This window comes from Camellia sinensis, chromosome 5 (genome assembly GCF_055761805.1).
Source record: "Camellia sinensis isolate YWXY chromosome 5, ASM5576180v1, whole genome shotgun sequence".
In the NCBI taxonomy this organism is placed as follows: Eukaryota; Viridiplantae; Streptophyta; class Magnoliopsida; order Ericales; family Theaceae; genus Camellia; species Camellia sinensis.
Window position 1 is genome coordinate 195,410,790 of NC_138965.1, and position 72,089 is coordinate 195,482,878.

Below are 72,089 nucleotides of genomic sequence, written 5' to 3' on the forward strand. Positions count from 1 at the left end.
ACAATATATATTATTTTAAATCAAAATCACACACCCACTGATATATATAAGCAAATTTGTAACCATTCACTACAAGAAAATACACATTTGAGAAAGCAACCTTGTTACATACATCTCTCTGTCCTAAAAAACTGAAAGTTCTCTCTTATGTTTGTCATGTGTATATATAAAGAATTTTAATCAAATCCAAAATTAAAATATGTTAAAAGTTGCCAAGTTGACGCATACGTTCAAAATCAATTAACTTGCTAATCGACTCACTTTAGAAATTTTATTGACAAGGGTTGAGCAATTTTGCAATTTAAATCTTAATTTAAAAAAAAAATTAGCAATTTGTAAGACTTATTACTAGTTTCGTTTCAATGATTTAAATTAAGTTGACTTATTTTCAAGTTCAAATCTTAATTTGAGAGAACTTGAGGATCCTGTGGGGCTCACTAGGGGTCCCGTTTTGATAATCCGAACTATTTATTTTATAAGATTCTCTGTGTATATTATACATAAAAAAAATTATATCGATTTAATAATCGTAACCTTTTCATTTTATCGTATTTATTTCTAAAAAAATGAATGATTTATTTTCAAAAACATACTTATCATTCCTTATTTTGGAGACAAATACATTAAAATAAAAAAAGTTACGATTATCAGGTTAACCTAATTTTTTTCATAGATAATATACGCTGAAAACCTTACAAAATAAATAATTCGAATCATTAAAATAAGACTCGTGATAAACCCCACTAAGCCCTCTCAAATTTTCTCAAATTAAGATTTCAACTTGAGAAAAGTTCAACCCTATATATTGACAAATATCAATGTATAGTCTAAATTTAATTTATACATGTACCCACAAAGCACTCATATGGTGAAAAAACTATTTAATATTCTTGAAGCGGCATGTGTTCATATTCTTTCACTAATCATCATATACTATGTTCTCTCATATTGCTCAATCACCCAATACAAAATCATAAACCTTACTTTCTTCACAAATTACAACACTTTAGAACACCACGTAGTCGTGTTCTAAGAGCCTCCAATAACCACTCTCTGATCATATTTTTCAATTATGGACAAGTTTTCTAGCAATATTTCTCGAACTGGAAGTTTTACTGATGGTTTAAGAGATGAGATTTTCTCTATTTTAAAATTTGAATTAGAGAGTGTTACTCAGGTTTGTAGAATTTATAAATAAAAAAAATTTAGATGAATTTAATAATTATAACACATTTAATTTATTGTATTTGTCTATAAAAAAATAAACTACAAGCGTGGGTTTAAAAATAAATTATCTATTTTTTTTATAATAAAGGTGATAAATTAAATTAATTTAATTTTTTTTTTTGTAAATAATATGGATGAAAAGTATAAATAATTTGAGAAAAGACATGCTCTAATCTAATCTTTATTGCGTGGTGGATCCATGACAGTTCGCCGTCCATGTGTGCCACGTGCGTGGCTTTGTTTTAACCGTCGGCCGGACATACATATATCGACATTTTCCAGATGTGTTACTATCATCCCATCCCATCTGTCCAATGCACAGTATCACTTAAATAATTAAAAAATAATATTAATATTAAATAAAAATTTAAAAAATATTTTAAATTATGAAAAAAGAAATTTATAATTAAATAATTTATAATTATTTTCATAATAATTGTAATTATAATTATTTTAATTTTATCATCAATAATGTGTCCTATATATTAAAAACAAAAATACGAGTTTTAATATAATTAATAAAGAAAAAATATTATTTTATCCACTAAACTATTATTCAAAAATTAATTATTTGTGGGGGTTTGGCAATAATTTTTTTTGGCTAAAATAGCCGAAAAGACCCAAAAAAAAAAAAATCAATAAGATAATATATCATATTTTACACATCATTCAATCACTTTTTCTCTCACAACTATCTATTCAATTACAAAAAAATTCATAAATCATCCAAAACATTACTATTTTTCATCTGATAAAATAACAAAAAAAGTTAATTGAAATAGTCAAGTTCCCAAATGAGACCTTGATTTTGCATCAATTTTACCCCATCGTCAATTATTGTCTATGATTAAACGGAAGTTGCTAGTGTAATGCAGAAACTTGGCTTGAAATTTTATTTACTACCAAACTATTCCCAAAATATTAATTACACTGCTAAATAAAATGAAATTTGAGAGTTTAATTGATATTTTAGTGATAGTTTGATAGGTAAAATAAAATTTCAAATGAAATTTCGGTGTTACGTCAGCAATTTTTGTTTGATATAAACAGCAGCTAATGGCAGAGATAAAATTGATCTAAAATCAAATAGTTTAGGTGCAAAATTGATATTATTAAAAGAATAGTGGTTAAATTGATTTTTGAGTGATAGTTTAGAGACAAAATGATATTTCCTCATTAGTAAAACATAAAGGCAAAAAATCTAATAAATTTAGTAATGTACCAATAGTTATTTTTATTTTTATTTTTATTTTTATTTTATTTTTTTGGACCAGTAATGTGCCAATAGCATACATTTTCTAATTTCCAATCCAAATACAAGTATGGAATCAAACTATAGGACCTACACACAATATCGAGCAAGGATCCTCTAAAGTTTTTTTTTCCTAAAGTTTCCTAGAGTGGTGCATTGTGTGATTGAGATTTAATGACAAGTCACATCAATTTTTCAGCATTAAATCTCAATCACACAATACACCACTTTAGGAAACTATAAGAAAAAAACACTCTAGAGGATCCTTGGTGCACAATATCAGGATAACTAAAGTTTTTTAGGGTTCCAAACACTTTTCATTCCCATTTGCTCCTAATCACATGAGTGTGCTTGAAATCATAGGTTAGTGCCACACTTTTATCCATTCTTTTCAGTACAAACCTCTCAACCAACACATAGCAACCAAACCTACTCCATCCACCGACACCAATCCCTGCATACTCCTCTGTTTTATTCACACTCACTTGCCTTTTTTCGCCGCCAAGCCACCCTCCTCTCTCTTGCTCCCATTTCATTCTGTCAACAATTAGCGAGCTCAACCCAACATTCACTTCTTCTCCTACACCAACAAAGCTCGTAAACCAAATCACCCCATTGGCCACTTTATTCTCATCCCACACTGCTTCTCTGCCCCCTACAGTGACTATTTCTGTTTGGACTGCAACATCCACAAACACAACATTCCCTTGATTGTAACCATTTTCACAAGTGAATATTTGCTCCCATCTTTGCTCTAGTGTCATCTCATAAAACATTGACTTTTTCATCTGATCTCTTAGTGTTCCATCTTTGATAAACATAAAGGGACAATACCACTTCCCTACAACAATGGCTTCTGAACTCTTGTAGGATAATGGAAGATCGAATGATGGAAGGCGATCACGGAGGGCAGTGTTGATGCCTAGTGCTTCACCAAGTTGGTAGTTTTTGGGGGTTTGAGTACGAATGCACCACCCTTTTGTTCTCAAGAAGTTTGGAGGAATCCCATCCGGCGCAATTGATTTGGCATAAAATTGGCCACCTCTTTTATAAGGAACGATATGAAATTGTTGATACATGTCATTGGGATCTAACGGTCTTGGTTGGACATCTTGGATGCAGTTACAGCAACAACTCGTATCCATGTCTTCTTCCTTTGAACAAGCATATGCTTCCCTATAGAAGGAAATCGATACTAGTAAGATGAACTTAGCAATAAATTTCATCAATGCAAACAAATCATATACATTCTAGTAGCCTTCAGAAATTGATGTCTACATCTCAAGATTTTAAAGTATCACAAATCGAATATTGGTCGCAGCATAGCAATCTGATAAATTAGGCAATGTTGTCATGAAATATTTAAATCACTAATTGCAAACAGTTTTTATAATAGCCCATTTGATAGTATCGATTGTGAATCAGGTTATGAATTAGAATCTGATCTGGAGTAACAAGAAACTTTCGCAACCTGAGAGCACAAGTCTTGAAATGACACCTTAAGGATACAGTATAAAAAATGAACTCAAATTTGTGTGCAGTTGATGATTCTTCAATATCCAAACAAACAATCTGATTTGGAGTAAAAAGAACACCAAAGAAAGCCCTACCATCTAGCACAAATAATAACTTGAAGAATGTAATATCCCATCCCAATGTGTGTGATGTATAAAGCATTGCCTCTTGAGAATAAATAAAGGTTGGAGAAATGCCTGCGCTAGGGACATATGGAAGAACCACATCATGGGTTGTGCACATGCATAAACTTCTTGGGCTGCACAATACATCATATATGAAATGTGATGCCCTCAAATTAGGACCTGTGTCTCCCCTAAATTCTAGTGCATGTCTCCTAGAAATATGCAAATTGTAGCGGTAGAAAGATGTAGTTGTTCCCTAGTTGATGTAACCTTGTTTGGCACTATATTTTGTATATCCTTGAACATTATTAAATATTTATTTTGAATGACAAGGGGTCACTGGTCCTGTGATTAAAATTCGGCCTACTAACCTTGAGTTTGTGGGTTTAAACCTATGGGTTAGATTTGTACCCATTCTACCTCTCCTAGAACCCCATCCAATGTAAACTATACCAGAGGTACTTTTTTCATTAAAAATTTATTGTGAATAATCATTTCTTGAGTATGTTTCTACAAAAACTAAATAAGATTTCAATTTTGTTAAGGTACTTGAACTTAACCTATTCATGACCACACACAAACACACATACACACATACATACACACACACACGCACACACGCACGCACACACAATACCTTGTTAATTTTAGAGGCAATGTGATATTGATGGCATGAACTTAATTGTAGTCGTGATGGTGCAAAATTAAAGACCATGATTCTGTAATGCATTTTCATTTGCAATCTACAGATCATCTAAATTTCAACGCAACACATGCTCACTGTACTTTGTTTTCTGTTCTGTTTTGAATCTGTAGGTTTGACTCACAGTTTAACCAGAAAATTGTTCAAAACATTGGGAATAAATTGAATCAAACAAAAATAGAGTGTTGCCCCTATCCAGTTAGTATACATTATGAAGCGAAGAACATTAACTTATGGTTACAAGATGGCCCAACTGATGTTGGTGTATTTCTGATTTATGGGATGGGTCGAATGGGGAAGACAACCATTGCCAAACCTATTTACAACCTAAACTTTGACAAATTTGTTTGATTCAACCTAACGGTTTGATTCGTTTACAAAATAAAAATTGTTTTAGACATATTGAAAGCCTTTGCATCAACAAAAAAAAAAAAAAAAAACCCTAAATGTAGAACAAAAATCATAACCCATTTACTCGTTTTCCATAAATGAAACTCATAAATCAAACTCAAACAGGGAAATAGAAGAAGGAAGAGAGACGAAGAGAGAGAGAGAGACAGAAACCTGAATCAAATTGAATGGGTGTCAGACGGTGTACTTGTAGTGGTTCGAGGGCTCTGAGCAATGGTGGCCGATGGTTAGTCGATGAGAGGAGATGACCGATGGGCTGTCGATGAGAGTGAGAGCAAGTGACTGGAGTCTAAAAGTAACCTTTGCCTACCAAAATTTTTGTAGCCAAAGATAAAAGTAAAATAATGTTTAATTATTTGGCAACTAAACTATTTTAGTAGCCACATATTTTTATACGACAACCAAAAACTTTTTTTCGTCGTTGAAAATAAATATTTACCGACAAAAGATTGGTCGCCAAACATAAATACCAAACATTTTGCAAGATTTTTACCGACTACATATTTTTTGTAGGCAAAAATGAGTTTACGGCGACTAAAAAAAAATTAGTAGCCAAAAAACAAAACTAACGCCGACTAAAATGTTCATTAGTTGCTTATTACGGCAGTTTTTAGCGAGTAATTTGTTTTTTAGTCACCAATAAGTAATTTACAATGACTAAAAGAATTCAGTAGCTAATTTTTGAACCAATGGCGACCAATACCAATTTTAGTCGCCAAAGGTATGAGTTTTGGAGATTAAATTAATTTTTGTCGCTAAAATTGATAGCCAAAAGTGCAAATTCTTGTAGTAAGTTTTCTAGCAATATTTCTCGGACCGGAAGTTTTACTGATAGTTGAAGAGATGAGATTTTCTCTATTTCAAAATTTGAATTAGAGAGTGTTATTCAGGTTTGTAGAATTTATAAATAAATTAAATTAAATTAATCTAATAATTATAACATATTTAATTTGTTGTATTTGTCTATAAAAAAATAAACTATAAGTGTGGGTTTAAAAATAAATATCTATTTTTTTTATAATAAAAGTGATAAATTAAATATATTTTAATTTTTTTTATAAATAATATAGATGAAAAGTATAAATAATTTGAGAAAAGCCAGGCTCTAATCTAATCTTTATTGCGTGGTGGATCCATAACAGTTCGCCGTCTATGTGTGTCACGTGTGTGGCTTTGTTTCAACCGTCGGCCGGACATACATATATCGACATTTTCCATATATGTTACCATCATTCCATCTGTCCAATGCATGGTATCACTTAAATAATTAAAAAACAATATGAATATTAAATAAAAATTTAAAAAATATTTTAAAACATGAAAAAAGAAATTTAAAATCAAATAATTTTTAATTATTTTCATAATAGTTATAATTATAATTATTTTAATTTTGTCATCAATAATGTGTCCTATATATTAAAAACAAAAATACGTGTTTTAATATAGTTAATAAAAAAAAAATCATTTTGTCTACTAAACTATTATTCAAAAATTAATTCAATTCCTGCTCCTTTAATAATATTCATAATTTTATACCTAAACTATTTGGGGGTGTTTGGCAAGAATTTTTTTTAGCTAAAATAGTTAATAAAGATAAAAAAAAATAAAACTAATAATCAATAAGATAAAATGTCACATCTTACATATTAATCAATTACTTTTCGCTCACAACTATCTATTCAATTATAAAAAAAATTCATAAATCATTCAAAACACAACTATTTTTCATCTCATAAAATAACAAAAAAGTTAATTGAAATAGTCAAGTTCCAAAATGAGGCCCCGAATTTGCATCAATTTTATCCCATCGTCAATTACTGTCTATGATCAAACAGAAGTTGCTGATGTAACGTTGAAACTTGACTTGAAATTTTATTTACTACCAAACTGTCCCCAAAATATCAATTACACTGCTAAATAAAATGAAATTTGAGAGTTTAATTGATATTTTAGTGATAGTTTGATAGGTAAAATAAAATTTCAAATGAAATTTCGGTGTTACGTCAGCAATTTCTGTTTGATTATAAACGATAACTAATGGCAGGGGTAAAATTGATCTAAAATCAAATAGTTTATGTGCAAAAATTGATATTATTAAAAGAATAGTGGTTAAATTGATTTTTGAGTTATAGTTTAGATAGACAAAATGATATTTCCTCATTAGTAAAACATAAAGGCAAAAAATATAATAAATTTAGTAATGTGCCAATAGTTATTTTTTATTTTATTTTATTTTTTTGGACCAGTAATGTGCCAATAGCATACATTTTCTAATTCCCAATCCGAATACAAGTATGGAATCAAACTATAGGACATACACACAATATCAGGATAATTAAAGTTTTTTAGAGTTCCAAACACTTCTCATTCCCATTTGCTCCTAATCACATGAGTGTGCTTGAAATCATAGGTTAGTGCCACACTTTTATCCATTCTTTTCAACACAAACCTCTCAACCAGCACATAGCAACCAAACCTACTCCACCCACCAACACCAATCCCTGCATACTCCTCTGTTTTATTTACACTAACTTGTCTTTTTTCGCCGCCAAGCCACCCTCCTCTCTCTTGTTCCCATTTCATTCTGTCAACAATTAGCGAGATCAACCCAATATTCACTTCTTCTCCTACACCACCAAAGCTCGTAAACCAAATCACCCCATCGGCCACTCTATTCTCATCCCACACTGCTTCTCTGCCCCCTACAGTGACTATTTCTGTTTGGACTGCAACATCCACAAACACAACATTCCCTTGATTATAACCATTTTCACAAGTGAATATTTGCTCCCATCTTTGCTCAAGTGTCATCTCATAAAACATTGACTTTTTCATCTGATCTCTCAGTGTTCCATCTTTGATAAACATAAAAGGACAATACCACTTCCCTACAACAATGGCTTCTGAACTCTTGTAGGATAATGGGAGATCGAATGATGGAAGGCGATCACGGAGGGCAGTGTTGATGCCTAGTGCTTCACCAAGTTGGTAGTTTTGGGGGGTTTGAGTACGAATGCTCCACCCTTTTGTTCTCAAGAAGTTTGGAGGAATCCCATCTGGCGCAATTGATTTGGCATAAAATTGACCACCTCTTTTGTAAGGAACGATATGAAATTGTTGATATATGTCATTGGGATCTAACGGTCTTGGTTTGACATCTTGGATGCAGTTACAGCAACAACTCGTATCCATGTCTTCTTCCTTTGAACAAGCATATGCTTCCCTGTAGAAGGAAATCGATACTAGTAAGATGAACTTAGCAATAAATTTCATCAATGCAAACAAATCATATACATTCTAGTAGCCTTTAGAAATTGATGTCTACATCTCAAGATTTTAAAGTATCACAAATCGAATATTGGTCGCAGCGTATCAATATGATAAATTAGGCGACGTTGTCATAAAATATTTAAATCACTAATTGCAAAAAGTTTTTATAATAGCCCATTTGATAGTAGTGTTTGTGAATCAGGCTATGAATTAGACAAAATAACCATACATACCGTGAACTATAACCTATAGATATACAATTTTCATCTATCAATGTTTTGGGAGTTCAAAAATTCATTACATATTAGTCTATTTTTAAAATGATGGTACAAATTAATGCATTGACAGAAGCTACATTTCTCCTATTTTGGGCAAGCTGAATTTTAGATTGTTTATAAAATATCGTAAAATTGTATCAATAAAAATGATCATTTGCTATATTATTAGAAATTTGAAAAGATGAGATGTAATTTTTCATAAATACATGAATGAATTTGTATTTTAAGTAAATTTTCTAAAAAATTTATGTTACAAATATTATATCAATCTTATTTGATTTTATGGTGGGAGTCCAACTGTGGATTGGCATGTACGAAAATAAAACACAAAAGTAAAGAAGTTTGATTTAGGATATATACCCTTTGTGAGACCTGTGAGGCTTTAATGCATAATAGAGATTGGAAGACAGTGGCTTATTGACAACTGGAACAAAGGTTGTTTCCTCGTCGTCAGAGGAGTACTCAACATGCATGTTAGTATATTATTCTATGTTAATGTATATCAGCTGTTAGTAGGGTATATTTCTTTTCCTTTTACTTTATTTTATTATTGCAACTTTCGGCTCCTCTCCTATATAGAGGAGTTCAACTGAACCTTTGTAACATCCATCAACAACATTCAATACATAAATCAATATACATAATTCATTCTCTCTGTATCTCTCTCTATCAATTTATCTTACATGGTATCAGAGCAAGGTTAAGAACTTAGTATTTTTCGCTTTCCCGGCGGGCGGCAACCTCGCCTTGGCCGCCCGCCGGACCTCAATCTAATCCGCTAGAATTTTCTACACATACCTTGAAGTTTCTTCGAGTCCACCATCTTCACGCCCAACTCCTTCGAGTCGCTGTCCTTGACTCACCCAGTCAACCCATCACCGAGTTCAGTCGGCATCGTATCATCATCTCCAGCATACCCATGGCCATTCCAGCCTCGGGAATCGATGTCGCCAAGCCCGGCTCCGACCGCAATACTCCCGGCAGCGAGCCCAGACAAAGGAGATGGCATACCATTTATAAACAGTAACCCGGCGATGCCATTGCCAACCGGTGAAGTAGACTCTGCTACAATACGCCCTTTGCCCACATCTTCTGTCCATGGAGCACAGGTGGTGGGCTTGCTTGCACTTCAAATGGACGGGTGATACTCTGGACAGAGCTCTTCGACTTCTCCTCCTTCTCTCGTCTCTACAGTCTCACTCTCTTTCCCCTGGCACCATTCTTTCAGTGACGAGTCCGGGTCCTCCTTGAACTCCTTGTACCTTTCACACGACATGAACGGGTGATACTCCAAGTGACAACCAGTACATGTTTCCGCCTAGCACGCCTCACATGCAAACGGCCAACAAGTCGCCCCCGGTTCCGCTACCCTGTAAACTGAAGGGCAGTCGGGAGATGGGCCCAACTTGTATTTACCACCACTAGATGCCACAAATGCCCCCAGAGAAGCCCTGCAGAGTTCTTCCAACTTTTCACAAGATAACAGAAACCTCAAATCCATGAGCAAGATGTGCTCACCACACATCTCACGGGCACAACCAAGGGGGAACCCATCACGGCTTTTAATTGCAGATTCTAGTTGTTCAACCAAGCACGATTGACAGAACTCATGTCCACTCTCCAACCTGTGTGTGTGTTATTGAATTCCAGAAAAGAAACGCTACCCACGTGATTTCATCTCTCTCGGTGCTGAGAGAGAGAGAACAACACTTTTTCTTAAAAAAAAAAAAAAAAAAAAAAAAAAAAAAGAAATAGCAGAACGCAGCCTACAAGCATATTACATTTCTTTAATTTTGTTATGAATTTTCCACTCTGCACTCAAATACTTTCCCACCACCCTACACTAGCACTCACTTCCCTCTTTTATTTCTTTATTTAAACCACTTTTCCATACTTTCCCAACACCCCACACCAGCACGAATTGGGATCCTCCCCTTGAGGCCCCTCCTTCATTCCCTCCTTGTAGGGGCCTTCGGGTCCACTTTGAGGCTCAGTTTTGATAATCCGAACCGTTCATATTTTTAGATTTATTCAGTATATCATACCTGTAAAAAATCAAGTTGATCGAATATCATAAAGTATGTGTTCGGAAAACTGTTTATTAAAAAATAGTTTGTAGTCCCAATTTTCTGAACGCATACTTTCTGATATCCGATCAACTTAATTTTTTACAGGTATAATATACTGAATAAATCTAAAAATATGAACGGTTCGGATTATCAAAACTGGGCCTCAAAGTGGACCCGAAGGCCCCTGCAAGGAGGGAATGAAGGAGGGGGCTCAAGGAGGGGATCTGGACTCCACCAGCACTCCCTTCCCTCTTTTATTTCTTTATTTAAACCACTTTTCCATACTTTCCCACCCACCCACCCCAGCACTCCCTTCCCTCTTTTATTTCTTTATTTCCACCCCTTTTCCACGGACAGTGAGCCCGCCCTTTTCAATTCATTTTTCATTACATTTTTTTTTATTATTATTATTAAAAACAAAAAAAAAAAAAAAACAAACAAACAAACACACAAAAACAAAAAAAAAAAAAAAAAAAAAACAAAAAACAAAAAACAAAAAAACACGACGCAGAGGAAGATCTGCACACCAAACTCACTCATTTTATTCATGTCGGGCTCACCCCGATCACCCATGTTTCCACATACAAAAAAAAAATAATAATAATAATAACAAAAAAAAAAAAAAAAAAACTACAATAAAATAAAATAAAATAAAATAAAATACAAACAAACCACCACATTCCCAGGTGAGATTTTTTCTCTACTCTGCCGCCGGCTTTTTCTTCTTGCCTCCGTCCTGGGCGGTCCTTGCCGGTGTTGCCTCCGTGTTTCCCACTCCACTGGGCATGATCACTACTCCCTGCTCCTCCACTGCAGCATATGGCGGACCTCCAAATCGGAACATCACGGTGGCCTTCCGCTTCAGCTCCTTGTTTTCTGCCCTTAGCACGCTTATCTCTGCTCGCGCATCCTTATACATGCGTTGGAGCAGAGCCAGCTGGGAGTTTAATTGCTGCACCTCATTTGTCCTACTCTGCAGCCGGTGCGACAAGTTTGTGACCGCCGTCATGGACTCCACACATGCCTTCAAAGTATACTGATTCGCCTCCACATCCGTTTGCACTGCCATTTTTTGCTCCACCGACTGCATCGGAAAGTTCAACGGAGCAAACCCAGTGGTGTTTGGTTGAGGTTCACGGGACACCGCACCAGTTATCTCTCTTGTGGACTCGTTGAGGTCGGGAAAGAGAGTAAGCAGAGGGCGGGACGAAGAAGCCATTTTCTCTCGCAACAGAATGTTACAGACTCTCTCTCTCAGCACAACAGTGTTACAGCCTCTCTCTCTCAGCACAACGAAGAGTTTTACAGAGGATTTCGCAGGGTTTTTTGCTTCTGCCTCCGCCTCAGCCTTCGTCTTGGTTATATAGCCAAGGCAGACACGCGCATCCTGCGCCGCTCGGCGATCGCCGACAACCTGGCACGCCTTTTCATGGCACGCCTTTTGATGCATTTGGGCAAGCCTGTTGATGGCACGCCTTTTGAGGGTGCGGGCACACCTTTTGAGGGCACGACTTTTGAGGGCTCGATATCTACATCCATGTATATCTTTTGGGCAGCCTATATACACACTCATGCAGTGTCTTCTACACCGGCCAGCTTTATCAATCCCTTTGTTTCAACCTCAAATAGGTTTCTATCTTCACACCTATTTGAGTTTGAGGGGGGGTTATACATGTATCATGGTGAGCATGGTTACACATCATGGGAACCACTCAAGCCACCCCATGGCGCACTCCCTAAGTCGCCTCCTTGGTGCACCACCACAAGCTTCTACAACGGTCCGACATGACCCCATAAACTGTCTTCTACAACGGTCTGACACGACCACACAGTGTCTGCTACATCGGTCCGACATGACCCCGTAAACTGTCTTCTACAACGGTCCGACATGACCCCGTAAACTGTCCTGCTACATCGGTCCGACATGACCCCGTAAACTATCTTCTACAACGGTCCGACATGACTCCGTAAACTGTCCTGCTACAACGGTCCGACATGACCCCGTAAACTGTGTCTTCTACAACGGTCTGACACGACCACACAGTGTCTGCTACAACGGTCCGACATGACCCCGTAAACTGTCCTGCTACAACGGTCCGACATGACCCCATAAACTGTCTTCTACATCGGTCTGACACGACCACACAGTGTCTGCTACAACGGTCCGACATGACCCCGTAAACTGTCTGCTACAACGGTCCGACACGACCATACCGTGTCTTCTACAACGGTCTGACACAACCATACAGTGTCTCCTATCCCATTTTTTAATTTTATTTGTCAGCTTATTTTTCTGTTTTGTTACTCTCTCCAAACTCAAGTTGGTTAGTACCTATCCTTCTTGAGTTTGAGGGGGGCTGTTAGTATATTATTCTATGTTAATGTATATCAGCTGTTAGTAGGGTATATTTCTTTTCCTTTTACTTTATTTTATTATTGCAACTTTCGGCTCCTCTCCTATATAGAGGAGTTCAACTGAACCTTTGTAACATCCATCAACAACATTCAATACATAAATCAATATACATAATTCATTCTCTCTGTATCTCTCTCTATCAATTTATCTTACAATGCAGCTCCTTGTTCTGAGGTAAAGGCAGGTCCTTCACATACCGATTTTTAAGCAATCCGAAAAAGGTAGAAGTCTCTGAATTTTTGTCTTGAATTACTAAAAACCCAGAATTTTAAAGAATTTTTACATACATCTCTCTCTCCGAAAAAGGTAATGAAAGAGATTCTGGAGACCTCTGGAGGTGGGAAAGCAGCCTTGTTACATACATCTCTCTCTCTCTCTCTTTCTCTCTCCTATGTTTGTGATGTGTGTATATAAAGAATTTTAACGAAATCCAAAATTAAAATATGTTTTAAAGCTGTCAAGTTGTCACATACCATCAAAGCCAATTGAGTTGTTAATTGACTCACTACTGTTACAATTTTAAAATTTTTTTTTATAATTTTATAGATAAGGGTTGAGCAAGTTCAAATTTTAAGTTGAGAGATTTATTACAGTTCGGACATTTTAAGAATAAAATTATAAATCGAATGACGGATTGATAAATTATAATTTGGATAGCTTTGGACAGATTTGAAGATTGAAGAATATTTTAACCAATTATCAAACATTTGTATAATATATAATACTAATTTGCACAATATTTTTTTACATATAGATAACATAAACTAATTTCACATAATATGTTTCATATATAACTACTAATTTGTAATAAATTTCACATTTTAAATCTCTCTCACACTCATTTTTATTTTGATATTTCATTAGAGGTTAAAATATATAGGGCAAATTACAAACACCCCCTCGAGGTTTGGTAAAAATATAAATTCCTTCCTGAAGTTTGAGAAATTACAAATTGCCTCATGAGGGTCAAATTTTCATAACAAATTAGGAGAAATTAGGGGGGAATATGTATGAAAATAAAAACCTCAGGGGGCAATCTGTTATGAAAATATAAACCTCAGAGGGCGGGATGTAATTTCTCAAACCTCAGGAGAGAATCTGTATTTTCATCAAACCTCGAGGGAGTGTTTGTAATTTGGCAAAATATATATATATATATATATATTAGCTATAGTGTAGTGGAACGAAGTGATTTCGAAGGCGAATTATAAATTTTAAAATTTGATTTACGGTTAACGGATAAAGCGGTACAAATTAATGCGAATTGGTGCGGTTTTAGAGGAATTTTGCACAATCCTATTGACAATTGGAAAAAAAATTAGTTTATTGATTTATTTAAATCGCATTATTTTTTTATTTTTTTTAAATATTTAAATAAAATAAAATAAAATAATATCAAAAAAAAAGTCACTTCTCAAAATAGGCTTATATGGTAAACAAACTTGGGCAGAGACTACCACAAGGGCTAGAGAGGCTACTCAAGGCCCATCTTTGATAGGAAGTGGGGATGCAACATCCAACTCAACTAATTAGCTATGAGTAGAGAGGTTGTTACATTAAATTAATTAAAATTGGATGGATTAAATTGGCAATATGAAATTATGTCGATGATAAAATTACATGATTATAAGTATCATATCAATATAATTTTTTTAAAGGGCAAATTACATATACCTCCCTCAAGGTTTAGCTAAATTACAGATACTCCTCTAAAATTTTGAAAATTACATCCCGCCTCTTGAGGTTTGTATTTTCATAATAATTTACTTCCTGAGGTTTATATTTCATAATAAATTACCCCCTAATTTGTTATGTACATATAGCATTCAGGGAAGAATTTGTAATTTCTCAAACTTCAAGGGGTATCTGTAATTTAGCTAAACCTCGAGGGGTATATGTAATTTGTCCTTTTTTAAAATATGAATAATCTACATGTTAAAATTTAAAAAATCTTAAAATAAATCAAATTATTAAAATAGAGTCGTGGGTGATCAAGTTGAATCCTTCATTTGTTTCCATTCCAGGGATAGTACCAAAATTGTGACATAAAAGCGTGTGTTGAACGAATTCAAACAGCTTGGGCATTCAAACAAGCTAGGTGCTACCCAATGAAATCCAACTCAGTAGCACATAGAATCCCATCCCATGCGACTGAGATCAAATGGTTACAAGTGTAATTATATAGGCCCATTAGGATGTTTTGGAACACGTGGCTGTTTCAAAGTTCCATTCATCCCTGACAAAGGAAAAATTATTTAAGAAAATGTTTCGACCCCTCTTGGATGATCCCCCACTCTCGAAGTAATTTTGTCCTTTTATATATATGTAAGTATATGTAAAATTCATATCATGAGTGGTTCAGATTTGTAGAGGTCTTGTTGGGGTCTTGTGGGTGTTGGTCTCAATCATTACTTATTTTTTAATCAATTAATATAGAATCGTGAGTTTTATTTCTTTCACTAATCACAACAGGACTGATCGATAACTTCTATTGACAAAGAAATTCAGTGTGTTTGGTTTCAATTTTTTAGATTCAATTATTTGAAAATTGAGTTTTATGTTTTTGAGTATTTTTTTATTTTTAGTAAATATTTTTAAAATTTCAAGCAATTTTTTTTTAGATACACCTTACTTAGATGTATCTAAAAAGTAAATTATTTTAAAAAAAATATTTTTAAAAATAAATAAATACACAAAAATATAACAAAATGTATTGAATTCTTGTAATTTTTTTATTTATATTTTTGGTATTTAATGAATTTTTTAAAGATTTTTTTTTCACAAATATTATATTTTTAAATGTATTTGTGTTAGGTATATCTAAAAATTAAAAAAAATACTTAGAATATCAAAAAAATTCAGTGAAAATAAAAAATACAAATTTTAATTTTCTAAAAAAATCATGAAAATCCAATTATTATTATTATTATTATTATTTGATGGTGGACAAAGACATTATTTGAAAAGTCAAAATACATTGATGGGTTGTTATTATAATTGAGGATAAGACAATCTGATCAACACTTACAAGTTCGGCCCATTGACCCGGTATTCACTGGCCTTTATTTGAAAAGTCAAAATATATTGATGGGTTGTTATTATAATAGAGGGCGAGACAATCTGATCAACACGTACAAGTTCGGCCCATTGACCCGGTATTCACCGGCCTTTAATTATTTGTTTTTGGGATTTTATTTTTAAGCTTCCTAATATTAAAATTTTATAGTATAAAAGGTATTTAATATTTTTATAATGTTTAAGATCTCTCGATGTTTAATATTTTTATAATGTTTAAGATCTCTCAAACCTAATTTTTTTTTAACTTTATTCACAAATTTCTCTAACTTTGTTCACCTCTATTCCACCACATGACATGACACGATTTGTTTCTGTTGACAAAGGAAAATACAAGGATCATCATTTAATGAATTTATGGCAAAGGGGTCTAGATTGACAATGAAACAAATCCAAATTCTGATTACCTGTGAAAGATTAGTTTGAGAGAGTGAGAGAAGCTAGAGAGCAAGAGATAGATTAGTTTGAGAGAGTGAGAGAAGCTAGAGAGCGAGAGAGAGACTCTGAAATGTTTCAATATTTGTTATATGTTACAAAGAGAATGAAGTCTCTCTTTATAGAGAGAAATATGGGCATTGGATACCAAAAAACCCACTACCACCGAAAGCATAAAGTAAAGCTATACAATTAACAATTACACCGAAAGTATAAAGTAAAGCTATACAATTAACAATTATAAAGCTAAAGCTATTCTAATTAACAAGTATATACTAACAACCTGCATAAGACAAACTGCAAATACAAGTCAAGCAGTAAGGTCTTCTACCAGATGAAGTAGTCTCTTGTGCGTGAGCACATGTTCAGCCACTACAAGAAAAGTGGGTATAAAACACGAAATTTTTTGTGACGGTGTGTATCTCCTCGCAAAAAGTGATCTTTTGCGACGGCATAGGAAGCCGTCTCAAATAAATATCTTCTGCGACGGTAGTTTCCCCGTTGCTAATAAGCACATAGCAAAAAGTCTCTTAAATATGGAAGTATTCGTGATGCATTGTGTACCGTCGCAAATTTTTTTTTTTTTTTTTTTGAGACGGGTGAAATTTACCATCGCAAATAGTGGACATTTGTGATGGGAATTCTCTGTCGCAAAAAAAACCCTTATTAAAATGACATCATTTTAATAAATGGATTTGATCATTTGTGACGGTTTATCTATACAGTCGCAAATAGTACTGAAAAATTCATCTCCCTCCTTCAGCCCAATGGCACTCAATCAAAACCCCCCAAACCCCAAAAATCCCTAACACCATTCTCCCTCAAAACCCTAAAAATCCCTAAAACTTTATATATTATTTCCAATTCCCAATCACAAAGACGAGTTCGAGTTCGTGTATCACAATCGCAAAGACGAGTTCGAGTTCCCAATCACGGAGACGAGTTCGAGTTTGTGTATCACAATCACAATCACAAGGAGTTCGTGTGACGGGTAGGTTCTTGACGAGTGACGACGGCGAGTGTTCACTGACAATCTCTCTGTCGACGAGCGACGACGGCTTGCGATGGTGCGGCGACGGCGTATTACGATCTCTCTCTCGTGCGCAAGCTCAGTCAGTATGTTCTCTCTCTCTCTCTCTCTCTCTCTCTCTCTCACACACACACACACACACACACACACTGCTAATTTATCATGCTTTTTGCTGGCGCTAGAACTGAAATGAATTTTAGGATTTAAAGTTTTATGCAAGAACATTGAAACATTGTTTAAGATATTTATATTCAGTTATTTTAGATTAGGAATGATGAATGATCAACATTATTGAAACAAGTTTTGACTTTATGAAAGTTTCTATGCAAGAATACATTAACACATTGCATTCCTTGGTTCTCATCCTTGGAATTCAATTTATTTGTTTAATTGAATTTTTATATTTTGGTCATTACACAGTCTGTCTTCTTTTGAATAGCTGAAGGTTGCCTCTTCACTAAATTAGTTTGGTTTTTATTGAGTATCTATAGTTTGTGGAGGTTGGTTTTCTAGATCTGGATGTTGAATATGAAATCAATGTATTTCTCAGATCAAAAGATGAAGATGTTATCCATTTGAAAAACAACAGATTTGTGATTGCCTTTTTTGTTATTATTATTATTATTATTATTAGTTTTGTTATTTTGATGTGTAGGTGTCTAATTTTGAACAAATAAAATTATCTTTGTTGTTGTTGTTAGCAGATAATTTTTTTTTTTTTTGTGTGAATAACATATGTTTATATATATCTGTGTGTGTGTGAGCTTTATACAAATAGAGAGCATTTTGAACAGATAAAATTATAAGACCTGTGTGTGTGTGAGAGAGAGAGTTTAAGTGGTGAACCCATTACATGTTGATATGTGAGATGATAAATGACATGAAAACTTGATAAATATAGTATTATATAAATGAAAATTGTTGGAAATTTATAGTTTTATAGGCTTATTTTGGGCCATCTTTGAGCCCAAAATAACACTTTTGGGCATATTTGTTGTTTAACACTTTTGTCAGCTAATTAGTAATTTGTTGTAACTATATTTTTGTCTAGGGCATATTTATTGTAAATATGACTAATTTTGCCATTCTTTGTCTATCTGCCTCCCTCATAATCCTATATCATTATGACCCTTACATTTGTTGTAATTATATTTTTTTTCTAGGACATATTTGTTTTGCATGTGAGATGTATATCTCCCAGTAAGTTTTCCTGAAGCAAATTAATGGTGGGAAACACATATGCATGTAGAAAATGACTGGCATTTAAATATATTTATATATACTGTTGAGAAGATTACAAAAGAAGTGAAGTGTGTATTTGAGGGAAGTATAGATCATGGATAAGAGTTGGATTGATTTGATAGATAGGATGTCGAGGGAATACATTAATGGGATTGATCAATTCCTTGTGTTTGCCTACACCAATAGGGTTGAAGGTTCAATGATTAGTTGTCCATGTAGGAAATGTGAGAATCGATACCATCTTGTGTGAGAGGGTGTACGGGAGCATCTGATTTTGAATGGTTTTTTAAAAAAGTACAAGCATTGGATTAATCATGGGGAATCTTACGTATCTTTGCATGGTAATCAAGAGAATGAAACATTGGCTAATTTAGACATTGGGGATGATATGGTTGGAATGAACAAGGGGCTATGGGAAATACACATGCCGGTACAAGTGTTGAAGGTTATGAACCACAGGGGCTTGATCCCCATGCATCTGAACCCCAGCTTGGTCCAAATGCAGTGATTGCAAAGTCTTTCAAACTTCTTCAAGATGCACAAAGTGAATTGTATCCTGGTTGTCAGAAGTTCACATCTTTGTCATTCATTGTTCGACTTTTACATCTTAAGGTGCTTAATCAGTGGACAGACAAGTCTGTTGACATGTTGCTTGAGTTATTGAATGAGGCGTTTCCGTTGGGTGTGAAACTCCCGGACTCATATTATAAAGCTCAAAAGGTCATAACAGATTTAGGCTTTACGTATGAGACGTGGGATGCATGTCCCAACAGTTTCATGTTGTTTCGAAACGAGGACGCCAATCTTGATAAATGTGTCATATGCAACAGTTCTAGATTGAAATCAAATGGTGATAGTAGTTCAAATGGTCCTAACAAAGGTGGCAAACGAATAGCTGCAAAATAAATGAGGTATTTTCCTTTAAAGACAAGGTTACAGAGGTTGTTTATGTCATCCAAGACGGCTAAGTTAATAAGATGGCATGCAGAGAAACGAACTGATGACGGTGTCTTTAGGCATCCTACAGATTCTCTTGCTTGGAAAGATTTTGACCGTCGTAATATTAACTTTAGTAATGATTGCCGAAGTGTAAGGCTTGGCTTAACATCTAATGGTTTTAACCCATTCAGGACAATGAACATAGTTTATAACACTTGGCCTGTTGTACTCATTCCATACAACTTGCCACCATCGATGTGCATGAAGCAACCATTTCTAATTTTATTCGTGCTTATTGATGGCCCGAAAGGACCTGGTGACAAGATTGATATGTATATGCAACCGTTGATTGAGGAGTTGAAAGAACTATGGAATGATGGTGTCTCCACATTTGATGCATCAACAAATCAAATGTTTCAAATGCATGCAGCTTTATTGTGGACAATTAGTGATTTTCCTACATATGCAAACATGTCAGAATGGAGCACTAAAGGCAAATATGCATGTCCTTGTTGCAATAAGGAAACTACATTGTGTTGGTTGAAGCATAGTAGGAAACAATCATACTTGGGTCATCGCAGATTTTTACCTAGTGGCCATAAATTTCGGAAGGATAAAGTATCATTTGATGGTAGTCAGGAAGTCAGACCCAAACCAAAATTGTTGTCTACAACTGAGATGCTGCTACAATTTGAATTTGAGGGTATTTTAACCCAATACAAGAGGGATGACCTTAAGGAGAGGCATAGGAGACAAGTAAAGAAGGAGAAAGTTGGACATTGCATCCATAGCTGGAAGAAAAAAAGTATCTTTTATGAACTGCTATATTTGGAGCACAATCTAATAAGACACAACTTTGATGTGATGCATATAGAGAAGAATGTTTTTGACAATGTGTTGTGGATAATATTAGGGGTTGTCATACTGTCTCAAATAACCTTTTAGAGACGACATGTCGTGCTGTCTCAAATAACCTTTTAGTGACAGCAAGTATCCAGTCGCAAATAAAAACACTTTCGCGATGGCATTTTTTGCCGTCGCAAATAACACTTTTAGCAACTGCAACACAGTGCCGTCTCAAAAAATCTCAGACTTTTACATATTAATGCTGACAATATAATTCCGTCGCAAAAAGGCAACTTTGCCGTAGCACAAAAAAGGTGTAAAAATAAATTGATAGAGAGAGAATAAATTGTATGTATTATTGATTGATGTAATGTTATATTTATTACAATGATTCATGATTCCTATATATAGAAGAGGGTGAGTGTGTAGTAGGTAAGGAGTAGGTGAAGTGGAGGTGGTAGTGGTGTAGTGGGTTAGGTTTAGTGGAGTAGGTGAGGTGGTAGTGGTGTAGTGGGTTAGGTTTAGTGGAGTAGGTTTAAGTGGGTGAAGTAGGTGATCGGTTTTAACAGCCCCCCGCAAACTCAAGGGGGATAGGAACTAGCCAACTTGAGTTTGGAGAGAGTAACAAAACAAGAAAATAGACGAATACATAAAAGAAAAGAGGATAGGAGACACTGTATGGTCGTGTCAGACCGATGGTGAAGACACTGTATGGTGGTGTCATAACGTTGTAGAGGACACTGGATGGTTGTGTCAGACCGATGTAGAAGACAGTTTATGGGGTCATGTCGGACAGTTGTAGCAGACAATGTTGTGATAGTTGTTGTGACAGTTTACGGAGTCTTGCTGGACCCTTGTAGAAACTAACCGAAATCAATGTCGGGACAGTTTACAGAGTCTTGTCGGACCCATGAAGGAGCTAACCGGAATCAATGTCGGGACAGTTTACAGAGTCTTGTCGGACGCTTGAAGGAGCTAACCGGAATCAATGTCGGGACAGTTTACAGAGTCTTGTCGGACCCCTAAAAAGTCGCACCCTCAAAAGGTGTGCCCAATCTATCAAAAGGCGTGCCATCAAAAGGCGTGCCCAATCCATAAAAAGGCGTGCCAGATATGATGGCGAGGCACATGAGTGCCTTGGCTGGCGCGCCCGTTTGTCGTCTGGCATCAAGTGGCGCGCGATACGCGTGGCTGCCTCGGCTATTTAACCAAGACGGAGGCTGAGGCTGAGGCAGAAGCTGAGACAGAAAAACTGAGAGAAACCTCTGAAAAATTCTTCGTTTTGCTGAGAGAGAAACTCTGTAATACGCTATAACACTCTGTTGCCCAGAAAATGGCTTCGTCTTCCCGTGGGCTGCTCACTCTCTTTCCCGACCTCAATGAGTCAACAAGAGAGAGAACTGGTGCCGTGGCCAGTGAACCTCAACCAAACACCTCTGTGTTTGCTCCGTTGAACTTTCCGATGCGGTCGGTGGAGCAAAAAATGGCGGTGCAAACTGATATTGAGGCCAATCAGTATACTCTGAAGTCATGTGTGGAAACCATGACTGCGGTCACAAACTTGTCGCACCGGCTGCAGAGCAGAACAAATGAGGTGCAACAGTTAAACTCCCAGCTGGCTCTGCTCCAACGCATGTATAAGGATGCGCGAGCAGAGATAAGTGTGCTAAAGGCAGAAAACAAGGAGCTGAAGTGGAAGGCCACCGTGATGTTCCGATTTGGAGGTCCACCATATGCTGTAGTGGAGGAGCAGGGAGAAGGCAACGTGCTTGGTGGTCTAGGAAACACGGAGGCAACACCGTCAAGGGCCGTCCAAGACGGAGGCAAGAAGAAGAGACCGGCTGCAGAGTTGTAACAACCCTCGTACTGTTTACTGATTTATGACCGATTGATTACCGTTAATCACCGATTACTGTTAAACGAAACGGATAATGACTGAAATTGGAAACCGAATTGATTGAGTATATGTTAGTTGAATTGCATCCTATCTGTTTGACTGCATGATTATCTGTTCATGCTTATATGTTTAAGCTGCTAATTAAAGGCCTTATCGGCGGCCGAATTAGAAACCGATTGATGTTTCATGACCCTCATAATTAATATGATCTTATGGTATAATTATCTGAAAACTGATTAGGTATGATTAAATTAGATTAAAATAAGCCAATTGAAGAGTTGGACTTAATTACACTTTTGCCATCTAGTGGGGCCTTTGTTTACTCATATTTGAAGCCTTGTGTATGCTTTATCAAAACATTTACTCAGCCCTCCTCTTCTTGCCTCAACCGACCAAGTTAGAGAGTGAGAGAGAGTTGAGTTGTTCTTGAGAGTTTTGGCTTGAATTGCTTGGAAATTGAAGGATTTAAAGCTTAAGATTGCATAGTTGAGCTTGTTCATCTTGCATTCAAGACTTAGGTGATTTTCAACCCCTCATTGTTGTCCTTAAGATTGCTCTTGCATGATTCTTGAGCCTCTAGTGATCTAAGGCATGTTTTAGTCTTATCATGTTGAATCAGAGCTCAATTGTTGCATGCATGTGCATAATGTTGTTGTAATTCATGTTGCTATCATGTTTTTGAAAGATTTGAGCTCATTTGAGCTAGCATTGAAGCTCACCCCTTGCATGCATGTATGTATTGTAGACGTTGAGTGATTTCATGGCAAGGATGTTACATGCATGTTCATAACTATGTTAAGTCCATGATTTCACCATGTTTTGAAAAGATTTGGCTCCTTAGAGCATCAAAGTGGAGCTTCAAAATGATTTGAATTCATGCATGTTTGCATGTTCATCATGTTCTTGAAAATGGTTTGAAATTGAGTTTGAATTAAACACCCTTGGGCTTTGATTTCTCAAATTGAGCTTTGGGACATGTTATTCTATGTGTTTATAAATGTTTTCCAGAAAATGAGCCCAAGAGGATCGGTTTTGATGCATTTTAACTTGAGTTTGAGCTTGGAGGTGCAATCTGGGTTTTCCAGATTTCGCACTTACGCTCGAGCGTAGGAAGTGACGCTCGAGCGGAGAATCCGAGCATCCAGCATCTCTCTGCACTGTTTTACTGTCCGCTCGAGCGTAGGATTGGGCGCTCGAGCGTAGTTTGTCTCAAGCTCGAGCGTGCGTCGAGCGGAGATTTCACCCATCCAGTACTTTTACAGTACGCTCGAGCGGGAAAGTTTACGCTCGAGCGTGTACCTTTGTTGCATGACCGCTCGAGCGGGGAAACCTGCGCTCGAGCGGGACTCTGTTTTTCTGAAAATTCTGAAACTGTTTTCTGATCGCATCTTTGCACCCTCATCCCATTCTAGGCATTCTTAGGCCTAGTTTAAGGCATCTTATTGAGGATATAGATGTAGAACACACCGAGGCAAATTAGGGATTAAGTTATGTTATTTCCCAACTGTGTAGCTTAGTGTGTTCAATCTGTTAACTGTGTAGGGTTGGCGACTGGAGAGACACGCTCTAGCATACTGTAGCCCAGAACTCTGTGAGTAACAATTGTGTAAAGATATGTTCAACTGATTATCTTTTGAATACTGAACTGAACTGTTTACTGAACTGGTATTATTTACTGAATGAATGTATGTCCTTTATTTCTGAACTGTACTGTGGCATCCTTAGTACCTACTGTTTACTGTTACTGTTACTGCGACAGAATTCTCTGTCGGTTCCCTCGTGGAACCACTACTGTTTACTGACTGATGGCCATCATTACTGTTCGGTCTTTTAAGACCTACTGTTACTGTTATGCTAATGGATGTACCACATATGACTGTTTACTGTACTGAACAACTGAAATACTGGTTGAATTGAACTGTTTTCATTACTGTAAGGACATTCATTCTAAACCCCTTTACGCATTATGTTATTCACTGGGCTTTAGCTCACTGCTCATATATATATGTAGGTGTACAGGCACCAGATCGGAGCTAGGAGCGTCAGGGTAACTCCAGTTTTGTCAAGCCAGCCTTTGTGCCTCACTGCGAGGTTCCGAGTTGCCATGCTATGGCTTGGGGGTGTTTTGTTTGTTTTTCCCCCGCCTGTCTTCATTCTGTCTAACTGTTCTGTATAGACTGACTGTTCACTGTACCGTTATCTAGGGTAGAGTCCCTAGTTTGAATGAATGTAAATACTGTGCACACTGTTATGTGCTGTTTATATATATATGTATGAATGCATGAAAAATCTTTTTGGCATACAGACTGTCACAGCTCATTGGACATTGTTTAATGACTGTATTGGCTTCCGCCAGGCCCTGTACTCTGTTTTACTGTATTACTGTTCTGCAGGCCTTCGGTAATCTCGGATTACTGGCCGGTTACGGTACTAAACCCATAGGGCCGGGTTTGGGTCGTGACAGAGTGGTATCAGAGCGATACTTAACCACGAGTTATACCGCACACACGTGTCCAAATGAGCTATAGGGTGTCCTAGAAAAGTCATTAGGGCATCTCATGAGCATGATAAGTGTGTGGTTATGTTATGACCGAATACATGCTAATGTGTTAAACTGTTAAACAAATGACTGCTTATGTTTAAAACTGTTATAACTGCTTATAGTGAAATGGACAATGCAAATGAACCTGAGTCCTCATCTACTGAGGCAAGAATGGAAAGAATGGAAAGAATGATAGAACTGATAACTGCTAGACTTGAACAACAACAGAACCAACAGCCCCCACCTCCTCCTCCTCCGGTTCAGCCGGAACCTAATGTGAATGTGAATGATGGGGATATTATTGCTCTGACCCAGAAGTTCAGCAAAATGAAACCGCCATCCTTTCAGGGAGGCCTTGAACCGTTAAAAGCTGAAGCTTGGGTTCTGGAAACAGAGAAACTATTTGAAGTGTTTCCGTGCTCAGAAGCGAATAAGGTATTGTTAGCTACCTTCACCCTCCAAGAAGAAGCTAGAAGGTGGTGGATGTTGATCCGCGATACAAGCACTGTTATGACTTGGGCTCAGTTCAAGGAGTCCTTCTTTGAAAAGTACTTCCCTCAGTGTGTCAGGGATAGAAAAGTGACTGAATTTGAACAGCTGAAGCAGGGCACAATGTCCGTTTCAGAGTATGAAACCAAATTTACTGAACTTGCCCGTTATGCACCGCACATGGTGGATACTGAATATAAGAAGGCCAGAAAATTTGAAGGTGGCCTTAATGTGGCAATACTTGACCGGATAAATGTTTTGAAACTACCGACTTTTGTGGGTGTTCTCGACCGGGCATTGATGGCCGAGTCGAACATTGCAGCAGTGAAACAATCTGAAACACCAACAACTGAATGGCATGGAAAAAGGCAGGGTTTCAAATTCAAGAAAGGCAAGCACAACCCGTTGAACAAAAAGCAAAACACAGGGTCAATGACTACTTCTAGTCAAGGAAACCGTACAATACCGCCCTGTTCTGAATGTGGGAAAAATCATAAAGGAGTTTGCTACAAATTATCTGGAGCCTGTTACAGGTGTGGCAAGGTGGGCCACATGGTTAAAGATTGCCCTTCTGCTCCTCAAAGCAATAGCAAAGCTGCAGCCAGCGGCGCAGCATCAAATGCTCCGCCAAAGCCTAACCCTAAAGCTACCGGGAAAGAGCCTGTGAGGCAAGGCCGAGTGTTCGCACTAGTACCGGGAGATGTGCAGAATACCGAGACCGTTGTGTCAGGTATTCTCTCTATTTGTACACAAAATGCATATGTATTGATTGATTCGGGGTCTACACATTCTTATGTATCGCATGCTTTTTCGCGAAAATTGAATAGACCCTTAGAACCTATGAACTATCTGCTAGCCGTATCATCGCCCGTAGGGGGATCCATGACATGTGCATATATGTACCCCGCATGTGAAATTATTGTTGGGGATATGCATCTGTTTATTGATTTACTGCCATTGAACATTGATCATTTTGATGTAATACTGGGGATGGATTGGTTACAAAAATATCATGCCACTATTGACTGTGTGACCAAGCAAGTTGTTTTCCGTCCACCTGGTCTGCCTGAATTTGTGTTTAATGGGGTTGGAGTAGTACCTCCCCCGTATCTGATTTCATCTGTGAAGGCTGTTAAATTAATTAGAAAGGGGTGTAAAGGATATCTGTGTTCTGTACTGACTGTGTCTACTGATGATAGTGTTAAAACTGATGTGAATTGCATTCCTATAGTCAGAGAATTTCCAGATGTTTTTCCAGATAATCTTCCAGGAGATTTGACTGACAGGGAAATTGAATTTACCGTTGATGTGATTCCCGGAACACAGCCGGTTTCTAAAGCTCCTTACCGAATGGCTCCAACTGAACTGAAAGAACTGAAAGGGCAATTGCAAGAACTGTTAGACAAAAAGTTCATCAGACCTAGCACTTCGCCATGGGGCGCTCCTGTTTTGTTTGTAAAGAAGAAAGACGGCTCACTGAGACTGTGCATTGACTACCGTGAACTGAATAAGGTAACTGTGAAGAATAAATACCCATTACCGCGTATTGATGACCTGTTTGATCAGTTACAGGGTGCTAAAGTATTTTCCAAGATTGATCTTAGATCCGGATATCATCAATTGAAGGTTAAACCAGAAGACATTGATAAAACTGCTTTTAGAACGAGGTATGGACATTACGAATTTTTAGTTATGCCTTTTGGAGTCACGAATGCACCAGCTGCATTTATGGACCTCATGAACAGAATCTTTAAACCATACCTTGACAATTTTATTGTTGTACTTATTGATGACATATTGATTTACTCCAAGAGTATAGAAGAACATGAACATCATCTGAGACTTGCCCTACAAACCTTAAGAGAACAGAAACTGTATGCTAAACTGTCTAAATGTGAATTTTGGCTTGATCATGTTATGTTTTTGGGGCATGTTGTTAGCAAAGATGGAATTTCTGTTGACCCGCAGAAAATTGAAGCTGTAGTGAACTGGCCTAGACCGACAAATGTAACTGAAGTCCGAAGCTTTTTGGGATTGGCTGGATACTACAGAAGATTTGTCAAAGATTTCTCCAAAATTGCTCTACCATTGACTCAGTTAACTCAGAAGGGGACATCATTTGACTGGACTGACCAAAGAGAATCTGCTTTTCAGGAGTTGAAAACTCGATTAGTGACTGCACCGGTTCTTACCTTACCATCAGGTACGGATGGTTATACTGTATTTAGTGATGCTTCTCATAAGGGTTTGGGATGTGTTTTAATGCAGAATGGGAAAGTTATTGCTTATGCTTCCCGTCAACTGAGACCGCATGAAAAGAACTACCCGACCCATGATCTGGAACTTGCTGCAGTAGTATTTGCACTGAAAATCTGGCGTCACTATCTGTACGGGGTGACATGTGAAGTATACACCGACCACAAGAGTTTAAAGTATTTCTTCACACAGAAAGAACTGAACATGAGACAGCGGAGATGGCTGGAACTGATTAAAGACTATGACCTACAGATATTGTACCATCCGGGAAAAGCCAATACCGTTGCCGATGCATTGAGCTGGAAATCGATTGGAAACTTAGCCTGTTTGCTTACAGGACAGAAAGAGTTGCTTTGTGACCTTGAAAAATCTGAAATTGAAATTGTTTTGAGAGAACAAGGTGGAATCTTAGCTGCTATTTCAGCTCAACCGGCACTGATCGAAGAGGTTAAAGAAAAACAGCAACTGGATGATTTCTTGAAGAAGATCATCGAAGAAAGAGAATCTAAACCGAGACCGGGATTCAACCTTGAGAATAATGTACTGAAATTTCAAGAAAGACTGTGTGTACCGAATGATACTGAACTGAAAAGAAGAGTTCTGCAAGAGGGCCACAATTCGAAATTGTCTATCCATCCGGGGAACACGAAAATGTACCAAGATCTAAAACCGAATTTCTGGTGGCCAGGAATGAAGAAAGAAATTGCCGACTTTGTGTCCAAATGTCTTCATTGCCAACAGGTCAAAGCTGAACATCAACGACCTGCCGGATTATTGCAACCCCTACCCATACCAGAATGGAAATGGGAGCATATCACGATGGATTTTATCGTTGGGTTACCTCGCTCCAGAAAAGGTATGGATTCAATTTGGGTTATTGTTGATAGACTGACTAAATCTGCTCACTTCTTACCTGTCAAGACAATTTATAATGCGGATAGATTGGCCGTGATTTATATTAATGAAATTGTGAGACTGCATGGAGTGCCTGTGTCTATTGTTTCTGACAGGGATTCGAAGTTTACATCGAGGTTTTGGCAAAGCCTACAGACTGCATTGGGTACTGAACTGAGACTGAGTAGTGCCTATCATCCTCAGACAGATGGCCAATCTGAAAGGACCATCCAAACTCTGGAGGATTTACTGAGAATGTGTGTCCTTGATTTTCAGGGAGACTGGGAAAGCCATTTGCCCTTAGCCGAATTCGCCTACAACAACAGCTACCATTCGAGTATTGGTATGGCGCCTTTTGAGGCATTGTATGGCAGAAAATGTAGATCTCCAATTTGCTGGGCAGAAGTTGGAGATGGGCCTTTGCTTGGGCCCGAGATTGTATATGAAACAACTGAAAAAGTGAAACTGATACAGCAAAGATTGAAAACTGCGCAGAGCAAACAAAAGAGTTATGCAGATATTAGAAGACGAGACCGAGAATATGAAGTGGGTGATCACGTTTTTGTGAAAGTGACACCGATGAAGGGCCAGACTCGTTTCGGAGTCAAAGGCAAGTTAGCACCGAGATACGTCGGACCATATGAGATTATTGAGAAAATTAATCCGGTGGCGTATCAGGTTGCGCTCCCTCCTGAAATGGAACACATGCATAATGTTTTCCACATTTCTATGTTAAGAGACTATCTCCGGGATCCCTTCCATGTAATAGAGCCTACCCACGTAGTGTTGAGTGATGACTACACATACGAGGAACGACCTATACAGATTGTAAACAGACGGATCAAGAAACTGAGGAACAAAGAGATCCCGTTAGTGAAAGTTGACTGGCAAAACCACGGTGGCGTGTATGCCACTTGGGAAAGGGAAGATGACATGGCCAAACGATATCCTGAACTGTTCCCACTGAATCCTGTTTTCTTCCAGAATGAAGGTAACTCGAGTTTAGAGGACTAAACTCTTTATAAGGAGGGGAGACTGTAACAACCCTCGTACTGTTTACTGATTTATGACCGATTGATTACCGTTAATCACCGATTACTGTTAAACGAAACGGATAATGACTGAAATTGGAAACCGAATTGATTGAGTATATGTTAGTTGAATTGCATCCTATCTGTTTGACTGCATGATTATCTGTTCATGCTTATATGTTTAAGCTGCTAATTAAAGGCCTTATCGGCGGCCGAATTAGAAACCGATTGATGTTTCATGACCCTCATAATTAATATGATCTTATGGTATAATTATCTGAAAACTGATTAGGTATGATTAAATTAGATTAAAATAAGCCAATTGAAGAGTTGGACTTAATTACACTTTTGCCATCTAGTGGGGCCTTTGTTTACTCATATTTGAAGCCTTGTGTATGCTTTATCAAAACATTTACTCAGCCCTCCTCTTCTTGCCTCAACCGACCAAGTTAGAGAGTGAGAGAGAGTTGAGTTGTTCTTGAGAGTTTTGGCTTGAATTGCTTGGAAATTGAAGGATTTAAAGCTTAAGATTGCATAGTTGAGCTTGTTCATCTTGCATTCAAGACTTAGGTGATTTTCAACCCCTCATTGTTGTCCTTAAGATTGCTCTTGCATGATTCTTGAGCCTCTAGTGATCTAAGGCATGTTTTAGTCTTATCATGTTGAATCAGAGCTCAATTGTTGCATGCATGTGCATAATGTTGTTGTAATTCATGTTGCTATCATGTTTTTGAAAGATTTGAGCTCATTTGAGCTAGCATTGAAGCTCACCCCTTGCATGCATGTATGTATTGTAGACGTTGAGTGATTTCATGGCAAGGATGTTACATGCATGTTCATAACTATGTTAAGTCCATGATTTCACCATGTTTTGAAAAGATTTGGCTCCTTAGAGCATCAAAGTGGAGCTTCAAAATGATTTGAATTCATGCATGTTTGCATGTTCATCATGTTCTTGAAAATGGTTTGAAATTGAGTTTGAATTAAACACCCTTGGGCTTTGATTTCTCAAATTGAGCTTTGGGACATGTTATTCTATGTGTTTATAAATGTTTTCCAGAAAATGAGCCCAAGAGGATCGGTTTTGATGCATTTTAACTTGAGTTTGAGCTTGGAGGTGCAATCTGGGTTTTCCAGATTTCACACTTACGCTCGAGCGTAGAATCCGAGCATCCAGCATCTCTCTGCACTGTTTTACTGTCCGCTCGAGCGTAGGATTGGGCGCTCGAGCGTAGTTTGTCTCAAGCTCGAGCGTGCGTCGAGCGGAGATTTCACCCATCCAGTACTTTTACAGTACGCTCGAGCGGGAAAGTTTACGCTCGAGCGTGTACCTTTGTTGCATGACCGCTCGAGCGGGGAAACCTGCGCTCGAGCGGGACTCTGTTTTTCTGAAAATTCTGAAACTGTTTTCTGATCGCATCTTTGCACCCTCATCCCATTCTAGGCATTCTTAGGCCTAGTTTAAGGCATCTTATTGAGGATATAGATGTAGAACACACCGAGGCAAATTAGGGATTAAGTTATGTTATTTCCCAACTGTGTAGCTTAGTGTGTTCAATCTGTTAACTGTGTAGGGTTGGCGACTGGAGAGACACGCTCTAGCATACTGTAGCCCAGAACTCTGTGAGTAACAATTGTGTAAAGATATGTTCAACTGATTATCTTTTGAATACTGAACTGAACTGTTTACTGAACTGGTATTATTTACTGAATGAATGTATGTCCTTTATTTCTGAACTGTACTGTGGCATCCTTAGTACCTACTGTTTACTGTTACTGTTATTGCGACAGAATTCTCTGTCGGTTCCCTCGTGGAACCACTACTGTTTACTGACTGATGGCCATCATTACTGTTCGGTCTTTTAAGACCTACTGTTACTGTTATGCTAATGGATGTACCACATATGACTGTTTACTGTACTGAACAACTGAAATACTGGTTGAATTGAACTGTTTTCATTACTGTAAGGACATTCATTCTAAACCCCTTTACGCATTATGTTATTCACTGGGCTTTAGCTCACTGCTCATATATATATGTAGGTGTACAGGCACCAGATCGGAGCTAGGAGCGTCAGGGTAACTCCAGTTTTGTCAAGCCAGCCTTTGTGCCTCACTGCGAGGTTCCGAGTTGCCATGCTATGGCTTGGGGGTGTTTTGTTTGTTTTTCCCCCGCCTGTCTTCATTCTGTCTAACTGTTCTGTATAGACTGACTGTTCACTGTACCGTTATCTAGGGTAGAGTCCCTAGTTTGAATGAATGTAAATACTGTGCACACTGTTATGTGCTGTTTATATATATATGTATGAATGCATGAAAAATCTTTTTGGCATACAGACTGTCACAGCTCATTGGACATTGTTTAATGACTGTATTGGCTTCCGCCAGGCCCTGTACTCTGTTTTACTGTATTACTGTTCTGCAGGCCTTCGGTAATCTCGGATTACTGGCCGGTTACGGTACTAAACCCATAGGGCCGGGTTTGGGTCGTGACAAGAGTAGAGAAGAAAAATCCCACTGTGGGTGTGATTGTTTTGTTGTTGTTTTTTTTTTTTTTTTTTGATGTAAAATGGGGATCGGGGTGAGCCCCGACATGAATAAAATGAGTTTGTGGAATGATGAATGTTTTTGTTTTTGTTTTTGTTTTTTTTGTTTTTTGTTTTTTTGTTTTTTTTTTGAAAAGTAAGGGAATCGAATAATAAAAAAGTACGGAGATAGTGATGAAATGATAAGCATGGTGATGATGAATATATAATAATGAATAAAAATAGAGCACCAATTAAGTTTTATAATAAAAAATAAAATTTGGGCGGTGGGACAAAAAGATGGTTTAGAAAAAAGAAAAGAAGGGAGGTGGTGGAATTATGGACCAAAAAGTAGAATAAAAGAAAGTGCACATGGGTTGGCTCCAGAGTTATATTGGTCTCTTCAACCACTACCTCTGTCTCTTTGACCATACATTGATTCACAGGGTAAGAGCTCTTTCAGCAGATCCAGCAAGCACAGTGAGCAAGCTGTTTGCAGTATGGAACTCCACGAAGATCTTGTTGTTCTTCTTGGAGACGGTTCGGAGATCAGTGGTTCGGAGGATAGTAGCAGTGTTTGCCGAGAGGGAGCTCGAGAGTGGGTGTTGCGGAGGAGCAACAGAGCAATGTTTTCAGAGTGAGGAAGACGAAGAGTGAGGTTGACCATTTGGAGATCTTTGGTGCCGGAGATGGAAGAGAAGGTGTGGGGACGAGTTCGGATGTCGAACATGTAGGGTCTCTGGAGCCATGGGACGAGGAAATGGGTTCCTTCGCCGACGAGTTGTGTGATCTTCTAAAATCTAGATTTGAATGCTCTGATTTCCTTGAAAAGCTAGAGAGTGCCCAGGCATCAGTTTCGCAAAATTTGGCTGAAGAAGGAAATTCTTGGGACATGATCAGTGAAAATGATCTATGGGAAGGTGGAAGCATGGAGCTGGACCAAGATGATTATGTTACACCAAGCTTGAGAGCAGGAGCAGAAAGACCTGCTGGAGGGGGGTCTGACATGAGGAGACCATAGTGGCACCGATTGTGGCCGTTGTTGGGAGGTATGGCAGACATGTTATGTGCTTAGTTTTCTCATCGTCCGGCGAGCGGCTAAGGCGAGGTTGCCGCCCGCCGGTGAAGCAAAATTACTAGGTTGTTAACCTTGCTCTGATACCATGTAAAAATAAATTGATAGAGAGAGAATAAATTGTATGTATTATTGATTGATGTAATGTTATATTTATTACAATGATTCATGATTCCTATATATAGAAGAGGGTGAGTGTGTAGTAGGTAAGGAGTAGGTGAAGTGGAGGTGGTAGTGGTGTAGTGGGTTAGGTTTAGTGGAGTAGGTGAGGTGGTAGTGGTGTAGTGGGTTAGGTTTAGTGGAGTAGGTTTAAGTGGGTGAAGTAGGTGATAGGTTTTAACAAAAGGTGACGGCACTTTGCCGTTGTTAAAAACTTTTAACAACGCCCTTTGTTGTGACTCTCCACTTGTCGTCGCTAAAAGTCAATTGCCGTCGCAAAAAAGTTTTGAGACGGCATTTTTAGTATTTGTGACGGCATTTTGCCATCACAAAAACCGAAATTTTTGTAGTGAGCCCTTCCCACGTTCACATCCAATGCATGTATACATTTCACTAATCAAACTCGTCACCCAGATACAGAGGATTACGATCAAATCAATTTGAAATAAACATGCATGATATTATTTGAAGCATTGGAATCACAAACACGAGAAGGTAATCCAATTATTTTAATTTTGCAATCTTTTTAAGGGAAACGAAACAGGAGGAAATTAGGAAGAATGAATTTCTCTGTCTTCCATAGCCATTAAAATCAAAGAAAGTCAAATCAAATTGAAATCAAAAGAAATTGGAGTTTGGATTTGTACTTTTTTAGGAATTGACTCATTTTGGGTGAGTGAGATATACATGGGGGTGGGTGATGGACCTTACACATCACAAAATAATTTTGTGGACCTCTCTCATTACTAAAAATAGAAGATGGAGCTTAAACTAATTTTCTCTTTGTTTTTTGCAAACTTACATTTCAATATAAAGTTTAAAAAAATATTTACAAATTAATAATAAATATTATAAATTATAATTTTTTTATTAATAAGTAATTAATTTTTTATAGTACCAGTGAGCTGTTTTTCCCTTCATTTTTCAATCTAAATTATTGTATAAAAAATTAAATTAATTCGATAATGGTCACAATATGACTTTCTTATATTAATGTTAAAAATGTAAATAGCTTATTTTTAAAAGAGTAATGTAATATAAATAAAAAATTTATACATAATGATATTACTTATTATGAACCTTTTACTTCAAAACAATCATTGAAGATAGATCTATTTACAATAATGGTATTATCGTATCATTCTTGTCAAATTTTTTATATAAATTTTTGTATGTTTAGAATTTTCTTTTTTCAAAATTACATTTGTCTTTAATTAATTTAAAGATAGAGATAAATTCATGTGGCTACAATTAAAAATTTTGAAAAAATCTAAAAAGAGTTAACTGAACATACCAAATAAATAAATAATAAATTTTTTAAAAAGAAAATTTGGCCTATTGAAACTTTTTAAATTTTTATGATTCGTCAAGTCAATTACATTTTAGAAATTTAAATTTTTTTAAAATTTTAAAAAAAAATCTACAAAAACAATAACAAAAAATAAAAATAAAGATAAAAATAAATCACCAATGAACTAATCCTAAACGATTGAAGCAAATTGTCTAGCAAATGTTATAAACACACATAAGACAATTTAATTGATGCATTTATTAAAATTATAAAATAACAAAATCGTCCACACGAAAAGTGTGTTGCTCCACATTCATCATCTTGAAATTAAATTGATAAAATTAAAAATCAAGATTTATTTTATTACAAAAATATAATGTAGAGTTTTTTTGTCATAATTTTCTCTACATTATTGTGTAGCTTCTTGGCCATTAAACTTGGGATTTCTAATCCTAAATGCATGTTGGGATTGGTTAACCTTGTTGGTGTTACATATTCAATAAAAGCTTTTTTTATCTAAATTTTTATTCTGGTGGTGCTATATAAACCAATTAATATGTTAATTAGTGTACCAACCAGTGTTATGGCATTATTACTGATTTCACCTATTATACAAATTACAAATACTCAAAACCTTTAAAATTGTGTCACATTATCTATTAATACATTAGTTAGTACACTAATTAGATAGTATTATTCTTTTTATTCTCAAAAGATGATAAATTAGTGGAAAGACTACTTTATTCTTCCAAGAAAAATTAGTTTTGATCAGGAAGATAAACAAAGAAAATGAATTCCATGATCCAACACAAGCATTCAAACAAGAAAAATGCGGCAGACCCCCAATAAAACCGACCCCCAATGACCCCCCAGTGCCACGTGGCACTGGGTGATTGGAAGGAAAAATAAAAATAAAAAATTATTTTTGCCTACTGAGGGTGCTGGGGTCCCTAGCACCACTGTTCAAACAATATAAACAAGGTCATATTATATATACAAAAAAGAAATAAAAACAAGCTCATTTAAATTTTCTTATTCGTCTCCTCCTTTCAAAAAATTAAAATAAAATACAAGCATAGAATCAAACAACATCATATACACATAAGATCATAAAGATGAATGGAAGTTTGTAAGAATTCCAAACTCTTTCATTCCCATTTGCTCCTAATCACATGAGTGTGCTTGAAATCATAGGTTAATACCACACTTCCATCCATTCTTTTCAACACAAACCTCTCAACCAGCAGATAGCAACCAAACCTACTCCACCCACCAACACCAATCCCAGCATACTCCTCTGTTTTATTCACCCTCACTTGCCTTTTTTCGCTGCGAGGCCACCCTCCTCTCTCGTGCTCCCATTTCATCCGATCAACGATTAGCGAGCTCAAACCAATATTCACTTCCTCTCCTACACCACCAAAGCTCGTAAACCAAATCACCCCAGTGGCCACATTATTCTCATCCCACACCGCTTCTCTACCCGCCGCAGTGACCATTTCTCTTTGGACTGAGACATCCACAGACACAACGTTCCCTTGATTGTAACCATTTTCACAAGTGAATATTTGCTCCCATCTTTGCTCAAGTGTCATCTCATAAAACATTGATATTTTCATCTGATCTCTCAGTGTTCCGTCTTTGATAAACATGAAAGGACAATACCACTTCCCCACAACAATGGCTTCTGAGCTCTTGTAGGATAGTGGGAAATCGAATGCTGGAAGGCTGGCACGGAGGGCAGTATTGATGCCTAGCGCTTCACCTAGTTCATAGTTTTTGGGTGTTTTGGTATAAATTTCCCACCCTTTTCTTCTTAAGAAGTACGGAGGAAAAGCATCTGGTAAAATTGATGTAGCATAAAATGTACCACCACTTCTGCAAGCTGTTGCATAAGGAATGATCTGAAATTGCTGACATATGTCATTAGGATCTAGAGGTCTTGGGTCAACGTCTCGAATGCAGTTGCAAAAACAACAGGTACGCATGTCTTCCTCTCTTGAACAAGCATATGCTTCCCTGTGAAGGCAATCAAAATCAAGTAGTAAGATAAACCTAGCAATACATTCCAATCCAGGGACAGATTCAGATTCTAACATGCAACTAGTAATTGAGAAAATTCGTCCAAAGTGTATAGTACAATATCAATTTTTACTTTCAAAATATATATCATCATTAATTAGATAATGAAAATATGATCATGCAGTTGGGCATATTCTCTTCATTAAAATTACTTATTCAATATTGATCCTAAGTTCATGAATAATTGTACTTGGGCAGAGCTATGTTTGACCCATGAGAAGACCTTAATTATTGCCCATCACCAACCACAATTACCATCTAAATTTAACACTGTTATATGATGTGCAGACAGAGCATAAACAAATTATGTCAATTGGCAAGCAAGAAAATGAAGGAAAAATAGGCTCAAACAAACAGAAAATCTCAAATCAGTAAGTTTTTGATTCAGCTATTGCATAGTATACATACCCTTTACGAGACCCATGTGGCTTTATTGCATAATACAGATTGGAAGACAGTGGCTGATTTAAAACTGGAACAAAGGTAGCATCATCATATGAAACATGTCTGTTCTCCCCCGAACCGGACGAGTATCTAACAGTGAGGTTCTTGTTCTGCGGGAAAGGCAGATCGATTAGATACCGATTCTTACACAATCCGAAACAAGTAGTAGTCTCTGATTCTTCGTCTTGGATTACCAAATAACCAGAGTTTGGACCCTCTGGTGGTAATGAAAGATATTCAGGAGATCTTAGGTAGTATGAAAGAGGCCTTGTAACATACATCTCTCTCCCCCCTCCCTAAAAAATAAAATAAAAAGATTTCTTTGCTATGGCTATAATCTTCCTAGCTTATGATTTGTATTTGGAGCACCATGTTTGTTGTCATGTGTACTTATATACCACATAATTCATGAGACTTTTTAAAAATGAATTCTAATGATTCCATTTAAATAATTTGATCCATTGATTTTTTAGGTTTTTGCGTGTAAATCATATATATTCATAAAATAATAAAATAATTTGATTTGATAATTGTAATCTTATGATTTAATTATATTTATTTTTAAAAAATAAAAGATTTAATTTTAAAATTATACTTGTCTTTCATTTTTTTTTTTAATAAAAACAAAGCGTTAAATCATCTATCTACTATAATTATTAAATTAATCTAATCTAATATTTTTATGAATAATTTTTTTAATAAATAATCTATACATAAAAATAATGGGCTACGGACACAAGCCCAAGCGAAGCATTGTGTTTTTATTTATGTGTCAGGCTTGTGTTTAGTAATAAAATACGATGAATGGCGTGTTGAATAGGCTAGTACATGGAAATTTCATCATCTGTTGCAAACGACATTTGACTGATATATGCTTTTTATTTTAATGAATATTTTATTATCAATAGATAAATAAATAAATAAATTATAAATATACACATGAATTTTGTTTAAAATATAGTTTGTCCATATAATTTGAAAATTATAAATTCTCAATTGTTATAATGGAGTGTTTTGAAAAATTAGTGAAAAGCTGACTTTTTAATTTTTTTTTAGCATTTTTGTGACTTTTTTTAAAGAAGTTGGTAAAAAGTCAAAAAGTTGATTTTTTACCAACTTCCCAAATTGTCCCAATATTTTATTTAACAGAATTAATTGAAAAAAATAAAATTTCTAACTTCTCTCCTATACAATAATTAAATTACCTGAATTATTAATTAAAATAAATTTTTGATATCATTAAAACCTGTTAATTAACATGATGATTTATTAATAAAAGAGATTATTTGTTATAAAATTAGAAATTTTAGGGGGCAAGATGTAATTTTCAAAATTATAAAGATAATTCATATTTTAAACAAACATCATGGGTGTATTGTAATTTGGAATTATCCCTCATATTAAGATTTTATAAGATTAAAAGACATGCAATATTTTTATAGTAGTTGGAGTCTCTCAATATTTTTACAGAGAAATTTCGGCACAGAGAAAATTTAGCACATAGGAATTTGTCTTCACATAGAAATTTCACTCTTCTCTGTGACGAGCTGAAATTTCTCTGATAACATTATTGAAAGATTGTAACTGATAAGAAAAAAATATATTGGACATTACTACTAAAAGTTGAAGATGGATGTTTCACTAATTTTCTTTCTAATTTACCCTTAAAAATGAGTAAATTATGAATACACCCCCATGAGATTTACTTAATGTACAGATTGTCTCTATAGTTTGGAAAATGAAAAATGCCCCTTTGTTAAAAAATTTTATTTAACATAATTAACTAAAAAAATAAAAAAATAATTGTTCTCCTAAACAATAATAAAATTATCTAAATTATTAATTGAAACATATTTCTAACATTATTAAAAACTATTAATTGACTTGATGATTTATTAATAAGATGAACGATTTGTTATGAAATTAAAAATTTCAGGGAGTGAAATATAATTTTCAGAATTACATGAGGTAATTTGTATTTTAATCAAATCTCAGGTGATGTATTTATGAGTTTTTTTTTTTTTGGTAATCAAATATTTATAGGGGTGTTTGGTAAATGATTTTTTTAAGCTTTTTGGATTAAAATCTATATATATATAAAAAAAAAGAAATTAAAATAGTTAATAAGACAAAATATCACATTAAATTTATAATTATTTCATTTTTTTTCTTATATATATCACATCTAACTACAAAAAAATCTAATTGTTTTTTTAAATACAAATATTTTAACTTATTAAAATAATTAAAACTAAAATAATTTATTAAAATAACTAACTTCCTAAACAAGGTCATAATTTATCCCCCAAAAAAATAGACATTTTATAAAAGTCAAAGAATATCGATGTGCTTCGGAGGATGGAGCTTCTTGCTTACTTTAATAAAGATAAGACAATTTGGTATAAATATTAATTATTAATTTCCAACACTTGTAACGTGCACGCCAAAACCATCTTTAGGGCCATTTTGGGAGCTCATTAAAACAGTTAATTTTTTAATTGTTTTAATTGTTTTAATTAAAAAAGTCAGTTTTTTTACTCAAAATAATTCAATTTTTTGTTAAAAAAGTCACCAAAAAAGTCAAAAAGTTACAAAAGTCAAATTTTTATCAACTTTCCAAAACACTCCTTAGTCGTTGGGTCAATGCTATATATATTAGGGATTTTTGGCCTTTTTTTTTTGTGTGAGGCGCACAAAATAAAACAATAACCTCAGAACTCCCTCGAATTAAAAAAGGAAAATGATTTTTCCCCTGAATTTACCCTTCCCCGAATCCCCTGACTGCCCAAAACAACGTCATTTTGAGCAATTTCTTTTATTTTATTTTATTTTATTTTTCCTCCTTATGCAGTCTGAAACAGAAGAGGGAGAGAAAGAGAAAGATGGAGAGAAGAGAGAAGAAAAGAGGGGAAGAGGAAGAGATTGAGAGAAAGAGAAGAGAGGGCAAGAGGGAATGGAGAGGGTCGATCACCGATGATGGAGCACCGATCTGATGGAGGGTGCGACGGTGGACGGTGATGGAGAGTGGGTGCGACGGTGACCAGATCTGATGGAGCACCGATCTTAATATTTCTCTTTTTTTTTCTGGCTGTGTTAATGATGGTGATGTTGATGAAGATAAGCCCAGATATTTCTCTTTTTTTTTTTTTTTTTTTTCTGCCTCTGTGTTGATGATGGTGATGTTGAGTGATGTTGGTTGAATGGTTGTTGATGATGATGTTGATGAAGATCTGAAGATGATGATGATCATGTTGAATGGTTGTCTCTCTCTCTCTCTCTCTCTCTCTATGCTACTCTCTTTTTCTTCCTCCTCCTCCTCCTCCATCTTCTTCTTCTTCTTCTTCTTCTTCTTCTGCGTTATTTGGGGGGGAAAAAAAATCAAAACGACGTCGTTTTGAATTCGGGGGATTCGGGGAATATGGGATTCGAGCTATGTAGCACAACTGATTAAAAAAATATAATTAGAAGATTGAAATATCCTTCTATGTAAATGGGTAAATATGAAATGATTAAACCGTTTCTCTCATTCCCTCCGTTTCATTGTTTAAAACACAAAAACACACAATATTAGAAACAAATTTTACTGTTATTATCAAACAAAAATAGAACACAAAAAAATAAAATAAAATTTTACTTTCATTTTATCAAACAAAAATAAAGCATATAACACCAGAGTAAAATTTTGCTTTGGTATTATCAAACAAAAACATAGTACATAAATACCAGAGTAAAATTTTACTCTCATCCTAACAAATAAAAACAAAGCACATAGTATCAGAATAAAAAAAAATTCTCATTTTATCAAACAAAATCAAATCATACACAATAAAAATAAATCAAAAAAAAAAAAACAAACAAACAAACAAACAAACAAACAAAAATAATTAATCAACATACTTGATCGAACTCAAACAATAATCAAACACATGATCGAAGCAAAACCTCTAAAACTCGATCAACACTCTCAATTTTAATGAAACTCTCAAAATCATATATGGATTATATAAATTTGAAATGTAAGCTCTAGTTGATACAAATTTTGAGATTGCCAGAGAATATGTGGCAAATTCCGTGAGATAGTTGTCAGCGAGATAGTCTATTGTTGATCGACAGCGAGATCGTCAGCAGCTAGATCTTTAGATTTTGAGATTGTCTTCATTGATTTTGGAAATCACTTTCATTGATTCAAATATAGGAGATTGAATTTTCAAATATATGATATATATATATACACATTGAAGGATTATATTGTCAAAAAAAGACGAAGAAGAAATTATGGTATGTCTTTATTGAGCTATGCGCCTCTTCTGAAAGGCTTTTTGAAACTAAATTAATTGAGATATCTTTTATCCTAAAAAAAGCCCCAAAAAAGGAGGTTTCATAAAAAAAAAAAAAAAAAACCCCTATGTATTAAAAGTGATGGCCAGAGTGGAACCAGGACTCGAGCATTGGGGGATTAGAAAGGAGACACGAGGACACAACAATGATTCATCCCGTTAAAAACATCACCACTAATAGTACTAATGCATTAAAAAAGTAAAAAAAAAAAAAAAAAATACAACTCCAAGACCAAAACATCACATCATTAATGGCGGGACCCACTGCCACCTAATTAGTGAGAGCACTAATTAGTGCTCCCAAGCATTTTTCCATGAGGACATATATCGCTGAGTGAGTTGAAATGAGTTCAAACAACTTAAATAATTATTAAAAAATAACATCTTTATTTAAACAAAACACAATATATATTATTTTAAATCAAAATCACACACCCACTGATATATATATATATATATAAGCAAATTTGTAACCATTTGATCTCAATTGTACAGAATTTCTGTGTACTATTGGGTACAATTTCATTAGGAAGCACATTGTTTAATGCCTAAACTATTTGAATTATTTATGAAAAATCAAAAGGCAAACTTCACTTTATTCCCTTATGATTTGGGCATGTGCAAATTATCTTCTTATCATTTAGAAATAATCACATAATCCTCATGATTTATGGACTAAAATGCAAGCTAATTTCTGTTAACAGAACATGCAAATGGACCTTTATGCCTTTGTCGTCTTCTTCTTCTTCTTTCTTTGAATTGAACCTGCAAATATATATATATTTATATATATATATATGCATTTATTTTCTTGGGCTAAACCTGTAAATTCATATATATATATAATCTGTATATATATTTTTGGTTTTGTGAACTTAGAAAGTACAGATGATGTTGCTTGACCTGTTGAGTCTCTTAATGGACAAAAATTGATAATGAGTGGTATGTTGGGACAACTCAAAAAAAAAAGAGATCTAAGAGAGAACTTCAATCGAAACTTCGATTTGGACACAAGTATCATGAGCTAAATCTGTACATTAAAAATTTAGATCAGACTATCATTCTAACAATTTACAGGTGGTGCGGTTTTTTTTTTGAACGAGTGTTTGTGTTTGGTTGGATTGATGTGCGATGACACTTTGTATGCTCTTTGTTTTATCCATATATATGTGTATATATATATTTGTGTTATGTTATAAAAAAATAATAATAATTTTGTGTTTGCATCCGCTGTATGTTTGTATATATATATATATATATATATGTGTGGGGTTGTTATTATTTAATTGCAAGAGATGAGCTGTCATTGATATCAAGTTAAGATAGATTTAAATAGAAATCATTTAATTTCTATTTACTTGCTCACCAAGGATCCTTTAGAGTGTTTTTTTTTAAAAGTTTCCTAAAGTGGTGTATTGTGTGGTTGAGATTTAATATTGAAAAATTGATGTGACTTGTCATTAAATCTCAACCACGCAATGCACCACTCTAGAAAACTTTAAAGAAAAAAAACTCTAGAGAATTCGTGCTCTTATCTGCTATTATTTAATTGCAATTATAGAGAGAGAAACAATAGAAACAAAGGGAATGATGGCATTTGTTCTAAATTCAAATATGTAAAAAGGGTATTTTCGTTTTAAAAATTGACTTACTCTCCACAAAAGCGCGTGGCTCTCAGAGTCTATTATTTTTTATGGAAATGTAAACCATGCGTTTTAATCCACAAATCACATGGGAGTTGTGTAATTATTTTCAAATGATAAGGGTAATTCACAGATGGCCCAAATTATAGGAATAAAGTGAAGTTTGTCCAAATCAAATTGATTCGATAATTCTAATTTCATGACTTCATTATATATATATATATATATATATTTTAAAATAAAAAAAAGAGGAGGAGAGAATTATAATTTTAAAAACATATTATTGAATGTTTAAAAAATAAGTATAAATAAAATTAGTATATGGTTTAAACTTGGGGGATGCACCAATAAATCCCAAATTAATAACTTATACACTGTTTAGTCCTAAAAGTTTTCTTATAGACTGAAAGGTCCCATTACAATGTTTCAAACATCAGATTAATGTTTCAAACATTAGATTTCAAACATCTAATGTTCATCAGATTTCAATAATGTTTGAAATTATAGGATGAATGTTTCAAACATTAAATTTCAAACATCTAATGTTCATCAGATTTCAATAAATTTTGAAATTATAGAATGAAACATCAGATTCATTTACATCATGAACATCATGATGATGTATAAATGGGACTAAATGGAGCATAAGAAAACTTTTAGGACTAAATGGTTTAACTTTTCAGAAACTAGGACTTATGGGTAAATTTTCCTTTAAACTTCTATTCATTAGTGCGACATTTTAGCAACGAAAATATCTATGTCGCCTGTCCGAGCTTGTAACCATAGATAAAGATGTCTTTTTTTGAAAAAAATTGCAACCACAAGTAAAGCCATTTTAGTAAGGAAAGTCAAACAATATCAAGATTTTGTTTAATTTTTTTTTTATTAATTTTTTTCCACTAGGTATAAATAGGGTTAGATATTAGATAGGAGAAGGATTATTAGATGTTAGTTGTTGTTAGTAGGAGAAGGGGCAACAAAGAGTATCAAACTCTTGCTTATAAGATTTTTTTTTTTTCTTTTGAATGATACTTATAAGATTTGAACTTGAAACTTTATATTAAAAAGTAGTGTTAGATAATTACTAAATCAAAATTATATATTTTAATATTTCATAATTTTACTTTTAAAAACACAAAAATTTAAATTTAAAAAAAAAGATAAGTAGAACCGATCAAGATCATATTTCCTTAATGTTGAGAAAACTACAACTTTGATTCCTCATGGTATGTTATTGGCACGCATGGAGTTTATTATGAGTTTTATTTTAATGATTCGAACTATTTATTTTGTTACATATTTTATAAAATAAACGATTTGAATAGAAACAAAATTATGATAAACTTTACAAATTTTTTAAATTCTCTCATATTTAAATTTGAACTAAAGAAAACTTAAATCAAATAGTAAGTCAACATTGACCTATTGTAAAATTGTTTTACTTTATTAATTGAGAATACTATATAAATAATATCAAAATGTCATGCAATTACGACTAATTGGGCACATGGGACTATGAATAGAGAAATTATTCAATACTCTTGGAACATCATGTGATCATACTTTAAGTCAATCATCAATTACTTAGTCTCATATTGTTATCTCATTCCCAACATAAATTGTGAACCCTTACGTCTCTCCACTAATCAAAATATTATGAAGTACCATATGTTTACATTCCGATAATGTTGAATAATCACCCCTATGAATAATTGCCCAATGAATGGTGGACAAATACTTGTTCGGTCCATAGATGACCAAATTGAAGAGATAAGGCCCACTACTATAACAACGTTATTTGGATTGTTGGCTGGGTAAAGTTATTGAGAAAGGCACATCAAGGCCCAAGAAAAAAAAAAAAAAGTTTACATTTTTAAGAATGGGCTTCACTCCTGTGTAAATATGGAATATCCGGTCCAACAATTTTCATGCGCCATGTGAGATATTGATGATCAATTATGTTTTTGTTACTCTTTGGCAAATTTGAAAAGACCGTAACAAATTGATTTTTGATAATCTTTTAAACTCAACTTACATCAGTCTCAAGAACATCTTCAATTATGTTAAAGAGATTGATGAGACTTATCATTTCCTTCTCTTTCTCCAACCTGCATTACCTAGACTAATTAATTGGAATTGTCCATCTGTAGATAAACTCAAAATGAACACGCATGGCTGCTCAAAGGGAGATCCAGGACAAGCAGGCTATGGAGGCTTGTTGAGAGATGAAGCAGGCACCTAGTAATGGGGCTACTTTGGAAAGATAAGACATTGCACTAGCTTGGAGGCTAAGATTTGGGCCATTTACAGATGGCTCACCATTCTCTTCCAAAAAGGCTCTACATATGTGGTAATTGAATTAGACTCTGAACAGGCTATCACTCAATTGTTTCATAGTCCAAACCCAAATTCACCATACAAGGCCCTCATTGAAGGTGCCAAGTTTTTGCTTGGAAGGTGTAGTTTTTCTCTTGTACACACCTTGAGAGAGGGTAATAGAGTTACTGATCAACTAGCTAACATGGGAGTAGCTCAAATAGAGCATGTTGTGTTTCTTGAGAATCCTCCAGATGAAGTTAGAGCTGCATTTGTAGATGACATAATTGGTGTTAGATATGAGAGGGGCTAACCCTCTGGATTGTAATTTGATAATTTGAACTCGTCTTTAATTTTTCATACGAATCAAAAAAGAGATGATCAATAATGGTTGGAATTTTTGAGTGTCAATAAGATAAATTGTATGTGGTATTTTATTTATTTATTTATTGTAATTAGATTAGATAATAGGTCCTATTATAATTATATTGAGTGTTTGAAAGATAGTAATGTTGTGCTTGATTAGAAAGTTTGGGAAGAAATTTAAAAAAAGAAAGAGAAAATATAGGTGAAATGTAAATAGAATATACTTATATTTCACACATCTTTTCTTTTTTCATTTTCAAATTCTCCTAACTAAACACAGCATAATGGACATATGCATTTGTGATTGGTGAAAAGTACTAACAAACAAAAAAATTCCCATTTAGAAGCTTACATGTGTTGCATTTTTCTACCATAAAAAAATTAAGGATAAATTATAAATACATCCCTTGAGGTTTGATTAAAATATGAATTACCCCTATAGTTCTGCAAATTACATTATACTTTCTGAAATTTCTAATTTCATAACAAATCATCATTTTTATTAATAAACTATCAAGTCAATTAACAATTTTTAATAATGTTAAAAATATGTTTCAATTAATAATTTATGTAATTTTATTATTGTATAGAACAATAATTATAAATTTCATTTTTTAAGTTAATTCTGTTAAATAAAAAATTCTTAGGTAAATTACACTGGCACCCCCCTGAGGTTTATGTTTATTACAGTTCCCCCCTCACATTTGGGAAATTACACTGACCCCCTTGTCAGTGTAATTATTTGAAGGTGTTAACTTTAAGTTAAAATGACATATTTACCCTTAACCTTTACATATACTTTAAAGGGTAAATTACATTGACACCTCTTAAGGTTTCAATTTAATACGGATCCCTTCCTGACATTTAAAAAAAAAAAAATAATAATAATAATAATTTAATAAAAATAAATATAAAGAAATATATTTAATTTGTAAAAAATTATTTCTAACCACTCGAAAGATAAAAATTATATAAAAATGATAATTATTTTTTATTTTTTATTTCTTAGCCAAATTAATTTTTAATTTTTTTAAAAAAATTCTAAAAATCAAACCATATATAGCTTAAGAATCTTTTGATAAGTTATTTCTTACGTTGGTAACTTATTTAATAATTTGTTAATTTTATAATATTTTTACCATCTGAGGTCTGTTTGCTAACCATTTCGTTTACAGTTTTCAATTTATATTTATAAAAATTTTAAAAACTGTCATAAAAACTTGTTTGATAATTTTTTTTTTTAGTTTATAAATGGTTGTCTCAGTTTGTAAATTTAAAGAAAAAATGTAAATTCAAAAATTGAGTTTATGCTGGTTTTTAAGCATAAATTTAAAAATTTGACTAACAAATTTTTTTTCGAATAATTTTTTTTCCAATTTTTTTTTTTCAATGAAATTTTTTTCAACTAATACTAACCAATGGGGCAATTGGTAATGCTACTTTAAACCTCGGGGAGGGGATTGTAATTTCTAAAATGTGAGGAGTGTCAATGCAATTTACCTAGCGAGGGCAAAATTGGTATTTAAAAAAATTAAATTGCTGACATCAACAAAATCTGTTAGTTGACTGAATAGTTAACTAACTGAGGGAGCAATCTGTAATGAAAATTTAAACCTCAGAGAAGGGAATGTAATTTCTAAAAGGTGATGGAGGGAACTATAATAAACATAAATCTCAGGGTGTCAATGTAATTTACCCAAATTCTAACAAGAGGTATTTGTAATTTTTCAAATCATAAATGGCAATATGTACTTTAAACAAATCTCGAGAGTGTATTTGTAATTTATCCAAAAATTAATGACATATAATTTTAAAAAGGGCAAATTACATATACCTCTCGAGGTTTGGCTAAATTATAGATACCCCTGAGATTTGAGAAATTACAAATTTCCCCCTAAATACTATATTTGCATAACAAATTAGGGGGTAATTTGTTATGAAATATAAATCTCAGTGGACAAATTGTTATAAAAATACAAACCTTAGGAGACGGGATGTAATTTCCGAAACCTGAGGGAGATATTTGTAATTTAGTTAAACCTCGAGGGAGGTATTTGTAATTTGGCCTTTTAAAAATATACTACAAATTAAGATTGATTTGAATTTTTCTTAACCTAGAAAATGAACTTAACTAATCATTAAAAAAGCATATTGCCCCATTTTTGGAAAGTAAATTAAAAATCACTTCTCAATTTTTAACATATTTTAAATTACATCATACCTCATATATTTTACACTTTTTTTTAGAAAAATAAAAGAATAACTTTTAATCATCATTCCAAAACAACTTTTTGAACTTAATAGTCTCGTCCAATACAAAGACGAGAGAAAAGACCAGTTCCTTCTTTACAGAAACATAGTAAAAAAATTCACAGTTTAATCCGTATTGAATAGGAATTTAAAAATATAAATTAGATACAGATTTAACGTTTGACATTACTCGAAGTGATTATCCTCATGTCTAATATTATAACTTCAAGGTTGATATGCCAAACTTTAAATTTAAAAAAAAAAAAAACACACACACACACACAACACAGTGACAGAACTAAATTAAGAACTGATTAATGGAAATGGTCTCCAGAAGGGCTGAGATCACAAGCATTAATGGTTACCATGACATACCTCAATGCTATTTAGACTATATATTTTGTTCCAACATTCACTTTTCAAATCCTCTTTGAACACTAACATTTCACATATTAAGCAAATACTGGACAGTAAATAGAACAAGTAACAGTGAATCACTGATCACAGATATAATAGTTTCATTTAAGCTCTTCATCTACACTACCAGCAAAAGGGATAAGAATACTCTTTTCCCCAAAATTTATATTCCCTTGTTTTCAATACATAACTGATCATAATGCCGAAAATTTCAAAACACGAAATTCTCAAAACAATGATCGATCGTGCGACTACTGAGAGCATATTACCACGGCTTGATTTCTTGATTTTCATCCTTTTTGTTACTTGAATTTCTCCAATTAGGATGGTGCCTGAAGATCCATCTCCAAACCTTATGTCCTCTCTTGTCCTTCTTGATTCCTGTGTCATTCACTGTGATCCTACAAGAGTTTCCACATTCATGGTGTCCCATAAAATTCCCACTTCTCATGCTACCCAAATCTGAAACAGAGACTGGAAGATCAGTACTAGTCCTCATAGCAGAGTAGTCTGTTTTTGACTCTGAAGACAAATCAAGTTTCAAGTCAATAAAGCCAGACTCATCCACTCCACTAAAATCACTTTCTTTTACTGGGAAAAAACCCTTTTTTGCTCCACTTTTTCTTGACTCTGTTTCACTGAAACCACTTACTCTCTCAGAACCCATCACTGGACCTCCATTAAAATCAGAAACTTTAGCACTTGAAAATGCAAATTCACTGCTCTGATCATCTAGGTCATGAAAATTGCCTCCCCTGAAGCTACAAAGTGACCTAGACCTTGACACACCCATGTAATCAAACACCCACATCTCACTTTTCTCATCACTTCTCTCACCATTACCCTTCTCTCTCTTCTTTCTAAACAGCCTCACCATCCTCCATAGCCCAGAATTCCTCTTCTTGTTGATACCAACACAGCTACTACTACTCCTCTTGAGGGAGTGCTCTGTTTCGGTTCTTTCATTCTCGATGAGGAATGAGATTCTTCCAACGCTTCCGAGCTCGGCGGCGGCGGAGGAGTTCCGGTACGAGGAGGGTTCGGAGCAAGAACAGGAAGAGAGGCGTTGCTCGCCGCAATCGGAGCAAACGAGCCTGACCAAGCGGTCTTTGAGGCAGTGAGGGCAGATTCCAATGGAAGATGAAGAAGGGTGTTTTTCGCAGGGAAAGTCTGAAGCAGAGGAGTAGTTGAAGTCTGAGAAATTGTGGGTGTCTAGAGATTTTCCTCTCTCTTTCATCATTGGCTCTTGTGTTATGTTCTGTTGTGTTGTGTTGCGTTGTGTGAGTGTGTTTTGAGGTTATTTGTGTGGTTTGGGAAGGATGGTTCAGGTTTTGATAGAGTTGGGAAGAAGAGGGAAGTGGTGTGATGGAGATTGGTGATGCGTTTGGAAGATGGGATTTGATGAGTTGGAGATGGAGTGATGAGTTGATGGAAGCAGTTGGAGTGTGTTTTCGCCTTTCAGGAGATCAAATCAAATGCTGTGTCAAATTTGCTCACTATTAGAGGATATGTAGTTTGTACATATACTTGAAGGTAGAAAATATTGAGAAGTTCACAAAAGTATGTTTGGTGATTTTATGAAAAATAAATTTAAAAAAAGAAAGATTATTAGTGAAAAGATGGTAAGGAGGTATTTTTCTCTTTTACTTTTAATTATCAATTTTCAACTCCAAAAAATTCTACTAAATAGGCTACAACACCATCTTGTTTGTTGTTATTAACTAATAAAATATCGTAAATATAAATATAACTAAAATATTTTTTCTTATGTCTAGCTAATCTAATTATGTAGAACCTGTTTGGTACAATTTATTGTAAATAAAAAATTAATAATAAAAAAGAAATAAAAAACCTCATTTTCTTAAATTTTAATAATTAATTTTTTAATTTATTTAAACTATTTTTACCTAATAAATTGCAAGTAGAAGTTGTATCAAATAGTTTAAAACACTCTCTCTCAAAAAAAAAAAAAAAAAAAAATTTAATTATAAACAACCCAGCTAAACTGAATATTGAGAGAAAATAATGTTATAGTTACACTGAATATTGAGAGAGAGAGAGAGAGAGAGAGAGAGAGAGAGAGAAAAGTGAGTGTGTGTGTTTGAGTTTGAAGTATTAAGGTACATCCTGCTGCTGATATTGATATGGCATGACTTTTAGAGCAAAAAAGATGCTTCGCCTTTAAGTTTTTCTTTCCAGGGGGAACATTGTTCATTACATGGTAAAGATTGATGGCAACATCCACTATTGCCGCTGCAGCTATTATTGTGTGGGGAAAGTGAATGATAGTAAGAAATTGAATAATGTTGCATAAATAAATAAAAATTATATATAAAATAATATTCTTCCTTCTTAAAATATTAGTTACTTATTATATTTTTAATTATTTCAAAATATTGGTCCCTTTTAAAAAATTAAAGATTAAAATAATATGAATTTCTTATTTTATCATCCTTTTAAATTCATTAATAACACAAAAAGTATAATTATGACAATTGATATTTCTAAAAAAATGTACTATCAAGGAATAATTTTAAAATTTTAATATTTTTAAATTACAATAATTGTACTATAAAAAAATTTAAATTTCTCAAAATAAACTATTATTTTAAGACGAAAGCAGTATGACATTGTGATTCTTTGATTTCAAAATTTAATATAAAAAATAAAAAACCACTTTGCTTTATCATATTTGACATGTTTACGTATCATTCATCCATTGATACAATAATACAATAATAATACATTAGATTATAAGTAAATTTGATATAGAATATGGGGTTTTTAGTTTAAAGTTGTTGATATTAAAATTTTATAAGATGAAAGGCATGTAATATTTTCATAATAGTTGGCTATCCCTCAATATTTTCACAAAAAAAAAAAAAAATTTAACATAGAGAAATTTCACAAAGAAATTTGAAATTTCTCTAATAATATTATTAAGTAACCTTAACTAATAAAAAAAACATATTAGACCTCTTTTACTACCAAAAGTTGTAAAGGAATATTTTACTAATTTCTCCATAAAATATAATAATAATTTGGTCATCAACATTTTTCCAAATTCTATTAGCATAACTTTTTCCTCAGCAGCATAAAAGCATGACATTTTACTTTTAAAAATATATACACTCTGCATCTTACATGTGTTCTTAATTTTCCTCTTAAACTTTAAATTTTACAATTTGATTCCTGGATTATTGAATTTTTTGTCAACGTAATCCAATTGGCAACTGATGTCAAATTCATAATTTTAAGAGAAATAGTGTGAAATCACAATGATAAGTAATAAAGAAAATAAGCATTTTAGTATAAAATATATGGTGCTATTATTTTTTTATCGATTTAATTAACAAATTATTAATAAAATTAGACAAAATATTATGTAAATTAAAACTTTACAAAATTTAATTATTTATAATAAAATTATAAATTTTATTGTATTTATTTCAAGACAGATCACTCTAATTTACCCATTAAAATAAGTCTGAATTTCTGGTGCCGTAATGTCCAATGCAGTGTTGCTATCATACAACAAGAGACACCCCGGTATCCTCTACATTCCAAAATGTCTCTGCATCTGTCGGTGCATTGAATCTGTATCGATGAATCTGTCAGTCTCTGTCAAATAATACTATGGTGTCTTTTGGGAAGTGGGTTAATTTTTTAATTTTTTAGTTTTTTTAATTATTTTAGCATGAGCTAAAAAGCTTGATTTGAGAAGGATTTTTTACTTTTTGACTTTTTTTACTTTTTTTGTGAGAGAAGAGTGTAATGATTATGGGTTGAATATGATGTTTTGTTTGTTATTGCTAAAATAGCAAAAAAAACTTCCAACCCACCATCTCAAACGATACTTATATATACTAATTAATGTATTAATTAATATATTAATAGATGATATGACATAATTTTAGAAATTTTAATTATTTATAATTTGTATAATAGATAAAATCAATAATAATAACATAACACTAATTAATACACTAATATATACATTAATTAGTATATATAACACCACGGTTCTCTGTCTTCCCCCCTAAACTTTTACAACATCTTTTTTTTCTCTCGACTCACGTACAATGACATCATTTTTTTAACATGATGTTAAAAACTCAGAAAAAAATACTAAAATATAAAAATAAAATAAAATACGTGACTCTAATTCATTTTAAATAAAAATCTATATAACAGTTGATTTGAATTTTGACCATTTATGTCTAGTTTTTTTTCTCCACATTTTTTATGATCCTAATAATATGTAAAGTGGCTTAATGCAAGTAAGCACCCATTTGCATTTGTCCATGGCTCCACATTCTATCATGATCTATACTAGGGAGATCTGATGTTTTTTGTCCAGTAGATGTTAAGCACGTGTCCCATTGTCACATTCATTTTGGCCTGTATCGACGACATGTACGCATTTTTCATGAGGTTGTGTGAAAGTTATAGAAATAGAGTACATAATTGTGTGCAGGAATGCTTCTTGAACCAATATAATGTTCAGGCATGTCATGAGGTAATCATAAATGCCTTTGTGCACCCTAATGAATTTAGGGAAAATCACTTCAGTATACTCCAAAAAAATAATTTTAAATTAATAATATTCATTATAAATATTAATGTGAAAAATTTTATTCATATATATATATATATATTATGATTTTATAATTTATTTTGGAGACACCATTGTTAAGTAATTCTCCGATGAATTTATTCAACCTAGCAATGCAATATTATCCAAATCTGTCTAATCCAATTACTAAAATGGATTAGATATATAAGCATCCAATTCAGTCCGATTAATTTTCAATTTTTATAGTATTATTATTATAACAAGATTATGGATAAAGAATTAATTATTCAACCAACTACATAAAACAATTCTAGTCATACTATTATATTAATGATGGAATTTATCATAAAAAAATAGGAGGATCCCCTCCAATCTAGATTTGGACTGTAGGGTGTTGTTTGGACTCGTGAGACTCACTATAAGCCCCGTTTCGATGGTCTAAACTGTTCATTTTGTCAATCACTTCGTGTATTTCATTCACAAAAAAAAAAGATCAATCTGATAACTATAACTTATTTAATTTTTCATTAAAAAAATAAACAGTAATAGTATTTTTTAAAATAAACCATATATATTTTTAGTGAGAAACGTAATAAATTGAACAAGTTATAGTTATTAGATCGGTCTAATTTTTTGTGTAGATGAAATTCATGAAATACCTGACAAAATAAATGGTTCGAATCATCTAAACAGAGCCCGTGGTGGGCCTCACGGGCCCAAACGGCACTCTATAGTCTAAAATATGGATTGGAGGAAATCCTCCTCTTAAAAAATATACTTTTATACTGTGTTTGGTTGAGGGATTTGAGGAGGGATTTGGAAAGAGAAATGGAAAAGATAGGTGAAATGTGAAAAAAAAAAATACCTATATTTCACATGGTTTCACACACCTTTTCTCTTTCCCTTTCCAAATCTCTCTTCAAATCCCCCAACCAAAAGATTGTTGTACTTAAGGGTGGGCACGGGTTGGTTGCAGCTACGAAACCTCCAATTCGCCATCCGTCCGCCAGATTGGCGGATTGGAGAAAATCAATCCACATCCGTCCGCCAATTTGGCAGATGTGGATTGAGAAGATTGGCAGTTTAAAATTTTATAAATTTTTAACATAATTCAACTTGTGCATTTCCTAAAAAAATAAAAATAAAAAAGAAAGTATTACAATTAATGACTTAAAAAAATATTACAATCACTGTATGCATCATCCAAAGTAAGAAAGTTTGAAATTTTAGAATATCACAATCACTGCATGCCTCATCCACATACTACAATCACAGTATGCCTTATCTACATGAAGTATTACAATCTGTGATTTTTAAAATATAAAAACAATTCAAATCACCAAAATCATGAACATAATAGTAGTAGAGATTGTATGTCTCTATATTGTTACATTTATATCTGTTTTTGAAAACAAAAATCAACCAGCATATATCATATTTTCTATTTATTATTTTTAGAGATAGATTTAAAAACCAAAAATATAAATAAATAAATATGTTTATTTTTTTCAATTCAAAAAAGATATTCAAGTTGAAAACTTTTTTTCAATACAATATTTAAACTCTTTTTTAATTGAAAACATAAACAGAATATTTAAACAAACTAAAAACATAAAGTCTTATAAATTACGAGGGGTGTTCACGGTTTGGCAGTTCGATTGCGGCCAAAAGAATCTCAATTCGTCATCCGTCCGCCAGATTGGCGAATTGGAGAAAATCAATCCGCAACCGTCCGCTCATCATCACGCATCTGTCCAAAATGCAACAGATTAGTTCGGTTCGGTCGGTTTTGACGAATCGATATATCTGCTGCTCACCCCTAATTATACTTGTATTTTATATAATTGATTCTATGATCAATTTTAATATTTGTGAACTCATTAATTTAATTTAAGAAAAATTACCACACAGGGGTAATTTCAAAAAATTATTACAATTTCATGATAAAGATTATGATTTTAATAATTAATAATTATAAAATTTATCATTTATTTATAATTTAAACTGAATTATAATTTTCCCTTTAATAATATATATATACACACTACAAGATGCTACCTATGAGGTAGTAGCACGTCTGTAAATTAGACATGATAGCAATGACCGCACGCGCCACGCACGCCCGATCCCAATACATCATTGGTAGCCACAAAACACATTATTTATAATAAATTATAAATATTTTAGCTGGCTTGGTTTAACATAAAAATTAGTGTCTTAATCATGATGTTTCAACACTCCATTTTGTCTTTTATTTGTTTATTCATTTATATTTCAAAAGGAATTTTTTTTAGGTTCTATAACTCACATTTGAAAAAATTTATTATACACCCTCTTTATTATATGTATTCTTAAATTATATATTTTTTTATTAATTTTATTTTAATTATAACTCATGAGATATTTGATTATTTCTCATGTATTGTTTGGTTATATATATTTTTTAGTTATGATTCAGAAAATATGAAATTATGTTATTTTCTTTTTTAGTTATAAGGTACATACAGTTATAAAGTACATATGATACACATCTCGTAATCTTTTGCCTCACATTTATTTGAGAAAGAACAAAACATTTGTAGTTAGAATTTCCCTTGGTTTAATGATCAAGTACAATTCCACTAAAAACCTTTCATTAACAAAATGCTAATAATTGTAGCATTCACATTGTTGATGATTTGTCTCTATTTCACTGTCAAATGGTAAGCTCGTTATGATATTGAGAAACAAACTTCAACAGGAAAATTTGTGAAAATTTGACCTTATAATGATGTTTTGTTGAACAACAATTGCTTTTAATTTTGTTGATTGCAGAAGGGGAGAAAATAAATCAAAGGCATGCTTGGATTTGAAATGAATGGTCAACTTGGTAATCAGCCCATTTTTGCGTATTTGCTAGCAATATTACAACTGTATTCATCATTTATGTTGGTGTTTTTTTCTTTTGATTCGCTGGCTGTGAGGAAAAGAATGACTGCGTTTGAATCATAATTATTAGGAAACTCTTATTTATAGAGTAAACTCATGAAATCCTTATAAATTTTGAATGGAACTCTAAATTTTTTTGGGGGGAGACATTTATGAAATTCTAGTACAATTTAAATAAAATTATCAGAATTGTTGAAAATGTTGTGGAAACTCTCTGGAAATTCATTTCTTGTATTATTTTTTGGTGTTTCTTTTACTCTCAAATATTTTTTTTATATAAAAATAATATATATTTATTCTAATAAGTTTCTATAGTTTTTGTGTGGCATTAATACTTTAATTGATGATAAAATTATTCTAATACATTATGTTTCTATTTTGAAGTTTTTAATAAACTTTCTCATAACTATTATACGCAACCTTACATCATTTGGTGCTTCCCATTTTAAATTATAATTTTAAAACACATTTCACATTTCTATTTCTCAAATCTTTGCCCTTTCCATTTCTTCAAACAAGGTTCCTAGACTAAATTATAATCAAGAAAACCTCACCCTTGAGATCGTTTAAATGCAATTTTATGCATTATTTTGTCTTCCAATGTGATTAATAATTTTGACTCAGAAATGGATCGTGCATGGGCATTATAACCAAAGACGTTTAAACCTGAAAGGTTAAAAAAAAAAAAACCAACAAGAGTTCTAAATGGGCTGGTCTGGCCCAGCTCAATCAGCTATAAGAATCACGAAATAAGCCCAGTTGCAAAACATCAATGAAGGACCAGCAGGAGGCCTAGGTGCCATGCTTTATTAGTCTTTTTCATTTATATTCTTCAAACAATTTGGCTGGCTTAGTTCGATCAGGTCGGATATAAAAAATTTTTTGAAACGTGATTGACAACCCCCCCCCCCCCCCCCGTGGACTCCACGTGGAGATTGGTGATTAGAGAAGAAAAAAATAAAATAAAAATAATTCTGGCCAATCATAATCCACTGGGAGTCACCCCAGTGAGAGTTTGGAACATTTTTGTTATACTTATCTGTTTCACCTATCTATTTGTTTGTACGGTCGACTTTTTCAGCTACTTGCTCAAAAAGTCCAAGAGTAAAAATGAAGTAGAGATAGAAAATATAATGTAGAAATGAAAAAAATATATATAAATAAATAAAAATTTATACTTCTAACCAGTATATTTCATTGATCATGTCTTTAAAATTAAAACAAATATATATCGATTAAAGTGGACTTATCGCTAATTTTTTCTTTGTTTAAAATTTTGAGCATATTTATTTATTTTAGGACATCTAGATTATGCCACCCTCAATATAAATAATGGGATTTTTTTTTTTAAAATTACATTGAAGACCAATTTTTTCAAAGTATTTTTAATTTTAATTTTTTTTAAGGATTATCTAGTATACGCAGATCTAAATCTAAAACTTCAAAAAAATTAACTCAAAATTGAAAACAAATCAATCACTGAAAAAGAAATAAAGTTAAAAAATCAGCTTAAAAGCTCGACCCAAAGGAAACGATGTGTTCTCATTGGAATGTTTTTTTTTTTTTTTTTTGTAAAAAAAAAAAAAATTAACTCAGAATTGAAAACAAATTAACCACTAAAGAAGAAATAAAGTTAAAAAAAAAATTCAGCTTAAAAGCTGGAGCCAAAGGAAACGATGTGTTCTCATTGGATTTTTTTTTTCTTTTAGAAAATTTGTACAGATTGTTTAATAATAATAATAATAATAATAATAATAATAATAATAATAATGTGACAATTGTGAATTTTATAATTGAATACAAATTCTTTAATTTGTCTCCACCAGTGACATGGCCACTCGTATGTGAAGCGGTCCTAATTTCACATCATTGGGGATAAAATTAAATGGGCAAAATTAAGGGAATAAACCATTTTTCACATATACGTAATTACGGCTAGCAAATAATAAAATGGTTGATGTGTTGAAGATTGGTGATGAAGGGTCAATTTTTCCCTTTTTGTTGTTTGTTTTTTTTTTTTAGAGATAGGAAAGGGTCAAATTCTTGGTATATATGTTGAAGTTTAAATCGTCACATTTGGGCTTGTTTGTTTTTGGAAATGAAGGGTGGAATTGAATTAGTAGTGAAATGAGATCTAAAAATAATATATTTATTTTGTAAATTATAATCAGTATGTTTGGTTTGAGTTTTCTGGATTACGTTTTTTGAAAATTGAGTTTTTTAAATTTTGTATTTTTTTGTTTTTAGTGAATATTTTTAAAATTTTAAACATTTTTTTTTTACTTTTTTAGATGCACCTTACTTAGATGTATCTAAAAAGTAAAAAAATTATAAAAAAATATTTTCAAAAATTAATAAATACATAAAAATATAAAAAATGAACTAAATTCTTGTATTTTTTTTTTTTTGTATTTTTGGTATGTAGTGAATTTTTAAAATATTTTTTTTCATTTTTTTTTTACTTTTTAGGTGTATTTATGTTAGGTGTGTCTAAAAAGTAAAAAAATTGTTTAAAATATTTAAAAAAATTCAGTAAAAACAAAAAAAATACAAAAAATAAGAAAGTATAATTTTCTGAAAAGTGTTTTTGGAAAAATGGAACCAAGCAATTATGAGATTATGAATCCCTCCAATGAGGGACTAATGCAATTTCAAGTGAAAATATCTTATTACCTCACATTTTACAAAATAGTAGTGATTGATTCTCCTAAAACTAGAGCTCTAATTAAGTTTTAGTGATGTGAAAAATCAAAAAAAAAAAAAAAAAAAGAAAGGACAAAACATTATATCAAATAGGGTCCACATACGCATTAGAGTTATTAGAACTCTATTTCTAGAGCTGCCAAACATTTTTTTTTAAAAAAAAAAAATCATAAAGCCAAAACATCATATCAGATGGGATCTATACACACATTAGAGTTATAAGAGCTCATTTTCTAAATCTCCCAAACATTTTCCTTTACCAAAATAATAAACTTAGGTTCTATATAATGAGTGTAAATAATAAAATTACGTTCTATATAATGACTACACTAGAGTGTAAATAAACAAAATTTATTGCATTGTCAGCCTAATATTACCACACTCTTATAATTATTTCACTCAATTGTATTTTACTAATAACCTCATCTACCTTAATCCAAAGAGCAAACGAGTCCGAAAGAAAATTTTGCTAAGTCTTTGGTTTAGTTTTGAAATTGTGATTCTCTTTTTAGAGTTGTGATTTGAATGTGAAATTGTGAATTGAGTTTTGAAAACAGAAAAATTGTTTGATTATGAGTTTTAAAAAGAGTTTTTGAATTTTAAATTTTGAAAAAAGTTTTGAGTTTTTGAATTTTGAGTTGTATTTTAAATTTTTTAGATTTTTTTTTTAAAATATTAAAAAATGTTTAAGAAAATTTTATTTTTTTTATTTTGTAAATATTTTAATTTTTTATTTTAATATTTTAAACTCAAAACACAACTTCACACTCAAATCGTAACCAAACACATAACTCAAAACTCAATTCAAAAATTATTTTCAAAACTTATAACCAAACACATAACTCGAAACTCCACATTACTTTCAAAACTCTACATTCAAATCGTAACTAAACACATAATAAAAAATTAAAATATTTAAAAATATTTTTATAAAATAAAATAAAATATTTAAAATAAAACATAAAAATATTTCAAATAAAAATTATATATTTAAATAAAAAATAAATTTTCTTTCAATTTTTTAATATTTTAAAAAAAATACAGCACAACAATGTATGAAATGTAGTACACATGAAAATAAATAAATAAATATTTAAAATATAAATATTTATCCTAAAAAAATGAAAGTAAGAAAATGTTTAAATATTTTTAAAAAATTAATCCAAAAAATTTTAAAAGACAATACTCAAATCATGATTCTTAAAATAATTTTAAAAAATAAAATAAAAAATATTTTTTTTCAAATATTTTTTTAAATAGAGTTTTGAAAAGTTTTTTGATTTTGAATTTTGAAAATAGTTTTGAATTAAATTTTAAGTTGTGTATTTGATTATAAATTTTAAAAAATGTTTTAAAAATTTTGTGTGAAATCATGATTCACACTCAAACCAAACGCAGCACCCTTGGGCCCAATATGAAAACCCTTGGCTTGCTAGTCCGAAGACTTTGAACCCATTGCATCCAAATTTTGAACTTCGTTCTATAAAACAATACAAAAATGTTTAGGATCTTTAAAGTTGGGACCCTCATGACTCTTAAAATGATATGGATCAATCATGTATTTTTGTTTATTTGATTGTTTTTTTTCCTTTTTTCGTTCTTTCCTGGACCAATCACAGGTGAGTGGGGATTGTGTTTTTTAGAATCTATATCATTGTTGAATATTCTACTCCAAAAAACTTGATTAAGAGGTTTGTTTTATTTAGAAAAATTAATGATAAATCCTTTTTGGAAAATTCTTTTAGGATCTTATGGAAAAATTTGTGATCTGATAAATCCTATATGTTTGAAATTGTATTAATAATCTAAATACCCACATTTGAAACATTTGAATTAATGTGCAAAATTCTAAATGTTGGGTGGTGTGAGATCTCGGAACCTAATATGTAGGGTTGTAGTTATAGTATTATAGGGTTGTTTAGAAATAGCTTATTTTAGTAATTTTTTGGTTTTTTATAAAAAGATTTTCAAAAAAAAAAAAAAAAAAAGTAGAGAGTTTGATCCCAAAAAAAATTGAAAATATTACTATTTTAGGGGATGTCAAACAAGCCCCATATTAGAGTTCCCTAACTAGAAGAGGTTTTGTAGAGGTGAAATAGCATTGACCAAATAGGAGGAATGTTGTCAATGGAATTAAATTCGAACAATATTAAAAAAAATTAAAAAATTAATACAATTCCACATTTAAGAAAATTTACCCATAAATCCTATTTTGTGAAAGTTGAACCATTTAGTTCTAAGAGTTTTCTTATGTACCATTTAGTCCCTTTTTTTTTGGTAATGTTGCTTAGTTAATTTTGGACATTTTGCAGGTTACAATAATACCCTTTTTTGTTTCCTAAATTGGGGGAGTTCGGTGTGTTGGTTTGGGGGTTTGGTAATGTTAATGTCTATAAGGGTTTGGAAACATGTTTTGTTCTTTGGGTTATTCCATTGGTGCATAAGAAAACTCGGTGTTGACACATAGTTTTACTGTCGCTATGTTTGGCGTTTCTCGGCTGACCAGTATGCGATGTTTGTGATTTTTTGTTACTTTCAGTGCAATGTTGTTGTTGTTATGTGGTTGTCAATTGATGTTATTTGATGTCATGTGATGTTATTTGGTTGCAATCTTATTGATGTTTTTGGGTTGTCAGTTGATGTTGTTGATTTTATTTGATGGTCTTTGAGTGTTTTGTGTATCTAATGTGATGTTATAGGCTGATTTTAGTCCATTGTTTTGCAAATCAGTAGCGAATATGGGTGTGTTTTTGTCCCTGTTTTCTGCGTTTTTCGGCTGACCACACGGCTTCATTCTTGGATCTGGTAACAACCACGCATGTGCTGTTGTTGTTATTTGGTTTTCATTTTTTTTATTTGGTGCTTTCACTGCCAATGTCTGTTTGTTATTTCGATTTTTGAATTGTTTCAATGGGTAAGGGTTTTTTAAAGTGTGAAGTATGGGTGTGTTGTTGTATCTTTATAGATGTTATGTATATGCCCTCAATGGTCAATTCCCTTATAATAGAACCATTTGATTTATAAAAAAACTTTTGGGACTAAACATTGTATAAGTTCATAACTTGGAATTTATTGGTTCATCACCCTTGGATTTATATGTACTATGCCTTGTTTGGAAAGTGTTGATTTTTTACTTAAAAAGTTATTAAGGTGTTATTTGACAAGCTGAGTTGGGGATAAAATAGCTAATAAAAGTCAAAATATCTAATCACATTACTCACTGGCCTCGTTTGTTTTGGGGTGTAAAGGATGGGAGGAGATTAGGATGGAAGTATGGTTATTTAATGTTGTGTTTGTTTGTTGAGTTGAGGAAGAGATTAGGATGGATGAGGAAATTAAGATGGAGGTTGGAAGGGGGATTGGGATGGAGAAGGAGGTGGAGATGGAGGTGGTATTAGAAAAATAGTGAGAGGATTAGAATTTTTTATCTTTTATTTGTTTTATTATTTTATATAAAAATAATTTAACAATTCCTACACTAACGATTATTATCAAAACAAACACAATTTTACTTAATCCCCTCACTAACAATCTCCTCTATTCTACCTTTGAAAACAAACAGGGTCTCTCTAATTTTTGTACATCTTTCTGTAAAAAAAAAAAAAAAAAAAAAAAAAAAAAAAAAAAATCAACTAAGATAACATATTCTCAAACACCCCTAAAAAAGTTAAAAAACCAACAAATTATACAAAAAAATAATCTCCACTTTTTGTACTCTTTTTTTTTTTTTTTGGTAAAAAGCCAAAAAAGATTCCAAACATGCTATTTTTTTAGCTCATATTTTAGCAAAAAAATTATATAAATAACTTATTTTCAAATGAGGCCTATATTGACAAGAGACAAATTACGGGAATCACCAATGGAGATGCTTCCCTTCAATTATCTTCTTTTGATAATTTGAGTGATTCATTTTTTAAGAATCGTTATATCCATCATTCATAAAAAAAAATTAATCCGATTTAATTTGCCACTTAAAAAAATAAACGCAAGTGTATTTTTTAAAATAAATTATTTATTTATTTATTTTTTGACCCGAAAAAAATCCACAATGATAAATCAAAGGTTCGTATTTGAAGGTGCTATTTTGGGGCACGTCATTAGTGAATCTTGACTATTAATTAACAATTCTAGGTAATATTCTGATTCTTTTTCTGGATTTATAAACCCACTTGAAAAACTGCTTAATTACTGTGTTAAAATTCATGTATTATTGATGGATGTGTATTGATTGATGTGTATATTGTGTATATTACAAGGATTTATATAGGAGAGGATTTGGGAGTAGGTGAAGGTGGTAGTGGAGGTGGTAGGTGGAGTGGGTGGTAGTGGAGGTGGTAGGTGGAGTGGGTGGTAGTGGTAATTTACATTTACTTTTACAATTTACATTAACAGCCCCCTTCAAACGCAAGGAGGATAGGTACTAGCCAACTTGAGTTTGGAGAGAGTAACAAAACAGAAAAATAAGCTGACAAATAAAATTAAAAATGGGATAGGAGACACTGTATGGTTGTGTCAGACCGTTGTAGAAGACACGGTACGGTCGTGTCGGACCGTTGTAGCAGACAGTTTACGGGGTCATGTCGGACCGTTGTAGCAGGCACTGTGTGGTCGTGTCAGACCGATGTAGAAGACAGTTTACGGGGTCATGTCGGACCGTTGTAGCAGGACAGTTTACGGGGTCATGTCGGACCGTTGTAGAAGACAGTTTACGGGGTCATGTCGGACCGATGTAGCAGCTGACCGGAATCAATGTCGGGACAGTTTATGGGGTCATGTCGGACCGTTGTAGCAGACACTGTGTGGTCGTGTCAGACCGATGTAGAAGACAGTTTATGGGGTCATGTCGAACCGGTGTAGCAGAGGTTGTGGTGGTGCACCAAGGGGGCGACTTAGGGAGTGCGCCATGAGCGACTTATACATGATACTGTGTATAACCCCCCCTCAAACTCAAATAGGTGTGAAGATAGAAACCTATTTGAGGTTGAAAAGGGATTGATAAAGCTAACCGGTGTACAAGACACTGTATGAGTGTGTATATAGGCTGCCCAAAAGATATACATGGATGTAGATATCGAGCCCTCAAAAGTCGTGCCCTCAAAAGGTGTGCCCAATCTGTCAAAAGGCGTGCCCAATCCATAAAAAGGCGTGCCAGATATGATGGCGAGGCACGTGAGTGCCTTGGCTGGCGCGCCCGTTTGTCGTCTGGCGTCAAGTGGCGCGCGATACGCGTGGCTGCCTCGGCTATTTAACCAAGACGGAGGCTGAGGCCGAGGCTGAGGCAAAAAACCTGCGAAATCCTCTGAAAAACTCTTCGTTGGGCTGAGAGAGAGAGTCTGTAACACTCTGTTGCGAGAGATATTCTGTAACACTCTGTTGCCCAGAAAATGGCGTCGTCGTCCCGTGGTCTGCTCACTCTCTTTCCCGACCTCAACGAGTCAACAAGAGAGATAACTGGTGCGGTGGCGAGTGAACCTCAACCAAACACCTCGGGTTTTGCTCCGTTGAACTTTCCGATGCGGTCTGTGGAGCAAAAAATGGCCGTGCAAACGGATATTGAAGCCAATCAGTATACTTTGAAGTCATGTGTGGAGACCATGACTGCGGTTACAAACTTGTCGAACCGGCTGCAGAGTAGCGCAAATGAGGTGCAGCAGTTAAACTCCCAGCTGGCTCTGCTCCAACGCATGTATAAGGATGCGCGAGCAGAGATAAGTGTGCTAAAGGCGGAAAATAAGGAGCTGAAGCGGAAGGCCACCGTGATGTTCCGTTTTGGAGGTCCGCCATATGTTGCAGTGGAGGAGCAGGGAGTAGTGATCATGCCCAGTGGAGTGGGAAATACGGAGGCAACACCGGCAAGGGCCGCCCAGGACGGAGGCAAGAAGAAAAGATCGGCGGAATAGGCGAAGAAGTGAGGTCGGTTGGTGGCCGGCTGCAGAAAAGAAAACAAAGCTGTTGGTGTTTTTTTTTTTTTTTTTTTTTTTTTTTTTTTTTGTTTGTTTTGGGTTGTGTTTGTTTTTTTTGTTTTTTGTTTTTTTGTTTGTTTGTTTGTTTGTTTTTTTTGTTTTTTTTTTTTGTGTAAAATGGTGATCGGGGTGGATCCCTAAGATGAATAAAATATGGTTGGGTGTGCAAAGCTATATGGTATGAATGGAATTGAAAAAAAAAAGATTAAAAATAATGTGAAAGAAAAATAAAGAAAAAAAAATAATAAAAACATATTTGAAATCAAAAAATGAAAGATGGGGGAAATAAGGAAAGTGGTGGGGAGAAAATAAATAAAAATAATGGAGTTGGAAATCAAACGGAGGAGAGATGATGTGGTGGTTTTTTTTTTTTTTTTTTAAGATAATAAAAAGAGATATATATTAATATATATATATATATATATATATATATATATATAATAAAGAAAGTGGGGAACAAGAGTGGAATGAAAAGAATCGTGGGTCACATGGGTGAGTAAAAGAAAAAAAAGAAATAAAGAAAGGAAAAGAGGGGGGACAAAAGTTGGTGTCTGGGTGTGATGATATTGGAGAATGAAAAAAAAAGGTATATAATAATAATTAGAAAAGTGAATGGGGGTGGCCGAGAGAGAGAGTGTGTGTCTGTTGAGAGAGAGAGAGCAACCCGTATGTGTGTAGCATTTGTCTCCAAGAAGCCCCTGAGAGAGATTGATGCCGAGTCCCTTTGTAGCTATGGGTGATGTGCTGGATATGGTGTATGTGCGCTGCTATCTGTGTGGTGTGTGCCTGGAGAACCAAAAAACTGCCGAGAGAGGGAGACCAGGTGCCGAGAGAGCCAGATCAGTGTTGTGTATCTTTTCTCGTTTCTGGTGAGTATGCTTCCCTCAAAACAGTGTGTGTGTAGCGCAATTTGTGAGTCTCAAGCTTTGTGTGTGAGTATGGCAGTGTATGGAGGGTGGGAGGAGGATGGCGCAAGTTAGCAGCCACAGCAAGACGAATCTCCAAAATGATGAAGAAATGAGAGAGATGTGACCCAAATCAGCGTGGTGGCGGAGTTGGGCACAGTGGCGCTTTACAAGGCGGCGTCGGGGCCGAGGTCGGCGGCGGTGGAGATTGGTTTAAAAAAATAAAAAAAAGGTATGGGTATGTGCAAAAGGTGGTGGATAAGGGGTTGGAAAGTGGTCACCCTTGAGTAGAGTAGAGAGAGAGAGAGAGTGTGTTGTTTTTTTTTAATTTTTTAATTTTTTTATTATTATTTTGAGAGAGCTGTGTATGCTAATCGGAAGCAGAGCCTGTAGCACATGAAGCTTGTGTGTTGGCAGTGATGAATGTGAAGAAATTGAGACAGTCATTGACGACGAGATCGACATCGGGGAGGACGGCTGTGAGGCCGTTGGACTGGCCATGGCCTTCGAGATCTAGGGCGAAGCAGGCGAGATCGACATCGGAGAGGAAGGCTTTGAGGCCGTTGGACTGGCCATGGCCTTCGAGATCTAGGGCGAAGCAGGCGAACCCATGTTGGGCGAGGAAGATGGGGGTGGACTGGAATTGCCAGCTGATGTTGTTGCAGGAGCCGTGGACCATCAGGATGACGCCACGTGGAGGGGAGCTTTTCAAAAGTTCATGGCTGGGAGACAGAGAATGTCGAGGAGATAGCTTTGAAAATTTCCAAATGGCCAAAGGCATCGGGAACACACAAGAGGATTACTGTGATTACTCAAGGTGCAGATCCAGTCGTTGTTGCTGACGATGGGAAGAGTTTGAATTGGTTGAGATCCGGCGGGCGGTCAAGGCAAGGTTGCCGCCCACCGGAAGGCGAAGAACACCAAGATCTTTAACCTTGCTCTGATACCATGTTAAAATTCATGTATTATGGATTGATGTGTATTGATTGATGTGTATATTGTGTATATTACAAGGATTTATATAGGAGAGGATTTGGGAGTAGGTGAAGGTGGTAGTGGAGGTGGTAGGTGGAGTGGGTGGTAGTGGAGGTGGTAGGTGGAGTGGGTGGTAGTGGTAATCACTGCTGGAAAAATGACTTTTAGCGGCGTTTTAAAAACGCCGCTATATGTATGAAAAACGCCGCTAATTCCTTTAGTGACGCTTATCACCAAACGTCGAGGACGCGGCCGTCGCTATAAGTTTATGACGCTTTAAAAACGTCGTAAAATTAGTATAGGCGGCGTTTTTTAAAACGCCGCTAAATGCGATAAATAATGATAAGATGACGTCATCCTATATTTAGCGACGTTTTTAAAACGCCGTGATAGATTTTTTTATTTTAAAAAAATGTCCGTTGGCACTGTAGTGGCGTTTTGAAAAAACGCCGTTATAGCTCTTTTTTTTTAAAAAAAATTATTCTGAATCTGTTATATTTAACTAAAAAACATACCTGTAATAAAGCTGAAAAATAACAAAAACATATTCTGTGTTCCACATATTATAGTGGTTGAATTAAGCAAAAATTTAATTTATATTTTTTCATATTCTTTTTTGCTTTTATATTTTTAAAGTCATAAGCAGTGATCATTGATTCAATGATAAAATCTTAGTCTAATAATCTTTGAGATTATGAGTTTAAGTCTCGGAACAATCATTTTGTATACTATGCAAGATAAAAATCAGCTTTGATTTCTTTTCCCAATTATCATTTTAAATGTATAAAAACTGTCAACAAGCATATGGAGAAATTGAGAACATCAATAATTTTAGAATACACTATTCATCTGATAAGTATAATCAATTTGAATGTTGTAAACACCACAAGTTTTCCGACATGCTGATTATTGAAGCAATCAGCTAGCCATCCCTCAGATGACTGATCCAGGCCCTCATGACCAGTTGTAGATGTTTCCTCTATTAAGCACATTATAACAAGCAAGACAAAAAAAAACATGTATGAATGTTAAGAACCTATTCATCTCAGAACAGAACTTTACAGGACAAACCTTCAAAACCAGACACCCAATGCGACATATCGGATAAAGCCTCTTCAAGCGAATCTTCTCTCTCCTAATCAAAGAACCAAAAAAGAGTGATCCAATGGTTTTGTGAAACTTGATTCAATCACACAAATTAATACTAAACGTCAGTTATAATTTAATTTCCAAGGGAACAAAAAATTGAAGTTTAATAAAAAATGAATGCGGAAGAAATTTAAGGAATGCGCTAAATCCATGACATAAACTATAGTATTGCTGCATTATAGTAACATCCAACATAGTTTACAAGGGGTTACAAGAAATAGTGGGGCATTACATCTGGTCAGTATAAAAGATTAGAAGAAGGAATAGTTCTGATGGGTACCTCCACAAACATCTAATGCAGGTCAAAGGCATTTGCATAGTAATTGAGAGAGAGAGAGAGAGAGAGAGACTTATGAATTAAGAGGAATAGGATCACAATCTATGTTTAGACAAATTTTCAACTCTGTGATAAAAAATAATACAAGGAAATCAAACATAAAATTAATAATAAATAAATAAAAGACCCAGTAATCAGAATCCACAGCCTCGTACTAATTTTCCCCTTCTAACTGCTATAGAGTAAAAGAAACCCAGAAGCCAGGGGATGAAATCAATTGAACCCATCTCACAAATACAGCATTTCAATCAAAAGAAATTGACGAATACACAAAAGAATAACCAACAACGGAATCAACATTTTAGGAACTAAACCCATAAAATCAACACAGATCACAACCAACGCATTTCCAGAAAAAAAAAAATTATCAAGAATATTGTTAACTACTAAAAAAAAATATGAATGGATTAACAGAAAAAGATAAGCAGAGAGGAAAAATTATAGAAGTATTACCGGTACCCATGATTATAGATCGCCACGGGTTCTTGACCCAGCAGTGGCTAGGAATGGCACCTGAGCCAATAAGAATAAGCAGCATTAACAAAAGAAAACACAGAGTTAGAAACTATTCTCATAAGGCAACACTTTTGAGTGCATCAGGCTTATTACAAACGACTGATCAATAATTGTTAAACCAGAACTAATCAAACAATATAAAGTAGGAACAAATGCTATAAATTAACTATAATCCTCGTTCAGACCTTGTCAAAGTCATCTCCTCCTAAATGCGTATCACCAGAGGTAGAAAGAACCTCAAACACCCCATCTCCAACCTCAAGAACTGCACAACAAAAGATAAGCCAACAAAAACATCAAGTACCACAGAACTCGTGCACAAATCAACTAATATCAAAAAGAGAAATTGAGAACATTTTGCGATCGGATACTTCCATTGATAGAGCCAACAAAAGAGTTCAAATTCTTTCTTTCTTTTTTTTTTCTCTTTTTTTTTTTTTTTTGGGTTTCAAATCAGGACTAACAGCGCAGTTACACGACATGAACAACAGTGCTGACTGAATTTCAAGAATAGATCACCAATCTGTGCAATTTCTCTGCTAAGCACACTATCATTAACTTCAGGGAAATTATAACAATTATAACAAATAAAAAAAACCTAACCATCCATCTATATGAATTTTAAACAAGCCATAGTCTTTATACCTGAGACATCAAATGTACCACCTCCAAGGTCAAATACTAGAATGGTTTCATTATTCTTCTTCTCAAATCCATAAGCTAATGAAGCAGCAGTAGGTTTATTGATGATACACAGAACTTCTAAACCAGCAATACGGCCAGCATCTTTTGTTGCTGTTCTCTGGGAATCACTGAAATATGCTGGCACCGTAATTACTGCTTTAGTAACTTTATCATTCAAAAATTTGGAAGCATCATCCACAAGCTTTCTCAAAACCTAGCAAGAAATATATCACTGTTTCAATGAATCATGACAACAATCAAATACACATCTAATTATTTTTGAGCATCAAGAGGACAAAAAACTATAAGTTCAAGGAAGACCATTTTATTTTTTTCTTCAACACAGGAGCACAGTCACATATACTATATGTATATAAAAAGTCATAATAAAAAAAAAAAATTGGGATCTTCATCATGGCTTCGACAAAAAGAAATTAGGGCACGGCTAAAATTTTCATTCCAATGTGAGTTTCAATCGACTTGAGCTTGGCATATAAACAAACATGTAATATACACAAATAAATCCAAATATACATACACACAAGATGAAGGTAGGGAAAGTGAAGAGATTGGAGATCTCCTCCTCCTCCTCCTCTCTTTCTCTCTCTCACACACACACATCCGGACTTGAAGCAAAGACTTAAGTCTAGTTCAACGAAGTAGAGAGTGAAGAAAAGAAGAAAAGGATGTGTTTAGACACAAATCAACTTGTAGTTTCTTGCTTACAATTTCAATTTCAATAACCAAATCGAGAGAGACGGAGAGACGGGAAGAGCTTGAGAGAGAGAGAGAGAGAGAGAGAGAGAGAGAGAGAGAGAGAGAGAGAAATCGATACCTCGCTGGTGCAGATGGCGATGGCGATGGCAGTGGCGGTGGAGCTTCGAAATCGAAATCGAAATTAGACATTCAGATGAAATCAAAATCAGAGAAATCGAGCTGGTGCAGATAGTGGTGGCGGTGGAGCTTCGAAACAGAACTCGAAATCAAAATCGCTCTGAATCTCAAAGATGAATCTGTGAGAATGATGAGGGTTTAGAGAGGGTTGAGAGAGAGGCCAGATTTGAAGGCGTGAGGATTCAAAATAATTACAAAGCCTTTAACAATTATTCTCAGATTCAAAATAAGCTTCGAAATTGAGAGAGAATCACCGAAACATAGATTTCGAAATCGAAATTGAGAGAGAGAACTTCGATTAGGGCTATAGCGAGAGATGACTTGATCCGTTGAGACGGTTAGAGAGAGAGAGAGAGAGCGCTAACGAGAGACAGAGTGAGTGAGTGAGAGATTAGGGCTAGAATGTATTATATTTGATATTCACCCGCTCACTCATTTAAGAGAGAGAGAGATAGGACTTTCCAAGACGTTTTCAAACGCCTTTGGTTTCTAAAACGGTGCCGTTTTGATATTAAACAAAAGCGACGTTTAAAAAACGTCGTTAAATATGATAAAACGCGACGTTTAATAAAACGCCGTTAAATAAACGTCGTCTAAACTCACATTTCTTGTAGTGAATTTACATTTACTTTTACAATTTACATTAACATACTGTATAACCAAAACAACTTTGAAAATAATTAAGAGTATAATACCTTAAAAAAAAATTCCAAACAAGACCACAAAAAATATTAAGAGTATAAAAAAATACCAAACAAGACCATAAAATTAAAAATACATGGATCAGGTTAATTCTAAGTTTGAATCTTATAATAAATATAGGCTCAAATTCTGACCTTTTTTTTAAAGCATTTTTTTCTCAACTATTGATCATCCATCGTCGGAAAAATCAAGCTTTCAGTATAAGTCGTCATTCCTCGAACATCAATATAACCCCAAGGCACACATTGAGGCAGTTGAGCAATTTCAATAATCCTACAACTTTTGTTCTTCATATCATAATAAATCATCGGTATGCATGCGAACTCCCCACGCCAAAGCCCAACTGGTAAAAGGCACTAGCAAGATCTCACCCGTAGGTATAGAACCAATTGGACAAAAATATTTATAGTTGTGAGATGAAAAATCAATAGTAATAACATGGTTGATCCAAACATGTCTTTGGTAATCCTCCAACACCCACATCTCCATCGTTTTATTAGAACCATCACGTTTGTAATGAATGACAGCCAAAACACCATTCACTTGAACTAGAACAGCTTCTGATTCTGATTCGGATTTGGATTCTGGCATGACAACACAATTGGGGGCTGGGATTACAAAAAAGTTTTCATCTTTCAAGTCGAATGCCACGATGGCATTCTTTGCTTTAACAAACCAATGGATTGTGCCGTTTAAACAAACGCTTCTACCCGATTTTATAAACCAATCACATATTTCTTCAAACGGAAAACTGGGATGGATTGTCCTCCACGAACTACCACCCAACATGAAAACACGGTATGCGATCCCCGGATAATCGTATGCGATCACAGAATAATTGTAAAGGTGAAAGTTGAGCACTTTGAACTTACTAGAAGATGGATCAAAGCCAAGGAAATAAGATATAATT

General features: G+C 34.0%; 4 protein-coding genes and 1 long non-coding RNA gene across 5 annotated transcripts in view; all 5 read right to left on the reverse strand.

The window, feature by feature from the left end:
- Nucleotides 1-2,436: 2,436 nt before the first annotated feature.
- LOC114320454 (uncharacterized) lies at nt 2,437-13,529 on the reverse strand. The gene is made up of 3 exons (XM_082871001.1): nt 13,427-13,529; nt 9,142-9,254; nt 2,437-3,655 (listed from the first exon to the last, which is right to left on the reverse strand). Exons 2-3 carry the CDS (start codon nt 9,252-9,254, stop codon nt 2,797-2,799), a joined length of 972 nt encoding a protein of 323 aa, XP_082727127.1. The 5' UTR covers nt 13,427-13,529; the 3' UTR covers nt 2,437-2,796.
- A 22,425-nt stretch (nt 13,530-35,954) lies between these two features.
- Nucleotides 35,955-37,952, reverse strand: LOC145791106 (uncharacterized). Its single transcript, XM_082871002.1, has 2 exons — nt 37,483-37,952; nt 35,955-37,011 (listed from the first exon to the last, which is right to left on the reverse strand). The coding sequence occupies exons 1-2, from the start codon at nt 37,797-37,799 to the stop codon at nt 36,141-36,143; spliced, it is 1,188 nt and encodes a 395-aa protein (XP_082727128.1). The 5' UTR covers nt 37,800-37,952; the 3' UTR covers nt 35,955-36,140.
- A 10,976-nt stretch (nt 37,953-48,928) lies between these two features.
- On the reverse strand, nt 48,929-50,950 carry LOC114290154 (micronuclear linker histone polyprotein-like protein). The gene has a single exon (XM_028234030.2). The coding sequence runs from the start codon at nt 50,085-50,087 to the stop codon at nt 49,113-49,115; it is 975 nt and encodes a 324-aa protein (XP_028089831.2). The 5' UTR covers nt 50,088-50,950; the 3' UTR covers nt 48,929-49,112.
- A 17,886-nt stretch (nt 50,951-68,836) lies between these two features.
- On the reverse strand, nt 68,837-70,931 carry LOC145790319 (uncharacterized). The gene is made up of 4 exons (XR_014329002.1): nt 70,419-70,931; nt 69,545-69,797; nt 69,085-69,164; nt 68,837-68,896 (listed from the first exon to the last, which is right to left on the reverse strand). It is a non-coding gene; the product is annotated as an uncharacterized LOC145790319 (long non-coding RNA).
- Nucleotides 70,932-71,209: 278 nt separating this feature from the next.
- LOC114290157 (F-box protein At2g21930-like) overlaps nt 71,210-72,089 on the reverse strand; it is a 1,490-nt gene continuing 610 nt past the window's right edge. The window contains exon 1 of the mRNA XM_028234032.2: nt 71,210-72,089. This exon is cut by the window's right edge and continues 610 nt beyond it. Coding sequence (XP_028089833.2) covers nt 71,474-72,089 — 616 coding nt within the window. The 3' untranslated portion in view covers nt 71,210-71,473.

Coding starts and splice junctions, on each gene's coding strand:
- LOC114320454 (XM_082871001.1), bottom strand. CDS start 9,254: ATGCATGTTGAGTACTCCTCTGACGACGAGGAAACAACCTTTGTTCCA. Junction 3,656..9,141: donor CCTCACAGGTCTCACAAAGG/GTATATATCCTA, acceptor TTCCTTCTATAG/GGAAGCATATGCTTGTTCAA.
- LOC145791106 (XM_082871002.1), bottom strand. CDS start 37,799: ATGTATGTTACAAGGCCTCTTTCATACTACCTAAGATCTCCTGAATAT. Junction 37,012..37,482: donor CCACATGGGTCTCGTAAAGG/GTATGTATACTA, acceptor TTGCCTTCACAG/GGAAGCATATGCTTGTTCAA.
- LOC114290154 (XM_028234030.2), bottom strand. CDS start 50,087: ATGATGAAAGAGAGAGGAAAATCTCTAGACACCCACAATTTCTCAGAC.